At 42.3% G+C, this 68,874-nt stretch overlaps 9 protein-coding genes across 12 annotated transcripts; 4 read left to right on the top strand and 5 right to left on the bottom strand.

Moving 5' to 3' along the window:
* Positions 1-5,460: 5,460 nt before the first annotated feature.
* LOC127319613 (probable methyltransferase PMT23) lies at positions 5,461-10,619 on the bottom strand. The gene is made up of 8 exons (XM_051349592.2): positions 9,734-10,619; positions 9,182-9,331; positions 8,293-8,563; positions 8,050-8,160; positions 7,437-7,608; positions 6,747-6,989; positions 6,080-6,274; positions 5,461-5,993 (listed from the first exon to the last, which is right to left on the bottom strand). Exons 1-8 carry the CDS (start codon positions 10,361-10,363, stop codon positions 5,798-5,800), a joined length of 1,968 nt encoding a protein of 655 aa, XP_051205552.1. The 5' UTR covers positions 10,364-10,619; the 3' UTR covers positions 5,461-5,797.
* Positions 10,620-34,824: 24,205 nt separating this feature from the next.
* Positions 34,825-40,047, bottom strand: LOC127319583 (ribonuclease MRP protein subunit POP4). 2 transcript variants are annotated; one of them, XM_051349570.2, is made up of 9 exons: positions 39,660-40,047; positions 38,117-38,331; positions 37,986-38,030; positions 37,830-37,912; positions 37,473-37,735; positions 37,247-37,315; positions 35,969-36,027; positions 35,783-35,884; positions 34,825-35,249 (listed from the first exon to the last, which is right to left on the bottom strand). In XM_051349570.2, the coding sequence occupies exons 2-9, from the start codon at positions 38,313-38,315 to the stop codon at positions 35,113-35,115; spliced, it is 957 nt and encodes a 318-aa protein (XP_051205530.1). In that variant the 5' UTR covers positions 38,316-38,331; positions 39,660-40,047; the 3' UTR covers positions 34,825-35,112. The 2 variants fall into 2 exon arrangements, with proteins under 2 accessions (XP_051205530.1, XP_051205522.1); XM_051349562.2 differs by having other exon boundaries at positions 38,117-38,337; positions 39,660-40,046.
* LOC127319598 (uncharacterized) lies at positions 38,680-41,586 on the top strand. The gene is made up of 5 exons (XM_051349580.2): positions 38,680-38,896; positions 39,607-39,860; positions 39,970-40,278; positions 40,363-41,021; positions 41,230-41,586. The coding sequence occupies exons 1-4, from the start codon at positions 38,680-38,682 to the stop codon at positions 41,017-41,019; spliced, it is 1,437 nt and encodes a 478-aa protein (XP_051205540.2). The 3' UTR covers positions 41,020-41,021; positions 41,230-41,586.
* Positions 41,587-42,066: 480 nt separating this feature from the next.
* On the bottom strand, positions 42,067-46,029 carry LOC139829818 (uncharacterized). Of its 2 annotated transcripts, none has more exons than XM_071822529.1 (6): positions 45,974-46,029; positions 45,477-45,555; positions 43,750-43,860; positions 43,372-43,673; positions 42,629-43,287; positions 42,067-42,425 (listed from the first exon to the last, which is right to left on the bottom strand). In XM_071822529.1, the coding sequence occupies exons 3-5, from the start codon at positions 43,853-43,855 to the stop codon at positions 42,631-42,633; spliced, it is 1,065 nt and encodes a 354-aa protein (XP_071678630.1). In that variant the 5' UTR covers positions 43,856-43,860; positions 45,477-45,555; positions 45,974-46,029; the 3' UTR covers positions 42,067-42,425; positions 42,629-42,630. The 2 variants fall into 2 exon arrangements, with proteins under 2 accessions (XP_071678630.1, XP_071678627.1); XM_071822526.1 differs by having other exon boundaries at positions 42,067-42,420.
* LOC127319574 (uncharacterized) lies at positions 43,948-45,559 on the bottom strand. Its single transcript, XM_051349547.2, has 3 exons — positions 45,477-45,559; positions 44,799-45,309; positions 43,948-44,714 (listed from the first exon to the last, which is right to left on the bottom strand). The coding sequence occupies exons 2-3, from the start codon at positions 45,300-45,302 to the stop codon at positions 44,025-44,027; spliced, it is 1,194 nt and encodes a 397-aa protein (XP_051205507.1). The 5' UTR covers positions 45,303-45,309; positions 45,477-45,559; the 3' UTR covers positions 43,948-44,024.
* Positions 46,030-48,988: 2,959 nt separating the features above from the next.
* Positions 48,989-50,398, top strand: LOC127319556 (zinc transporter 9-like). The gene has a single exon (XM_051349529.2). The coding sequence runs from the start codon at positions 49,088-49,090 to the stop codon at positions 50,177-50,179; it is 1,092 nt and encodes a 363-aa protein (XP_051205489.1). The 5' UTR covers positions 48,989-49,087; the 3' UTR covers positions 50,180-50,398.
* Positions 50,399-50,539: 141 nt separating this feature from the next.
* On the top strand, positions 50,540-56,749 carry LOC127319541 (uncharacterized). Of its 2 annotated transcripts, XM_051349516.2 has the most exons (8): positions 50,540-52,583; positions 53,018-53,680; positions 53,799-54,217; positions 54,605-55,250; positions 55,350-55,457; positions 55,529-55,657; positions 55,838-56,030; positions 56,147-56,749. In XM_051349516.2, exons 4-8 carry the CDS (start codon positions 54,641-54,643, stop codon positions 56,436-56,438), a joined length of 1,332 nt encoding a protein of 443 aa, XP_051205476.1. In that variant the 5' UTR covers positions 50,540-52,583; positions 53,018-53,680; positions 53,799-54,217; positions 54,605-54,640; the 3' UTR covers positions 56,439-56,749. The 2 variants fall into 2 exon arrangements, with proteins under 2 accessions (XP_051205476.1, XP_051205482.1); XM_051349522.2 differs by lacking the exon at positions 55,529-55,657.
* Positions 50,926-54,373, top strand: LOC127336469 (uncharacterized). The gene is made up of 5 exons (XM_051363284.1): positions 50,926-51,000; positions 53,018-53,680; positions 53,799-53,942; positions 54,062-54,217; positions 54,323-54,373. Exons 1-5 carry the CDS (start codon positions 50,926-50,928, stop codon positions 54,371-54,373), a joined length of 1,089 nt encoding a protein of 362 aa, XP_051219244.1.
* Positions 56,750-58,143: 1,394 nt separating the features above from the next.
* Positions 58,144-60,124, bottom strand: LOC127336461 (protein FAR1-RELATED SEQUENCE 3-like). Its single transcript, XM_051363272.1, has 3 exons — positions 59,393-60,124; positions 59,187-59,275; positions 58,144-59,071 (listed from the first exon to the last, which is right to left on the bottom strand). Exons 1-3 carry the CDS (start codon positions 60,122-60,124, stop codon positions 58,144-58,146), a joined length of 1,749 nt encoding a protein of 582 aa, XP_051219232.1.
* Between the last annotated feature and the right edge of the window lie 8,750 nt (positions 60,125-68,874).

Below are 68,874 nucleotides of genomic sequence, written 5' to 3'. Positions count from 1 at the left end.
CCTTTTAATAGGGGCCGTGCGGTGAGTTTCTCGGGCCCCTGAACTTCCAGTTCGGGCCGGTCCATGTTTACGGGCTCTGATCTGCGCGCATTTCAGCCCGAACCCGTAAATCCGCCGGAAAAGTTCGGTTCCGGCGGGATTTACGGGCTCTGTTAGAGTTGCTCTAACTAATAGGGACCGTACTACGTGTTCCATCCCACCCCCATCTCGTTCAAAACCAAAAGACCAATGCCGGCCTCTACAAAAATAATTATTAATACTCTGCAGTTGTTAAACCGTAATTTTTAAATTTCCCAACCAATAAAATTGAATGATAATCTGTTTTTGTAGTTGGTTTGGTCGCAAGAAAATCTCGGGTTACGTGAGTCGCCTTCCTTAGGCTGCGAGTCACTTTCTTCTAAGCTCCGCTGGATGCAAGTCAAGCAAAAAACTTATTAGAAGAAAGCTTTCAGAGATCTTTCCCATCTGTGTTGCAAGTTTGCAACTGATTCGGTAAGTTATGTGCCCGTATATTCTATGTCAGCATGTGTTACAAATTTTCCGATAATTACCATCAACAACCCTAGATTAATAACTTGAATACTAGGTTCCTTTACATCATTTGTCATCTTTGCAAGATTTGCATCAGTGGCGTATCTAGGATACGACCGGTGGGGGTGCCAAGATTTTTAAGTTTTATAAAAATCTCTATTGTGCTAGCATTTAGCCAGGATTAATCCAAATATAGTAGCCAAAAGAACTTTTGTGATTGCAAGGGGTGCCATGGCATCACCACTGGATACGCGTGCCCCTGATTTGCATCATACTACTTAACGAATGATATCAGCTCTTTGTTGTTGGTAACACTTGAATATGCACTCTCTACCTCTTATAACATCGCAATGGCTATATAGACACGCAATATCATGTTGTGGATCTGGTCAAAACATAACAGCATATTATATAATTTTATATTCCCCGTTGAGATATTTCAGAGGTGAACATGAATCTCTAATCAGGTTACCAATTTGGGTGTGGTTAGTTCTCAATCGACTGAGAATTAAATTAGTTCTCTGTTATAGGACCTCATTAAATCTTAGTTACAACCATGTTTTAACTAAATCTCAGTTGCAACCCCACTTGCAAATGAAAAAAACGTAATTGCAATCCAACTTGCTACTCATATGCACAAATCACGATGCAATTGGATAGCGTAGGACTTAACTGAGCACTAACTTACAGCTGAGAACTAGCAAAACCATATCAATTTGTGTCATCTTGAATTTTCGGATCTAGCAATTAAGGTGGATGATGACAGCATGAGGATATACTGCTACATGCACGTCCATTAGAATTTACGTTAAACCTCACAGTTTTCAAACCTATTCATAGACTACAGTACAATATAGATATATACTTGAGTATGTCTACTTCTCATATACTCCTATGTTTGTATGAAACAGCTAATGTGAGGTTTACTCTTTACTAATGATCAATAGGGGTGAAAATGGTACGGATAATTTCCACTTCAATTCGAATCCGCATATCCGTTTTGAGGATATGATATGCACTTTAAGGAATTCGCCAGATATGGATGCGAATGTGGATATTAGTCATTCGAATATACGATGGATACGGTAGCGGACATGGTATTAATAATATTCGATAGATATGGATTATCTGATACTTTTTGCGGATCATCCGAGGTTCTCAAAAGAGGATAATCCAATACGCCCAACTCCAAATATCCAGACATCATTGTTAGTTCATCGACCCAACTATGTCTGCTACTAGCACGCAACTTTCTTTGTTCCATGAACAAATGTGCAAGTTTAGCTATAGTCTACCGTTACATGTTTTCTGCTCACATTTTTTACATAAAAGAAATGTATTTATAATTGTATGTGTATATTTGCTTAATTATCTGATTTTGACCCGAGTCCTCCCCGGATCCGCAATCTAATATAATTAGTATTCAGATCCGCATCCGATCACTATCCACTTCAATCTAAATCTGTCAGAAAAATATGATAAAGGATATGAAAATATCAATATTTGATCTGATCCAATACGGTTTACATAATTCCTTATGAGGTTCTGACTGCATGATGCGATGTGTAGGGCCACTTGCAGGCCTAGCTCGTGGTGTGTGGCGATTTTTGATTTGCTGTGTGTACTCAAGGGTAAATAGCTGCGTACACGTGCTTTGTACGACGCTACTTCAGTATGTTCACTGCAGGGTGACACTGTGTCGGTGGCAACAGATAGGGAATTGCACAGGAGCTGGTCAATGCTTCCACAGCATACTGTTGTCTCCTTATCAGAACACGCAGTTTGTGCACACAGTACGTCACATGGTACATGTACTTGTACTACCGTACGTGGTAGTGCTTGTGTTGTCTGGGAGAGAGCATGCATGCAGTATACGATCATGCATGCCTAGGATAGCCGACGCTGCTGCAGTCGCACACGAGACTCTTTTCTTTATAAAGTTGTACCAATCTGTTGGCCCACACCAATCATGATGATCCTTGTTCATTTGTTAGACGAAGTGCATGTGCATCATGAAATTTTGGGTAAAACAACAGTCATTTGTGGGTTGTAGCGAACAAACTGGGAAGGAGAGTCTAGAACAGCAACTATAAGTGTACAGAAAAATTTAAGGGAGTGGTGTTTTGGAACATGGGAGCATATGCTCCCTCTATTTTGAAATGCATCTTATATATTTTGAATTTCAAAAAAATGAAACAAAAATTTTGCACATCTTCACGTGCTACACGCTCATAAAGTCGTTTCATAAAAAATCGACTTGTCATGTGACGTGTGTAAAAAGGACAAAACTCAGTGCTAAAAAAATACTTTTCGCAAGATAAGTTTTCTCTTTTTTACATAGATCATAAAAAATATTGTTTATTCGTGAAACTTGACGAACGCACACATATTATGAAAATGTACGTGTAAATTTTTTTGTCAAATTTTTCTGACACTTCGAAATATTTTTTTTTTTGGTAGAGAGAGCATACGCATCCAGGAGCCGAATTGAATTTCCGAACAACCCCTAAATTTATACCCAGTACTTGCAGCCACACATTATTCCTCATTAGATGTATTCAGATTTATCCAGAAGTACACAAATATCTTTTTTACAATGCATGTTGTATCTGCACCATGATTTGTAAGTACATTATATTTCCAACCATGGACTGGTGACTACAACCAAGAAATATAAGTTGCAAATATGGTTTGAAAGATTTTTTTGGTCTTCTTACCAATTTCCAAAGTTTAATTTGTTCCCAAAACTTTAATTTAATACCGTCTAGCTTGGTACTTTCCTACATTAATGAATGTGGTTCTAAAGATGGTGCGCCAGCAGTTTCATGCACGTTGACGGTCTAGACTATAAATTTTGCAACATCGGGGGAAATTGATTTCTCTATTTTCATTAGTCAGTATTTAAAAGGAAAACTGGGGGAATGAATACAGCAATAAAATAGAAAAATTGAAGATTACTTACAACAATGGCAATAGGCAAATAAAAGTTAGTTTAAATAGAAGTTAAAATTTTATAATTTACAAATAATAAGGGGGAAACATGAATAAAGAAAAATAGCAAAAAAAAGAAATCATGAATACACCATAATATAATCTGCATAATATTATGTTTTATGAAAAAGTTTTTTGTAGCTTTACGGAGTTCAATTTTTTTCCTAAAATGTTTCTAATTGCACACTTCGAAAATTCTTGTAAATTCTAGTAACTTCATCGGAATATTTATGATTTCCTTGAATTTGGCAAGTTTTAATACTGGGGATGCCTTGTGAGAAAACTCTTTGCCACCAGATATATTTACTAAATACTGAATATTGAGATCTCACTATATATCGACATGTATGCCAGCCTCACGCAGTTCAATATCACTATATATCGTGGGTACTTAATCCCTTCTAAATAATGATGTGACATATTATGTGCGGGTGGGTGCTCGCGTGATCTACGTGAATCTGAATACATGCTTGTTCTATTTTTTGAACTTAATACATGCTTGTTCCTTGTACTATCTCGTGTTATTTTATAGAATGATATTTGGCCAAAACAAAGCAAACGTAAGGCAGAATGATTCTTTATCCAGTGCAGCGAGCACTCAATATTGATCACGAATGAATTAGTGGGGTCTGATCGAGATTAACTCTACTTATTGTTTCCCACACAAAATTATGCGCCATGATAACATGTACGGACGTGCACTTTACGAGAGAATTTGGATTAGAAGAATATATATCAACAACGTTAGCATGCACAGTGTAGCTATAGTGTACATGCACCCACAGAGCTCACGTCGAAAACAAGAAAAGAAAAGAAAAGAAAAGGGAATTAGATAACCGAAAGCAAAGTAAAGGTTCTCGCAAAAGAAAAGGGGAAAAAGGTTTTATATGTTTATCATTCAAAATGATTTCATCAACTGCTAGCATATGCTCAATAAAATGATTTTATCAGCTGCTAGCATATGCTCTTTAAAGAAAACGGAAAATTTGATGGCATATGGATGCATGCAGGACAATTAAAATGTTTGTTAGAGGAAGCAGTACTATGTACTATCTAGGCTAGGCGTGTAGCTAGGCGTAAGCATGCATGGCTTGCTGATTACTGGTGTCCAAGCATGCATCATGCATGTTCATGGCTTGTTAATTAGCAGCTAGTTTAGACACTGATGCAATGCACACTAGGGATGGATCAAGAGGAGGTTCCCCACCTGAATCATGGCTACCTAGTTCCTAGCTTAATCTTGACACACGCTAGCGCAACACCGTTCTAATTAGTCTCCTCTAGTTTGAGTAATTTTGCGGCTAAACTTCTGCAGCTGCGACGGTACGAGTTAGAAATGTACTTTTTTGAAGATCGGAGCCATCGGTTCTTAACTCTCGAGCAATCAGCAGTTGTTGTTGTTTTGCGTGCGGAAACCAAATAATTTGTACCGACGCCTGACCGGTCTCGTACCGCTGTCGCACAAAAACACAGAGTACATTGCAGCCCGGCAACATGACGCCTGAAAAGACCAGGTGACAACCATCTCAACGGTGAAAGCTCCCTTGGTAGTTGCGTGTAGAACTTTCAAAACAAAATCTAAGATAACTCTCCTACTTCCTCCGTCCATACAAGAATGTTAGAGATTTCCCTAAATTTAGATATTATACATTAACTGTAGCTACATCTAAATTAAGATAAACTTGCGACATCTATGGACAGAGGTAGTAAAATGAACTGAAGGGGCGACATTGTATACACCTTCAGTGTTGAAGAATCAAATTCGTTCGCATCACGAAGATACAGAAACGTGAAAAGATAAAGAATGGTGACGGGCAGAAAACAGATGGTCGTTCTCCGGGGGATCTAATTGCTGGTAGCCTGCAGGCAGTAGACACGTGTACATACATATATATGCCAGCATTGCTCTTGCAGAAATACAGATACAGAGACAAGCCATGAGGGGTCTCACATTTCTACAAGCATCAAATCTTTATTGTCCAATGTACAGAATTAGCCGATGAAAAGTATACAAAACATGATCCCATATCCTGTCGGAACATCTGCTAACACTAAGCCTACGACTTTAACATCCCTATGGTTTTTTGCTTTGACAAAAAAGAATCAGCACATCAGACTGCAGAAGTGTGTTTCTATACCGGCAAAACTTCAGGGCTGTCTGGATCAAACCAGATTACATATCTGTTGTATACAAGAAGCGATCCAATAAAATGTAAAGAATCAACAGAACTTCTGTGCGTAGATGACACCTTCAGAAGTTTGGTCCATGTCATCCTCATCTGGAAGCCCCAGGCCGCCAGAAACTCTTTGTAGCAACAAGATATTGCCGCTTCACAACTACAGTTTCATAATGCAGAGAGCGAAGAACTGGGCGCATCCTTTTTATCATGTCCATGGTGTCTTGCAGCACAAACCATCTGCCAGGCCTCAGTATTCTGTCAACTTCGGCTGCTACGTCAAGGATGTCACACCTGAAGGTAGACACCCATATCAAGCTATACTCTAAGAGAAGGGAACACAGGTAATAAAATTCAGCAAAGCCTCAATATTTGTTTACCTCTTTGTAAGACTTCCAAGGAGATCACTCATGTGAAGAACATCATAGGTCCTTGGGTATGTGTTGAAAGACTCACACCAATCATGATATACCCCAATCAAACCTCTGCTAAAAATAACCGGCAACGTATCTGACTGCCCAATAGGTACAACATTCATAACCCATAAAGGTTGATCAACAAGTGCTGCTGCAAATCTGGTCAACAAAACTAGCCTGATTAATATCCCCATCATGGAATAGTCTTTAGTTAGTCTGATAACAGCTATCCTGGCTCCAAAAAAAACTACTTTACATATGAAGATCTACATCTATTACAAAAATAAGATCTTCAGTATCACTAAAAGGAAGTTTCTGAAGTATTTCTGGTTTCTGATTGCATAATCCCCATAAAAAAACAGGCATCTGATTTGGCAGTCCAAAATAATTAGTAACCCATAGAGAGAAAGATGTACTCCATTGCTCAAAGTGGACAACTGAGTTGAAGCCATTTTTGTATAAGGAACTACATATTTGAATAGTCAAAACCCATGTCAAACCAATGAACTAACATGCACCCAAAAAATAAAGCATCTACAGAGTATAAACAATAACGCTAGGAGGATTGATGCTGCTAGCATAAGGAAATAAGTTTCACAAAATTAATCAACAGGAAGTTGTCTTCTCTTACCCTCCATAACCAGCATTCATGTCCATTACATTCCGAACACTTGACCAATTAACTGGAAAGTCATTAGAGTGTACGTCTGAAATGACTTGTTTCCAATACATTGTATCAGCATCAAGCTTTTCAGTAGTAGCAGAATCATAAGGTATGCGTGTGTATCTGACAAGTCTTTCAGGCCAAAGAAGGGGTGAGTTCTTTGTTTCATCTGAAGCAGTTGGCAAAATGCAACTATCCAGAGAAGCATACCTGCAAAAGCAAATATAAAACTAATGGGTATAGGTAACACTAATTCGAAAACACAGCGTAAGTAACTTATAAACTGTGATGTCTACAGCATCTACAATAAGGACAGGTTGCAAATGGTATGGTTCACACAACCAATATCCATGGTTTTTGAATCGATGTATAGTCGCTGAATAGTCGATGTATAGTCACCGAGTCGTTTTTCAAAAATCAAGGTGACTCTCGACCTATACAGCGACTTATGGCGACTATACAGCTTTTTTGGTAGACTATACATGAATCGCAGCCTCAGGCGACTCACTTTTGAGTCGCGACTCAAAAACCATGCCAATATCTGCTGTGAGCCCATAAGTTATAGCCAGAAAGAGGCCACTAGCTGCTAGAAGACCTTTAGCAATCTCTGTTGATGAAGCAAAAAACAAGAAAAATAAAGGACAGGCTATAACGTACCAAGGGAAACGTGATCCATCTTTCTCGGAGCACAGATGGGGTTCATTGGTTTTCCTCTCAAGGTAGCAAGAATTTGAGGCTGGTTTTTGGTATATAACAACACCAATTCCATTAATATCTTGAGATTTTACTACTGTTCTCCAGCAAATTGATTTGGTCAGAGTAACCATTGCTGCCACATGTAGGAGATTCCCAGTTAGCATAAAATTGCCCACAAAAATGACACTACTTACTTTCAAAGTAAACAATGCAGTGTCAAGAAGCAAAACTTCACAAAAATTAACGATACAGTGTTGTAACACCTTTAGAAACTTGAGTAAAATACTGAAATATGTTGTCATTTGCTTAGTAGTGACACCATTACTTGTTCTACCTCCCACACATGGTTTGATGTATGAGGAAGCCAGATATCCAATTAGCCTAAATCAAAAGTGGCAATTACACTTATCTATAGTCTCCAACTTTGATTCACTGTGATGTAGCATGTTTTGTCAGCAACTGTCAGATATAAATATCTATTTTTCCCCCTAACACTTGTGCCAATCTCTACAGATATTATTAATAGGATGAAAACTGAGGCTGCAACATGTAATAAATATGTATGTTCACAAACCATTCCAGTCATCTTGATCTCTTTTTTCTTCACGATAGACAGGGGTTGCAGACCAAATGAAAAATCCTCCAGGCCTTAGCACTCTGTTAAGCTCCAACAATGGTTTTCCACCTGCACATTCCCAATAATAATAGATATTCAAAATTAAATTAGCATGAGAAAAAAAATACTACAGTTATCTGCAAATAGAAGATATAGATACTATGGTAGCTTATAAATGGAATGAAGAAACAGATCACTTACCATTCTCATACCAACGGACCCTGCACCTTGCGCAGTGGACTACATCGAATGCATTATCAGGGAAAGGAAGCTTTTGGGTTCCGATCACTCCTAAAAATGCCGGAATTCCACGCTCTAATGCAAATTGTATCTGAGCTTCATGCTCATCTTTTGGGGCTAATGACATAGTAATGACATTCCTGTCAAGCAGGTATCCACCAAAGCTGGCAACACCACATCCAACATCCAGGACAGTTCTTGTGTGTGTTCCCCATTGAATGGTAGGCATTATCTATAAAAATGTACAGGAAAATTATAATATGACCAGAAAAAGAAAAGCAAGAATCTATGGTGACAAAACCTATTGCAGCATTTTAGAGAAACCTAAAAATGATTATACCCCAGTAGAATTAATTATTTAAGCAATGCAAGAACAGCATTAAGTGCCGAAACAAACAAGTTCAGGTACAATTGACTCTACCTGTAAGAGCACATATGATTACTTGTTCTAACTGAAAAATGGGTATGAATAAAAAACATTAAACTAACCAAAGGCTGATTATATCCGATGATTTAATGAAAAGCTCTTGCCTTCAAGGCAAGAAAAAGGCAGAAAGTTGTTAACATTAAGGTGGCTATTTAGAGAAGATTAATATTGTTTAAAGGTCTCAACTCAAAAATGCAATAGTTTTGGGGGTCCATATCCCTATCACAGTGTTTGTTTCCACCCCTTAATAAGGATCAGCATTACCAGAAGAAATACTGCACAATGGCAAACATACATGTAAGAAGCATCTCAATTCACAAGTACACAGAACTCACCTGGCCATGAAACTACTGAAGGAACATTCTTGCAAACTTAACCAGTTAAAAGTTGAACCATAGATCAAGGTGAGAGATTACTATGTACCTGCTCTACAAACTGAATGTATCTTGCAACACCATCTTTGAACTGAGTTCCACCTCCAGGGAAAACAAGGTAATCGCCAGACTTTGTAACCCATTTCTGGTCCTTCTTATACTCCACCAGTTTTGGGTGAGGAACGTTGTTGTACCAAATCTGGAATTTTTAGGAAGCAGATTTGCAAGCATTAGTAGGCACCTAGTAAAATCTATAGCCGTAGAAGGCATTTCACTTAATCAACGTATAAATAATATACTGCAGTATAAGATTTCACTAGCTGCCTTGAGAGTTGAACTGCTCCTCAATACTAGATTAGGCATGTTAAGCAGAGTATTTTGGAAAAAAACAGAGTGTGTTCCTAGTTTGCATTGTTTCACTGACTATGTCCTAGTACTAAAATGGGAGTTGGAAATTGCGGGATTTGAGCATCAGATCACACAAAAAGAACAGCAATTTCAATAGAAGTAGAAACAAAGAAAGCAGAGCACATGAAACAGCAGCCAACAAACTAACTAAGGGCGTGTCTTACCGACAAGGGCAAGCTTGCAAGGTCCTCACCATGTCACGGCTTTGCGGCCACGGCACGGGCAGCCGGTAGCCGGCCGGCGTCCGCACGAGGCACCTGGGCGGGGGCGCGGGGCAGTGGCGCTCCCGGTGCTCCATGTGCTTCCTGGAGCGCAGCGCCTTGATGGCCCTGATGTTGTCGAGGCAGGGGATGTAGTCGGCCGGCGACGACACGCCCCTCCGCACCTTGCACGTCTCCCACCTCACCTGCGCCACCGCCCCGTCGTCGTCGTCGTCGTCGACCGGGCGTTGCGAGCCGGTGGTGTCGTGTACTGGCCGTGACGGGTCGCTGGTTCCGCTGCCCCCTGGGACTGCGACGGCGGAGGGGGCGTCTGGCGTCGATGCGTCGGCCTTCTCGACGGAGGAGGCTGGGGCGTTTAGGTGTGAGTCGGCCGAGCTTGCGGGGGTGGGAATTGGGGTCGGGCTGTGCTGGTGGTGGTGAGGAGTAGGGAGGGATGGCGTGGAGGGCCTGGATGCGAGGCGGGAGGGGAGGAAGGCGAGGGACTGGGTGGAGGGGCCGAGGAAGAGGAAGAGGAGGACGAGGAGGGCGGAGAGGAGGAGGAAGAGGGAGAGCGAGAGGAGGATGGGGCGGCGCTTGCGGTCGGCGGCGGAGGGGACGGCCATCGATCTCTGATCGCTTGCTGCTACCTACCTCCGCTGCTGCGGCGTGGTTCGGTCCGGCACCGGCAGTGGACTGGAGACGGAGGGTGGTGGTGGCGGTGGTGGGGTTGGGTGGGTGAAGGGGAGGGAAGAAGAGGGCGAAGTGGAGCGTGGCGGCCACGGCGGGCGGCAGCGGTGGCCGCGCTGCGGGCGATGGCGGGCGGGGAGTGGCGGATGGTAGAGGTCGTTTTCAGTGGTGAAAAGGAAAATTTTTGGTTTGTTTGTTTTCCCTTCAGTTTTGTGCAGGTGCACTGTTGCGATCTGAAAACTCAAAAGCGTCCTCGCGAGCGCCTCGACACTGAAAACTTAGAGCATCTCCACTCGTCCCCCGACGAGGTCTCCGAGCGACGTTTTTCCCATCCGGACGGCGAAATTCGGTCCAGTCGCGCCCCCGGTTTCTCGTTTTCGTCCGGATTTGGCCCTTCATCCATCCGGCGAGCCCACGCCATCTCCGGCCCCCGGGGCGCGCTCGGGGACTCCGGACGAGTGAAAAGCGGGGAAGGGCCCGATCTGTCGGTGACTCGACGCACGAACCCCACCGCCACGTCGCTCAAAATCTCCCCCACCCCTCGTATCTCTCTCGCCGCCGGCACCACCCCGCCGGCTTGTTGCCCAGATTTCGCCGCCCCTCCTTCCCCACCTGCCTATATTCCGCCGTCTTTGGACGACGGCCTATCTGGCTGCTCTTCTGCCGGCCTGTTTTCCGACTTTGGCCTGCTCCTCGTCGCTCGCGGCTCGGGTTGCCTCGACCACGCCCGTCAGGTGTTCGTCCATTTGCCTCGCCGGCCATGGACTCGGACGAAGAGGAGGAGCAGATGTTCGTCGAACTTATGCAAGAAGAGATGGCAGCAGCCGCCCAAGACGACGAGCACATGATGATCCTCGGTTGCTTGGCAAGCATGTACGCCGGACTGGCAACTGGTCGACGTGGTGGGTCGGCACCAGGTCGCCGGAAGTGCAAGCCGAGACAGCGAATGGAGGGCTACTGCATGTTGTACGTCGACTACTTCGCCGACAATCCGTTGCACGGTGAGAGTGTTTTCCGGCGTCGTTTCAGGATGAGCAGAAAGCTATTTCTGCAAATTGTGTATGCCATCCGCCACTTTGATCCCTACTTCAGATGCAAGGCGGATTGCACTGGTTTGGTTGGATTTTCGTCACTGCAGAAGTGCACAGTGGCTATGAGGATGCTGGCGTATGGAGCTCCCGGTGATAGTGCAGATGACTATCTTCAGATGGCGGAGTCCACCGCCCTTGATTGTTTCTACCGGTTCTGCAGGGCCGCCATAGCAGTGTTCGGGGACTATTTCTTGAGATCACCCACTGTCGAAGACACTCAGAGGATCCTTGCAACAAATGAAGCTAGGAGTTTTCCAGGGATGCTTGGAAGCATTGACTGCATGCATTGGCAATGGAAGAACTGTCTGTTTGCGTGGCAGGGAATGTACAAGGGTCACAAAAAAGGCTGCAGTGTGATACTTGAAGCAGTGGCTACCCATGATCTCTGGATTTGGCACTCTTTCTTTGGTATGCCTGGATCCAACAATGACATCAACGTCCTAAACTGCTCCCCGGTCTTTTCCAAGCTTGTTGAGGGTCATGCTCCCCCGGTGGACTATGTGATCAATGGTCGGCACTACAAGAAAGGATACTACCTTGCAGACGGTATCTATCCAAAGTGGGCAACATTTGTGAAGACTATCTCCAACCCTAGCACCCCCAAACTTTGCGAGTTTGTCAAGAAACAAGAAGCTTGCCGAAAAGACGTCGAGCGTGCATTTGGTGTCCTCCAGCAGAGATTTGCTGTCGTCCGGTTCCCCGCTATGACTTGGTCCAAAGATCAGATGTGGGAGGTGATGAACTGTTGTGTGTGCCTACACAACATGATTATTGAAGATGAGCGAAAGCATCCGGTTCCTCTGGCTGAGCAAGAAGCACCATATGAGAGAGAGGGTCCTCTTGCACAGCCTAATCACCAGGTGCCTCCATCATGGGCCGCCTTCATTGCTATGCGCCAGGAGATTCGAGACTCTACAATGCATCAGCTGCTGCAAGATGATCTGGTGGAGCACATATGGAGGCTCCGAGGCAACGCCAACGCCGACGCCAACTAGTCTGTCTTAATTTGTTTGAAAAATTGTGAAATTGTGTGCTTCATTTGTTTCAGCACTTGTTAAACATTGTACTGATTATCGCCGAGTTTGTTTCAGCAATTTTCGTACTCTTGTTTGCCGAACTTGTTAAATTTTATGTTGAATTTGTTTGAAATATGTCAAATGGTCGAAGTTGGGGGTTTCCTGCCGGGGGGACGGCTGGAACTTCGGCGCTCCCCACGCCAAATCTTCCTCCAATCCGGACGAAAATTTCGCCGGATTTGGGCGTGGGGAGTGCCAACGAGTGGGGATGCTCTTAGGGCATCTCGGCGTGCGACCGTTTGCGGCCCCGCCGATCGGAAATGCCTGTGCACCCTGCTTCAGCCGGGTGATGTATTGTGTTTGGAGCGTCCGTAGCAACGGAAACGCGGCGTAAATATACGGTATGTTTGTGTCTCCGCGGTCACGCCTAGTGTCCGCTCGCTTCCTCCACAGGCCCACCTGGCAGCGATCCTGGCTCGACTGGCCTCGAATTAAAGCACAGCAAGCGCGCCGATGTCAACTGCCGGAGTGGCAACCGCGCCAATCAACCCGCCAACCGCCGGAATGGAGCGTCGAACCGCCGCGGAAGAGCAACCGCAAGCCTCTTCATTATACGCGCCGCCATTAATCCCCGCAGAATATAACCCATGTGTCTGTTGTAATTCATGTCGAACCGCCAACTTCATCTTCTTCTCCTCCAACACCGGCTAGCCAGGCGCCATGAGCGACTACACCTTGCCGTCGGACACGGAGAGCGAGGGCAAGCCGCCGGGATGGCGGCATTGGTGGGAAACGCCTGCGACACCCAGCGGCCCTGGCTCCACGCCGAGTGAGGAGGAGGAGGACGGAGGCGTCGGTGCCAGCGACGGCCAAGAGGAGGAGGAGGAGGAGGAGGAGGAGGAGGACAGAGGCGTCATTGGCAGCGACGGCGAGGAGGAGGAGGAGGAGGAGGAGGAGGAGGAGGAGAAGGACTCCGACGCCAGGTTCGCCCGGCTGGAGGCGCAGGAGGGGGCGGACGAGAAGGCGGTGGCAAGGAAGGAGGCCAGGACTTGGGCAAGGGCGCAGACGCGGGCGGCGCGTCATCGTCCGTTCACCGACGACGACGACGAAGACGCCACTTCGTCCGACTCGAACTCCTCCACGGATGCGTCGTCCGGCAGTTCCTCTTCCGACGAGGAGGTGACAAGCAAGAGGCGCAGGAGTGAGGACGACGAGGCAGGGCCTTATAACAAGAAGGCCAAGAATTAGCTTATAGTTTCTTTGTTTTTAAATTTATTCTCTAGTTTGTATGTTAAATATGTTTGAACTTGTTTGATTCGAGTAATCAGTACTAGTTGTTTTCGGCGTTTGAACTTGCTCATTCATACAAATTGATACAAATTGAGGAGTTCTTCAACAAAAAGAAAAAGAAGGAGCAAGAAACAAAACAGTGGGATGTCCAAAATGCGTCGGACCGCTGGGGGTGGCCCCCGACGCAAATGGACAATTCGCGTCTCGCGGTCATTTTCGCGTCCGCCAAACGACGCAAATGGACGCCCGCAGACAATTTGGGCATCCGAAATGCGTCGCCCCGTTGGAGATGCCCTTAGGACGTGATTGGGTGCTCAAGATCCAATTTCTCGCTTTCGGCGGAATAAAAAAAAGGCTGACTGTTAGTCCGGTCGGTCTTAAAACTTTGGCCCGCACGAGGTTACTCAAAGCATCACACTCGATTCCATTGTTTTTAGCGAGCCAAGCTCGGCGCGGCGGAAAAGAGGAAAATCTGCATCTCGCCCGTGCAAGCTCAAATATGGCATGCATAGCCACAAAAGATGGTGGGAGAAATTTTATCACCTCCCACCGATTTGAACCCCTTGCACCACCACATGACTCACCGCCCGAAATCGCGTCTCCATTTTCCCCATTCGAGCTCTTTGTCCCGGTGATAACGCGTGAAGCACACGTCCGTTGGGAACCCCAAGAGGAAGGTGTGATGCGTACAGCAGCAATTTTCCCTCAGTAAGAAACCAAGGTTATCGAACCAGTAGGAGTCAAGGGCCACGTGAAGGTTGTTGGTGACGGAGTGTAGTGCGGCGCAACACCAGGGATTCCGGCGCCAACGTGGAACCTGCATAACACAATCAAAATACTTTGCCCCAACTTAACAGTGAGGTTGTCAATCTCACCGGCTTGCTGTAAATAAAGGATTAAATGTATGGTGTGGAAAATGATGTTTGTTTACAATGAGCAGCAGAGAACAATGATTGCAGTAGATTGTATTTCAGATGTAAAAGAATGGACCGGGGTCCATAGTTCACTAGTGGTGTCTCTCCAATAAGAAATAGCATGTTGGGTGAACAAATTACAGTTGGGCAATTTACAAATAGAGAGGGCATAACAATGCACATACATATCATGATGAGTAATATGAGATTTACTTAGGGCATTACGACAAAGTACATAGATCGCTATCCAGCATGCATCTATGCCTAAAAAGTCCACCTTCGGGTTAGCATCTGCACCCCTTCCAGTATTAAGTTGCAAACAACAGACAATTACATTAAGTATGGTGCGTAATGTAATCAACACAAATATCCTTAGACAAAGCATTGATGTTTTATCCCTAGTGGCAACAGCACATCCACGACCTTAGAATTTTCTGTCACTGTCCCAGATTCAATGGAGGCATGAACCCACTATCGAGCATAAATACTCCCTCTTGGAGTCACAAGTATCAACTTGGCCAGAGCCTCTACTAGCAACGGAGAGCATGCAAGATCATAAACAACACATATATGATAGATTGATAATCAACTTGACATAGTATTCCATATTCATTGGATCCCAACAAACACAACATGTAGCATTACAAATAGATGATCTTGATCATGATAAGCAGCTCACAAGATCTAACATGATAGCACAATGAGGAGAAGATAACCATCAAGCTACTGCTATGGACCCATAGTCCAAGGATGAACTACTCACACATCAGTCCGGAGGCGATCATGGTGATGTAGAGTCCTCCGGGAGATGATTCCCCTCTCCGGCAGCGTGCCGGAGGCGATCTTCTGAATCCCCCGAGATGGGATTGGCGGCGGCGGCGTCTCTGGAACTTTTTCCGTATCGTGGCTCTCGGTAATAGGGTTTTCGCGACGGAGAGCTTAAGTAGGCGGAAGGGCAGAGTCGGAGGCGGCGCAGGGGCCCCACACCATAGGCCGGCGTGGGCCCCTCCTTGGCCGCGCCGCCCTATGGTTAGGGCGCCTCGTGTCCCCACTTCGTATGCTCTTCGGTCTTCTGGAAGCTCCGTGGAAAAATAAGACCCTGGGCGTTGGTTTCGTCCAATTCCGAGAATATTTCCTTTGTAGGATTTCTGAAACCAAAAACAGCACAAAACAGGAACTGGCTCTTCAGCATCTCGTTAATAGGTTAGTGCCGGAAAATGCATATAAATGATGTAAAGTGTATATAAAACATGTGAGTATTGTCATAAAACTAGCATGGAACATAAGAAATTATAGATACGTTTGAGACGTATCAAGCATCCCCAAGCTTAGTTCCTACTCGCCCTCGAGTAGGTAAACGATAACAAGGATAATTTTTGAAGTGACATGCTATCATAATCTTGATCAATACTATTGTAAAGCATATGAGATGAATGAAGTGATTCGAAGCAATGGTAAAGAAAATGATTAAACAACTGAATCATATAGCAAAGACTTTTCATGAATAGTACTTTCAAGCATCAATAAGAGTTGCATAGGAGTTAACTCATAAAGCAATAGATTCTTAGTAGAAAGTTTTGAAGCAACACAAAGGAAGATATAAGTTTCAGCGGTTGCTTTCAACTTCAACATATATATCTCATGGATAATTGTCAACACAAAGTAATATGATGAATGCAAATAAGCAAGTATATAGGGATCAATGCACACAGTTGACACAAGTGTTTGCTTCTAAGATAGAAAGAAGTAGGTAAACTGACTCAACATAAAGTAGAAGAAAGGCCCTTCGCAGAGGGAAGCATGGATTACTATTTTTGTGCTAGAGCTTTTATTTTGAAAACATAGAAACAATTTTGTCAACGGTAGTAATAATTCATATGTGTTATGCATAAGACATCCTATAAGTTGCAAGCCTCATGCATAGAATACCAATAGTTCTCACACCTTGTCCTAATTAGCTTGGATTTACATGGATTATCATTGCATAGCATATGTTTCAACCAAGTGTCACAAAGGGGTACCTCTATGCCGCCTGTACAAAGGTCCAAGGAGATAGATCGCATTTGATTTCTCGTTTTTGATAGATCTCAACTTAGGACATCCATACCGGGACAACATGGAAAACAGATAACGGACTCCTCTTTAATGCATAAGCATTCAACAACAGATAATATTCTCATAAGAGATTGAGGATTAATGTCCAAACTGAAACTTCCACCATGATTCATGGCTTTACTTGGCGGCCCAATGTTCTTCTCTAACAATATGCATACTCAAACCATTTGATCATGATAAATCACCCTTACTTCAGACAAGACGAACATGCATAGCAACTCACATGATATTCAACAAAGGTGTGATAGATGATGGCGTCCCCAGAAACATGGTTACCGCTCAACAAGCAACTTATAAGAAATAAGATACATAAGCTACATATTCTTTACCACAATAGTTTTTAAGCTATTTTTACCATGAGCTATATATTGCAAAGACAAGGAATGAAATTTTAAAGGTAGCACTCAAGCAATTTACTTTGGAATGACAGAGAAATACCATATAGTAGGTAGTATGGTGGAAACAAATGGCATAGTTTTTGGCTCAAGGATTTGGATGCACGAGAAGAATTCCCTCTCAATACAAGGCTTTGGGCTAGCAAGGTTGTTTGAAGCAAACACAAGTATGAACCGGTACAGCAAAACTTACATAAGAACATATTGCAAGCATTATAAGACTCTACACTGTCTTCCTTGTTGTTCAAACACCTCACCAGAAAATATCTAGACTTTAGAGAGACCAATCATGCAAACCAAATTTCAACAAGCTCTATGGTAGTTCTTCACTAATAGGTACAAAGTACATGATGAAAGAGCTTAAACATGATCTATTTGAGCAAAACAATTGCCAAGTATCAAATTATTCAAGACAATATACCAATTACCACATGAAGCATTTTCTGTTTCCAACCAAATAACAATGAACGAAGCAGTTTCAACCTTCGCCATGAATATTAAAAGTAAATCTAAGAACACCAGTGTTCATATGCAACATCGGAGCATGTCTCTCTCCCACACAAAGAATGCTAGGATCCGATTTTATTCAAACAAAAACAAAAACATACAGACACTCCAAGTAAAGCACATAAGATGTGACAGAATAAAAATATAGTTTCACTAGAGGTGACCTGATAAGTTATCGATGAAGAAGGGGATGCATTGGGCATCCCCAAGCTTAGATGCTTGAGTCTTCTTGAAATATGCAGGGATGAACCATGGGGGCATCCCCAAGCTTAGAGTTTTCACTCTTCTTGATCATATTGGATCATCGTCCTCTCTTGATCCTTGAAAACTTCCTCCACACCAAACTCAAAACAACTCATTAGAGGGTTAGTGCATAATCAAAAATTCACATATTCAGAGGTGACATAATCATAATTAACACTTCTGGACATTGCACAAAGCTACTGAAAGTTAATGGAACAAACAAATCCATCCAACATAGCAAAAGAGGCAATGCGAAATAAAAGGCAGAATCTATCAAAACAGAACAGTCCGTAAAGACGAATTTTTTAGGGGCACTTAACTTGCTCAGATGAAAATGCTCAAATTGAATGAAAGTTGTGTACATATCTGAGGATCACTCACGTAAATTGGCAGATTTTTCTGAGTTACCTACAGAGGGGGCTACTCAAATTCGTGACAGCAAGAAACCTGTTTCTGCGCAGTAATCCAAATCTAGTATCAACCTTACTATCAAAGACTTTACTTGGCACAACTATGCAATAAAATAAAGATAAGGAGAGGTTGCTACAGTAGTAACAACTTCCAAGACTCAAATATAAAACAAAAGTGCAGAAGTAAAATAATGGGTTGTCTCCCATAAGCGCTTTTCTTTAACGCCTTTCAGCTAGGCGCAGAAAGTGTGAATCAAGTGTTATAAAGAGATGAAGCATCAACATCATAATTTGTTCTAATAATAGAATCATAAGGTAACTTCATTCTCTTTCTAGGGAAGTGTTCCATACCTTTCTTGAGAGGAAATGGATACTTAATATTCTCTTCCTTCATATCAATAATAGCACCAACAGTTCGAAGAAAAGGTCTTCCCAAAATAATGGGACAAGATGCATTGCATTCAATATCCAAGACAACAAAATCAACGGGGACAAGGTTATTGTTAACCGTAATGCGAACATTATCAATCCTCCCCAAAGGTTCCTTCATAGAATTATCAGCAAGATTAACATCCAAATAACAATTTTTCAATGGTGGCAAGTCAAGCATATCATAGATTTTCTTAGGAATAACAGAAATACTTGCACCAAGATCACATAAAGCATTACAATCAAAATCATTGACCTTCATCTTAATGATGGGCTCCCAACCATCTTCCAACTTCCTAGTAATAGAAGTTTCAAGTTTTAATTTCTCTTCTCTAGCTTTAATGAGAGCATTTGTAATATGTTTTGTAAAGGCCAAATTTATAGCACTAGCATTAAGACTTCTAGCAAGTTTTTGTAAGAACTTAATAATTTCAGAGATGTGACAATCATCAAAATCTAAACCATTATGATCTAAAGCAATGGGATCATTGTCCCCAATATTTTGAAAAATTTCAGCAGTTTTATCACAAGTAGTTTAATGATTTAGCGATTTCGAGCGATTTTGCACGCTTTGCATTAGGAGTAGAAATATTGCCAACACCAATTATTTTACCATTGATAGCATGTGAAGCATCAACATTACTAGTGGTGGTAATAGTCCAAACTTTAGCTACATTATTCTCTTTAGCAAATTTTTCTTCTCTTTCCCACCTAGCATGCAATTCAGCCATCAATCTAATATTTTCATTAATTCGAACTTGGATAGCGTTTGCTATAGTAACAATTTTGTTATCATTATCCTCAGTTTTAGCAGCCATTTTATTAATTAAAGAAGATTGTGATTCAGACATGTATGAGATTCGGTTTTCAGCATTTGAAAGCTTAGTTTGCAAACCAGAAATTTCCATATTCAAATTTTCAAGTTGATTCCCTATATTTTTCAACAAGGTGGATTATTCATTCATGGTTTTAGTAAACAATTGATTTTGCTCATATTGTGATTGCATAAAGCTCTTAGTAGCTCTTTCAATTTCTAGCATCTTTTCCTCATTAGGCAAAACAGATCTACCATAAGAATTACCACTATTAGAAGGATATGGCATATAATTGTTGTTACCAAAATTATTCCTATAAGCATTGTTGTTGAAATTATTATTTTTAATGTAGTTCACATCAACATGCTCTTCTTGAGCAACCAATGAAGCTAAAGGAAAATTATTAGGATCAACATTAGTTCTACCATTAACAAGCATAGACATAATAGCATCAATCTTATCACTCAAGGAGGAGGTTTCTTCGACAGAATTTACCTTCTTACCTTGTGGAGTCCTTTCCGTGTGCCATTCAGAGTAGTTAATCATCATATCATCACGAAGCTTTGTTGCGGCGCCTAAGGTGATGGACATAAAAGTACCTCCAGCAGCTGAATCCAATAGGTTCCGCGAAGAAAAATTCAATCTTGCATAAAAGGTTTGGATGATCATCCAAGTAGTCAGTCCATGGGTAGGGCAATTCTTGACCAAAGATTTCATTCTTTCCCATGCTTGGGCAACATGCTCATTATCCAATTGCTTAAAATTCATTATGCTACTTCTCAAAGATATAATTTTAGCGGGATGATAATATCTACCAATGAAAGCATCCTTACATTTAGTCCATGAATCAATACTATTTTTAGGCAAAGATAGCAACCAATCTTTAGCTCTTCCTCTTAAGGAGAAAGGAAACAATTTCAATTTTATAATGTCACCATCTACATCCTTGTACTTTTGCATTTCACAAAGTTCAACAAAATTATTAAGATGGGCAGCAGCACCATCAGAACTAGCACCAGAAAATTGCTCTCTCATAACAAGATTCAGTAAAGAAGGTTTAATTTCATAAAATTCTGCTGTAGTAGCAGGTGGAGCAATTGGTGTGCATAAGAAATCATTATTATTTGTGCTTGTGAAGTCACACAACTTAGTATTCTCAGGAGTACCCATTTTAGCAGTAGTAAATAAAGCAAACTAGATAAAGTAAATGCAAGTAACTAATTTTTTTGTGTTTTTGATATAGAGAACGCAAACAAAGCAGTAAATAAAGTAAAGTAAAGCAAGACAAAAAACAAAGTAAAGAGATTGGATGTGAGAGACTCCCCTTGCAGCGTGTCTTGATCTCCCCGGCAACGGCGCCAGAAAAAGAGCTTGATAACGCGTGAAGCACACGTCCGTTGGGAACCCCAAGAGGAAGGTGTGATGCGTACAGCAGCAAGTTTTCCCTCAGTAAGAAACCAAGGTTATCGAACCAGTAGGAGTGATAACCCACAAGTATAGGGGATCGCAACATTCTTCGAGGGAAGTAAAACCCAAATTTATTGATTCGACACAAGGGGAGGTAAAGAATACTTATAAGCCTTAACAACTGAGTTGTCAATTCAGCTGCACATGGAAAAGCACTAGTAACAGAGGTGATGTGAAAGCAGCAGTAATATGAGAGCAATAGTAACAGTAACACAACAGCAGTAGCAGTAACACAGAGGCAATGGCACCAGAAAATAGTTGATACTACTTCCAATGTCATGTAGAACGAGTATATGGTGATGAAAGATGGACCGGGGCTCCCAGCTATCTACACTAGTGGTAACTCTCCAATAACAAGTGGCAAGTGTTAGGTGAACAAATTACAGTTGGGCAATTGATAGGATTGAAATAGCATTAAGACAGAACATCAAGATTATTAATCATGTAGGCATGTTTTCCATATATAGTCATACGTGCTCGCAATGAGAAACTTGCATAACATCTTTTGTCCTACCAGCCGGTGGCAGCCGGGCCTCAAGGGAATCTACTGGCAATTAAGGTACTCCTTTTAATAGAGCACCGGAGCAAAGCATTAACACTTGGTGAAAACATGTGATCCTCATATCACAGCCTTCCCCTCCGGTTGTCCCAATTTCTGTCACTTTGGGGCCTCGGGTTCCGGACAACAATATGTGCAAACAACTTGTAGATGCAATCTAAGCAATAAGTATAGAGCTTAAATCTAAGATCATGCCACTCGTGCACTAGTGACAAGCATTAAACACAACAAGATTGCAGCAACAATAACTTCACAAACTTATAGATAGACTAATCATAATGTATCATCCATCGGATTCCAACAAACACAACACCGATTACATCAGATGGATCTCAATCATGTAAGGCAGCTCATGAGATCATTGTATTGAAGTACATGGGAGAGAGAGTACCAACTAGCTACAGCTAGAACCCGTAGTCCATGGGGGAACTACTCACGGAGCATGATGGAGGCGGTGGCGTCGATGGAGATGGCTTCCGGGGGCACTTCCCCTTCCCGGCGGCGTGCCGGAACAGAGACTTCTATCCCCCGAATTGGAGTTTCGCGATGGCGGTGGCGCCCCTGGAGTCTTTCTGGAGTTTCGTTAATTGGTCTCGGGGTTTTAGGTCACGAGGGATCTTATAGGCGAAGAGGCGGCGCAAGGGGGTGCCTGGGGGGCCCACACCATAGGCTGGCGCGCCCCCCTTCCAGGCCGCGCCGCCTTGTGGTCTGGGGGCCCCAGGCCTCGCCTCCGAATCTCCTTCGGTCTCCTGGTCCGTCTCGGTGAATTATGATGTTTGGTCTTCGTTTCGTCGAATTTCGAGAATATTGCCCGAACAGCCTTTTTGGAACCAAAAACAGCAGAAAACAGGAACTGGCACTTCGGCATCTTGTTAATAGGTTAGTTCCGGAAAATGCATAAAATCATTATAAAAGTGTGAGCAAAACATGTAGGTATTGTCATAAAACTAGCATGGAACATCAGAAATTATAGATACGTTGGAGACGTATCAAGCATCCCCAAGCTTAGTTCCTGCTCGCCCTCGAGTAGGTAAACGATAAAAAGAATAATTTTTGTAGTGACATGCTACTTACATAACCTTGATCATACTATTGTAAAGCATATGAGATGAATGAAGTGACTCAAGGCATCTATAGTTGCTAACCAAATAGATAACATATAGCAAAACTTTTCATGAGTAGTACTTTCAAGACAAGCATCAAAAATTCTTGCATAAGAGTTAACTCATAAAGCAATAAATTCTAAGTAAAGGCATTGAAGCAACACAAAGGAAGATTTAAGTTTCAGCAATTGCTTTCAACTTTCAACATGCATATCTCATGGATAATTGTCAACACAAAGTAATATGATGAATGCAAATAAGCAAGTATGTAAGAATCAATGCACAGTTGACACAAGTGTTTGCTTCTAAGATGGAAGGAAGTAGGTAAACTGACTCAACATAAAGTAAAAGAAAGGCCCTTCGCAGAGGGAAGCAGGGATTAAATCATGTGCTAGAGCTTTTTAAGTTTTGAAATCATATAGAGAGCATAAAAGTAAAGTTTTGAGAGGTGTTTGTTGTTGTCAACGAATGGTAGTGGGCACTCTAACCCCCTCATCAAACAGACTTTCAAAGAGCGGCTCCCATGAAGGACGTTATCTCTACCAGCAAGGTAGATCATCCCTCTTCCCTTTTGTTTACACATGTATTTTAGTTTTATTTATGGATGACACTCCTCCCAACCTTTTGCTTACACAAGCGATGGCTAACCGAATCCTCAGGTGCCTTCCAACATTCACATACCATGAAGGAGTGTCTATTTGCAAAATTAAGTTGCTTACTGATGAATCAGGGCAAAACATGTGAAGAGAATTATTAATGAAAGTTAATTAATTGGGGCTGGGAACCCCGTTGTCAGCTCTTTTTTGCAAAATTATTGGATAAGCGGATGAAGCCACTAGTCCATTGATGAAAATCTGCCCAACAAGATTGAAAGATAAAACACCACATACTTCCTCATGAGCTATAAAATATTGACACAAATAAGAGATGATAACTTTTGAATTGTTTAAAGGTAGCACATGAAGTATTTACTTGGAATGGCAGAAAAATACCACATAGTAGGTAGTTATGGTGGACACACATGGCATAGGTTTTGGCTCAAGCTTTTGGATGCACGAGAAGCATTCCCTCTCAATACAAGACTTTGGGCTAGCAAGGTTGTTTGAAGCAAACACAAGTATAAACCGGTACAGCAAAACTTACATAAGAACATACTGCAAGCATTATAAAACTCTACACTGTCTTCCTTGTTGCTCAAACACTTTTACCAGAAAATATCTAGACCTTAGAGAGACCAATCATGCAAACCAATTTCAACAAGCTCTACGGTAGTTCTCCACTAATAGGTTTAAACTACATGATGCATGAGTAAACATGATCTACTTGAGAGCTCAAAACAATTGCCAAGTATCAAATTATCCAAGACAATATGAGGCATTTTCTGTTTCCAACCAAATAGCAATAAATGCAACAGCTTCCAACTTTTGTCATGAACATTAAAAGTAAAACTAAGAACACCAGTGTTCAAATGAAAAAGCGGAGCGTGTCTCTCTCCCACACAAGGATTGCTAGGATCCGAATTTATTCAAACACAAACAAAATGAAAATAAACACACAAACGCTCCAAGTAAAGCACATAAGATGTGACCGAATAAAAATATAGTTTCAATAGAAGTGACCTGATAAGTTGTTGATCAAGAAGGGGATGCCTTGGGCATCCCCAAACTTAGACTCTTGAGTCTTCTTGAAATATGCAGGGATGAACCACAGGGGCATCCCCAAGCTTAGACTTTTCACTCTTCTTGATCATATATCATCCTCCTCTCTTGACCCTTGAAAACTTCCTTCACACCAAACTTCTCATAAACTTCATTAGAGGGGTTAGTACTAAAAAAAAACTTTAATCCACTTTAGTCCTGTAGTGACACATTGCAAGAACTCAATAAAACATTAGCTACAGCTCTCCACGTCTAGAAAGCCTCACTTAAAGTCCACAAGAGACAATGCAAAAAAGAGAGACAAAATCTGTCAAAACAGAACAGCCAGTAAAGATGAATTTTTAAGAGGTACTTCCGTTGCTCAAATCAGAAAACTCAAAACTAATGAAAGTTGCGTAGATATCTGTGGATCACTCACGTAAATTGGCAGATTTTTCTGAGTTACTTACAGAGATCCCTGCCCAAATTCGTGACAGATAGAAAATCTGTTTCTGCGCAGAAATCCAAATCTAGTATCAACCTTCTATTAGAGACTTCACTTGGCACAACAATGCAATATAATAAAGATAAGGAGATGTTGCTATAGTAGTAACAACTTCCAAGACACAACAAAACAGTAGCAAAATAAAACATGGGTTATCTCCCAAGAAGTGCTTTCTTTATAGCCATTAAGATGGGCTCAGCAATTTTAATGATGCTCACATAAGAAATAAGAGTTGAAGCAAAGAGAGCATCAAAAAGCAAGTTCAAAACACATTTAAGTCTAACCCACTTCCTATGCATAGGAATCTTGTACACAAATAAATTCATGAAGAACAAAGTGACAAGCATAAGAAGATAAAACAAGAGTAACTTCAAAAAAATTAGCATATAGAGAGGTGTTTTAGTACCATGAAAATTTCTACAACCATATTTTCCTCTCTCATAATAATTTTCAGTAGCTTCATGAATAAACTCAATAGTATAACTATCACATAAAACATGTTTCTCATGATCCATAAACAAATAGTTTTATCAAGCTCAAAAATAGTGGGATTAAAACTTTCAAACCCACTTTTATCAATAATATAACATGATGATTGATCAATCTCAAGAGATATGGGATTCCTACATAAAGTCAAGACCTTCCCAATCCCATTTTCATTAGTAGTACAATTAATATTATCAAGTAACATATGACCATCATCTAGAGCTTTATCATAAACATTTGCCAAGCAGAACCCTTTGGTACCATGCATTTCGACATCAGGCACAAACAAAGCATTATCATAAGATTTATCAAAATAGCATGGATTATCATAGATAACAGTAGCATAATTATTCTCACAAGTTTTACTCATAGGTACTATTTCAAGAGAATCCACATGAACATAACATTCATCCTCCTTTGGTAAGCATGGAGGACAATCAAATAGTGTAAGAGATAAAGAGTTACTCTCATTAGAAGGTTGGCATGGGTAGCTAATCCATTCTTCCTCATTTTGTTCATCACTCTCCTCTTCTTTTTCATCCAATGAGCTTTCAGGTTCATCAATCTCCTTCTCTTTTTCATCCAATGAGCTTTCAGGTTCATCAATCTCCTTCTCTTTTTCATCCAATGAGCTTTCAGGTTCATCAATTTCTTCTTTCACAGGTTCCTGCAAATTGTGAGTGCATTCTTGTGCATTAATGAGTCTCTCTTTATAATCAATGATATAAGGATTATTGCTGTAACTTTCTATGCAAAAATTAAGGATGGAACAGACATAATCTTTAAGGTCCTTACAAACAACACAAGTTTCATAATTCAGAACCATGAAGGATTCGATCTCAGAAGCTCCCATAAATAAAACAAATTGTTCTACCTCTTCGAACCCAAGATGAATATAGTTATTCCAATTATAGTTCATAATTAAAACTTCTTCACTAAAGCCACATTGGAATTTCAGATGTTTAGTATCCTGTTGAGAGCAACAGTTTATATCATGGCGTTTAAGCAAGATTTTAGCAATTGTATTCAATTTTTCTATCATAGCACTCATGACTTAACCCGTTCTTGATTCTCTATAATTATTATGTAATTCAATAAGCTCCAAATAGGTTGTGGGTTCTCCCATAACAACATTTTTTTAATTTTTAGGTTTTTCAATTTTTTATGGATTTTTGGGTATATAAGAAAAATAAAACAAGACAAAAAGAAACTAAGCAAGAGTAAACTAAGAAAAATAATACTAGACAGAAATAAATTAAGCACAAATAAACTAGACAAAAGTAAACTAAGCAAAACAAAATAAAGTAAAATAAAAATAGAGAGAGAGGTAGAGTGTACTCCCCAGGTGAACTTATGAGTAGAGCTATGCCTCCCCGGCAACGGCGCCAGAAAATAGTCTTGATAACCCATAAGTATAGGGGATCGCAACAGTCTTCAAGGGAAGTAAAACCCAAATTTATTGATTCGACACAAGGGGAGGTAAAGAATACTTATAAGCATTAACAACTGAGTTGTCAATTCAGCTGCACCTGGAAAAGCACTAGTAACAGGGGTGATGTGAAAGCAGCAGTAATATGAGAGCAATAGTAACAGTAACACAGCGGTAAACGATGAAGACAGAGACAATGGCACCAGAAAATAGTTGATACTACTTCCAATGTCATGTAGAACGAGTATATGGTGATGAAAGATGGACCGGGGCTCCCAGCTATCTACACTAGTGGTAACTCTCCAATAACAAGTGGCAAGTGTTGGGTGAACAAATTACAGTTGGGCAATTGATAGGATTGAAATAGCATTAAGACAGAACATCAAGATTATTAATCATGTAGGCATGTTTTCCATATATAGTCATACGTGCTCGCAATGAGAAACTTGCATAACATCTTTTGTCCTACCAGCCGGTGGCAGTCGGGCCTCAAGGGAATCTACTGGCAATTAAGGTACTCCTTTTAATAGAGCACCGGAGCAAAGCATTAACACTTGGTGAAAACATGTGATCCTCATATCACAGCCTTCCCCTCCGGTTGTCCCAATTTCTGTCACTTTGGGGCCTCGGGTTCCGGACAACAATATGTGCAAACAACTTGTAGATACAATCTAAGGAATAAGTATAGAGCTTAAATCTAAGATCGTTCCACTCGTGCACTAGTGACAAGCATTAAATACAACAAGATTGCAGCAACAATAACTTCACAAACTTATAGATAGACTAATCATAATGTATCATCCATCGGATCTCAACAAACACAACACCGATTACATTAGATGGATCTCAATCATGTAAGGCAGCTCATGAGATCATTGTATTGAAGTACATGGGAGAGAGAGTACCAACTAGCCACAGCTAGAACCCGTAGTCCATGGGGGAACTACTCACGGAGCATGATGGAGGCGGTGGCGTCGATGGAGATGGCTTCCGGGGGCACTTCCCCGTCCCGGCGGCGTGCCGGAACAGAGACTTCTGTCCCCCGAATTGGAGTTTCGCGATGGTGGCGGCGCCCCTGGAGTCTTTCTGGAGTTTCGTCAATTGGTCTCCCGGTTTTAGGTCACGAGGGATCTTATAGGCGAAGAGGCGGCGCAAGGGGGTGCCTGGGGGGCCCACACCATAGGCTGGCGCGCCCCCCTTCCAGGCCGCGCCGCCTTTTGGTCTGGGGGCCCCAGGCCTCCCCTCCGACTCTCCTTCGGTGTCCTGGTCCGTCTCGGTGAATTATGATGTTTGGTCTTCGTTTCGTCGAATTCCGAGAATATTGCCCGAACAGCCTTTCTGGAACCAAAAACAGCAGAAAACAGGAACTGTCACTTCGGCATCTTGTTAATAGGTTAGTTCCGGAAAATGCATAAAATCATTATAAAAGTGTGAGCAAAACATGTAGGTATTGTCATAAAACTAGCATGGAACATCAGAAATTATAGATACGTTGGAGACGTATCAAGGAGTCAAGGGCCACTTGAAGGTTGTTGGTGACGGAGTGTAGTGCGGCGTAACACCAGGGATTCCGGCGCCAACGTGGAACCTGCACAACACAATCAAAATACTTTGCCCCAACTTAACAGTGAGGTTGTCAATCTCACCGGCTTGCTGTAAACAAAGGATTAAATGTATGGTGTGGAAAATGATGTTTGTTTGCAATGAGCAGCAGAGAACAATGATTGCAGTAGATTGTATTTCAGATGTAAAAGAATGGACCGGGGTCCACAGTTCACTAGTGGTGTCTCTCCAATAAGAAATAGCATGTTGGGTGAACAAATTACAGTTGGGCAATTGACAAATAGAGAGGGCATAACAATGCACATACATATCATGATGAGTAATATGAGATTTACTTAGGGCATTACGACAAAGTACATAGACCGCTATCCAGCATGCATCTATGCCAAAAAAGTCCACCTTCGGGTTAGCATCCGCACCCCTTCCAGTATTAAGTTGCAAACAACAGACAATTGCATTAAGTATGGTGCGTAATGTAATCAACACAAATATCCTTAGACAAAGCATTGATGTTTTATCCCTAGTGGCAACAGCACATCCACAACCTTAGAACTTTCTCGTCATCGTCCCGCATTCAATGGAAGCATGAACCCACTATCGAGCATAAATACTCCCTCTTGGAGTCACAAGTATCAACTTGGCCAGAGCCTCTACTAGCAACGGAGAGCATGCAAGATCATAAACAACACATATATGATAGATTGATAATCAACTTGATATAGTATTCCATATTCATCGGATTCCAACAAACACAACATGTAGCATTACAAATAGATGATCTTGATCATGATAAGCAGCTCACAAGATCTAACATGATAGCACAATGAGGAGAAGACAACCATCTAGCTACTGCTATGGACCCATAGTCCAAGGATGAACTACTCACACATCAGTCTGGAGGCGATCATGGTGATGTAGAGTCCTCCGGGAGATGATTCCCCTCTCCGGCAGGGTGCCGGAGGCGATCTCCTGAATCCCCCGAGATGGGATTGGTGGCGGCGGCGTCTCTGGAACTTTTTCTGTATTGTGGCTCTCGGTAATAGGGTTTTCGCGACGGAGAGTTTAAGTAGGCGGAAGGGCAGAGTCGGAAGCGGCGCAGGGGCCCCACACCATAGGCCGGTGCGGGCCCCTCCTTTGCCGCGCCGCCCTATGGTTAGGGCGCCTCGTGGCCCCACTTCGTATGCTCTTCGGTATTCTGGAAGCTCCGTGGAAAAATAAGACCCTGGGCGTTGGTTTCGTCCAATTCCGAGAATATTTCCTTTGTAGGATTTCTGAAATCAAAAACAGCACAAAACAGGAACTGGCTCTTCGGCATCTCGTTAATAGGTTAGTGCCGGAAAATGCATATAAATGATGTAAAGTGTATATAAAACATGTGAGTATTGTCATAAAACTAGCATGAAACATAAGAAATTATAGATACGTTTGAGACGTATCACCCGGCGTGGAGGTTTGCCGACGGCCAGGTAAGAGATGGTGACTACTCCATTAGGAGCTAGATGGCGGCGGCAAGCAGGCTTCCACATCTTCTCCGAGCTCGGCAAGCGGTTCTTCTCTCTTGGCAGTGAGTCTCCTAACCCTAGCTTTGTATGATATGTGAGTATGTCGTAGATTTAAATAGTTGATTTGGTTGATCTGAGCCAGATTGTAGGTTGTAGATGGTAATCTTTATTCAATCTTTCTTAGTACATGTACATTTGCTCCGTTGGTATAATTTTTTCCGTGTACCCATTGTTGTGCTTGAAGGTAGCTATTCCATCTATTTGTTTCAGTACTTGCTTTGTAGATTTGGATGAAATCAACCTTGTGATGTCATATTAGTAAGTATTTGCGGTAGATTTAGTCGTAATGTTGGTAATGTACATGCTTGTGTGCTACATTTACATATAATCTTGCAACTATGTATTGTACTAACGGTTTACCTCGACTGATTTATGCCGGCTTTGTAACTCACCCCTACCTAGGTGTACACCCTCGATGAGTTCGACCAGGCCCTGTTTGATACACAGGACAATATGTTCTTAGTTCCTGAGAACCAGCTAGCACTGACTTACCTGCAAGACACTGATATAAAGCCGACAGCCCCCATGTGTTCGATGCTTGTTGATGAACATGATCTGGCAGCTTGAACCTTGAACGCCAGGAACAAGGCGAGCAAGGTTGGTAAATCCCACACCACTTGTGGGGGGCTTAAGTTGGGCAAGTCCACTATGAAGTGGCCAACTTTACCTCTCCTTGTCCGTCATGAACCAGATGTGCAACATCATCAAGAGTGGCATCAAGACATAGAAGGGGTTTAAGGAGGTGCATCTGAATGATTGGGCAAAGATCTTTGACCAACCACCTGTGTAAGTGGAGAGCCAGTGGATCCATATAAACAAGCCAAGAGTCCTCGGTGGTGCCGAATTGGATGTGGACACTCACACCATCATCCTGGAGGACAAGCACTACATAGGCTATGTCTCGGTACTCACCTCTCACTTGCATAATCATTCACTAGCCCCCGACTAACCAACTGTTTGTCCACATGTGTAAGTGATACGTCTCCAACGTATCGATAATTTCTTATGTTCCATGCTACTTTTATGATGATACCTACATGTTTTATACATACTTTATGTCATATTTATGCATTTTCCGGCACTAACCTATTAACGAGATGCCGAAGAGCCAGTTGTTGTTTTCTGCTGTTTTTGGTTTTAGAAATCCTAGTAAGGAAATATTCTCGGAATTGGACGAATTCAACGCCCAGGATCTTATTTTTCCACGAAGCTTCCAGAAGTCCGGAGAGGAAACGAAGTGGGGCGACGAGGCGACGCCACACCAGGGCGGCGCGGCCCAAGCCCTGGCCGCGCCGGCCTGTGGTGTGGGCCCCTCGTGGCGCCCCCTGACCTACCCCTCCCCCTACTTAAGCCTTCGTCGAGAATAACTCCAGTACCGAGAGCCACGATACCGAAAACCTTCCAAAGACGCCGCCGCCGCAAATCCCATCTCGGGGGATTCAGGAGATCGCCTCCGGCACCCTGCCGGAGAGGGGAATCATCTCCCGGAGGACTCTTCACCGCCATGGTCGCCTCCGGAGTGATGTGTGAGTAGTTCACCCCTGGACTATGGGTCCATAGCAGTAGCTAGATGGTCGACTTCTCCTAATTGTGCTATCATTGTTGGATCTTGTGAGCTGCCTAACATGATCAAGATCATCTATCTGTAATGCTACATGTTGCGTTTGTTGGGATCCGATGAATAATGAATACTATGCTATGTTGATTATCAATCTATCTATGTGTTGTTTATGATCTTGCATGCTCTCCGTTGCTAGTAGAGGCTCTGGCCAAGTTTTTGCTTGTAACTCCAAGAGGGAGTATTTATGCTCGATAGTGGGTTCATGCCTCCATTAAATGCAGGGGAGTGACAAAACCTCTAAGGTTGTGGATGTCTTTGTTGCCACTAGGGATAAAACATCAATGCTATGTCTAAGGATATATTTATTGATTACATTACGCACCATACTTAATGCAATTGTCTGTTGTTTGCAACTTAATACTGGAGGGGGTTCGGATGATAACCTGAAGGTGGACTTTTTAGGCATAGATGCATGCTGGATAGCGGTCTATGTACTTTGTCGTAATGCCCAATTAAATCTCACAATACTCATCATAAAATGTATGTGCATGGTCATGCCCTCTTTATTTGTCAATTGCCCAACTGTAATTTGTTCACCCAACATGCTTATTCTTATCGGAGAGACACCACTAGTGAACTGTGGACCCCGGTCCATTCTTTTACATCGAATACAATCTACTGCAATACTCGTTCTACTGTTTTCTGCAAGCATCATCTTCCACACTATACATCTAATCCTTTGTTACAGCAAGCCGGTGAGATTGACAACCTCACTGTCACGTTGGGGCAAAGTAATTTGGTTGTGTTGTGCAGGTTCCACGTTGGCGCCGGAATCCCTGGTGTTGCGCCGCACTACACTCCGCCGCCATCAACCTTCAACGTGCTTCTTGGCTCCTACTGGTTCGAAAACCTTGGTTTCTTACTGAGGGAAAACTTGCCGCTGTACGCATCACACCTTCCTCTTGGGGTTCCCAACGGACGCGTGTTGTACGCGTATCAGTAAGGCACACCCAAATGACGCCTAGTTCCTCAACAAACCAATTACCAAGCAGATTTTTGTCTTTAGCCTAGCCACCGACAAGTATGCCATGGGCTCCAGTGAGCCTCTGGGAACACCTGTAGTAGATAACCCTCAAACTCAGGACTCTGATACAATTGTGCTTGACGATGACGACCAGCCTGCCTCTCCTGGTGTTCGCGTTAGTGTTGCTCCTCGTCTAGGAACCGCAACTTATGTTGACGCTGCCAGGAAGAGGAAGATGTATGTCTTCGTTGAGGAGGATGTTGGCCACATGACCTTCATCATAGAAGTTGTCAAAGCGGTGGCGGTGGCCATCAACAATGCTGCCCCTCCTGATGTCCACCCTGCCATGTACTCCGCCATCATGGATGTTGGATGCCTCACCTACCTTCAGCGCAGAGGCGAAGATGGTGGCTCTAAGACACCTCTTTTACAACAAGGCTCGGGGAAACAAGTTTGTCCAGATGGCCGAGGACCACATGAAGATGTGGTTCAGGACCATCCTGGGCAAGCACTACTATGTCTAGTGATCCCTTGTGCTGGGGTGGTGGTGATACATGCATGATGAAGACGATGACGTTGTTGGTTGTACATTTTGAAATATCTAGAACTTGATGATAAATTATGCCAGGACATGTACATTATGTGAGGTGGTATATACTAACCCCTCACATGATGTTGAACTTCCGGTACTGTGGATGGTAGGATTACACCTTTTTTTGATGTGCTGGTAGGATGACACTATAGTAGCTAGTGTGATTGTTAGTAAGATCACACTAGCTGGTAGATTGAACTTATGTGATGCTTTTGCCTATATAATCATGCATGTTTATGTTGCTTAGCTTATGTCCAGTACTTGTCTTGCAATGGTATGTTCCAACTTATGCTCTATCTTGGTAGAAGTACAACTGGTATGTGGTCTACTATGGGAGAGTGCCAGGAGTGGACAGTTCGTGAAAGTAGGTTGGGCCTCTTGTGATGGGACAAGAGAACAACCTCCACAAAGGGTACAACACTATGGAGGAGGCAGAAGAAACTTACTCTCAATTCTTATCATAGCAGTTAGGCTACTATGTGCCTCCGCAGGTCGAGGTTCATGAAGCTCCACCAAAGATCGCATGTCACGGTGAAGGCAACCACCTTAAGAACTTGATCATCTTCATCCTTATAGGTCGAAAATCATGGAGGCAGGGGGAGGGGGCATTTCCGGCTATCCCTGGCTGCGGGACGAGTCCGGCGAGGCGAGATGGGGGTGGGCGAGCAACAGCTGATCGATTCCCGATGGCGGTGTGCTAAAATCGACCGAGGTTCGACCGGCGGCGTCGGAGGAGGACGCGCGGGCAGCTAGGAAAAGTCCAAATTGTCGGTTATTTTTGCATCGCATGGATACATCACCCCCAAGTGATGTATTGCATTACTTGATGCAAAATATAAATCACGATGTAAAAAAAATTGGGCCATTTTTTACATCTAGGTCATGTGCTGAAGCTATTTTTTTGTGCCAAGGTGATGTATATGGTTGTTATTTTAAATCTACATCTGTTGGAGATGCTCTTATCTGTGGCGTGTTTGGGAAATCCTCTTTGGGGCTGTTATTTTGCCACCGACGAGACTGGCTGCCCTGTCGAGATGGCAATAGGGCCCATTCTCCGTAAGCCCGTGGGGAATTCATCTATTAGGGGACGGGTATGAGGAACTTCGATCACCGCTATCCAAAATGGAAATGGGGATTAAAAGGTCTTCCCATCCGCGTTATCCCCCGCTATAATTATATATATACATATAAGGTGGTATATTCTTATATGAAATATGTTGTAATATTTGTGTTTGGTGTAGTATATTTCAATAGTATTTAACATATCATATTAATTTATTGTCATTTTACAAACTATATATTACAAAATTTCTTATTCTTGTGTGCTAAAAATGTAAGATCAAGAAATTGTGAAAATTATTTGAATTTGGCTTCTTGATGGAGAACCTGATCCCCGTCCCGAACCCGGTGAGAATGGAAATGAACCCGGTGAGAATGGAAATGACCCATTGCCATAGTAGTCATGACCGAGCTGGGCGTCTATTTGTTTCGCAGCGGTCACTATTGACAGCTGCGTCCTCCGCAACGGTTTTAGCGCTGAATTCTGCGACTCCCACATGTCATGATTTCCCTAATCCTGCAATAAAATAAAAACTAAAACTCGGCTGATTAGCTAGCAGGTGACGCGATATGCTAACAGAGACGCGATGATTAGTACAGTAATTTCAGATCTTGGAGACGACAGTGGACAAACACAAACTCCACCTGCAGCCTCAAACGGACTGACCGCCTGACCCAGACAATCGAAACTTTCATCCAGTCATCACTCACAAGAGCATGGCCGTCCACCCGGCCACGCTCTCCTCAAAATATAACAAAGATCTAGAAAAAAAAATACTGTACAGGTTCCTCTGGGGCGAAATTTGTTGAAGAAAAAAACAGAGTCAAGCATGTTGGATACTATCTGATCAGTCTCTGCACATGGTCCTGGAGCTGGTTTTTCTTCAGCTTTTCCCGTTGGGTTTTAGAAGTTCTATCTGATCAGTGACTGCGCACGCTGCAGGCGTTGGGTCTCCTTCAGCCTCTCCTTTGGCGAGAGCTTGTCGCCGATCAGTGTAACCTTCAAGCGGTCGGCTTGGAGGACGAAAACTGACCCAGCTTTTGGTACAACTGCAGGTTTCAAAGTGAGTGACTTACACATGGATCTCATCAGGTCTACAGTAACCAACAGAATTCGTGTTTCCACACAAAACATATTGGTAAGAAACTAAGAGAGCCTATGGCCAGCCAGACCAGTCCAGCTGATTGAGAGTAAAATATGTTTTTTTTTAGCAAGGAACTGAACAACCCTGACTGGTTAAACTTCTGTCTTCAAAGACTGTGGACCTCAAGGGTAAAAACAAGCCATGTTCCATCAAAGGTCACCTTTCTGTTGTAAATTCTACATAACTTACTGACTTCATATTGTTTCTTTGAGAGCTCAATGAGAATCATATGGATTAACAGTTACACTACAAATATTTAGCACGATCAATGGGAAATGGAAGTACTGGGTTAGCAGTATAGAAGAAAAGACACAAGATTGTAACAGCCCTATTATTCCAGAAGAAGAAAAGGATATTTTAGCAGCCATGCTCTCAAGAAAATGAAAATAATTCATACAAGTATGTTAATATTGCACTACGAAGTAGAATAGTGCATACCTCGGAAGCGGTTATCCTCTGATATAATTCCAAAAGTCTCTGCAGTGTCCCTAATCATGATGCCACTCACACCTTGATATGAGGCTGCTTTGCATTCTGCCACTGAAAATGAAAAAAAAATACTGACGAAATTAATAGAAACAGTCTAACAGTCCAGTATGCAACTATGTCAAGTATATGAATTACCTATTACAAGGGCCCCATGAAGATCTGCTGAAAGGAGGTATTCAGATAAAAGTTTTTTCCTATGGAGAAAACAGGGAACATCAATACTTCCGTACATGGTATATAATATCAATAACCAAAAATAGTAAAAGGTTATCCCAAGTCTGGGAAAGGTTAAACTGATCACATTGCTTCTAGTTTAACTTATTTGGCCCTTGAGCTCATGATTACATTTTGTGATTTTGATTGCTCAAATCTTCAAATTTGTTGATCAGTCAACTCCACTTAGTCAAATTCTTTACAACAGTCAGACGAATACCAAATGCTTTAGTTCCTACCATATATGGTTTATATACAGATAGCATTTTGGACGGGCTTGGTTTTATTAACAGCATAAAGCCTGTGTGCTTGTGATCATAATTCGAAAAAAACTGTACACTCACAATCCATATAATCAAAGTAGTACAAATGTACAAGTCAACAAATGAGCTACAGGTCAAAAGTAGACACCATATAGAAAAGGTCTAAAACAATTAAGTCAGAAATTTAAGACTATGAGACCAAGTGCCTTTTCTTTTGCCAATTACACTTTAACTCCTAATTTAACACCAGTAGCCCATATTACAAGAGTTAACAAATGTTTTTGCGGGTTATGTTTCTTTTTCGCGAAAACGCAAAAACCTTGCGTCTCGATGCATTGATAGAAAAAGAGAGAGTTTACATATTTACAAGCTCTCGGGTTATGTTAGAATGTTGGCCTTTTTACAAGGTCCTTAATTCTAAGCCAATCCATAAGTGGACACCTCAGAAGATACCTGTAGGACATGAGGTTACTTTCCAAATATGACCAGCCTTTAGCAGTAATTTACTTGTTTTCTAATTAGATGTGAAAACTAGCGCACTGATCTGCAGAAATGTGACTATTCTTTGCTAGCGTTAACAACATCACATCATGCCATTTATAACCAGTAATCCTACTCCGTCATGTCTGTATTTACAAGTCAATCAATTCACGTGTGTAGACAAAGAGGCATAATCCTGAGTCATTGGATCAAGCTGCCTGTTTGCCCATGTAGTACAAAGTAAGGACCATGGCAAAAACATCTTTTGTAAAAATATAATCTGGTATAAGGTGCAAACATTTTCAAACCTGGCTAATTTGAGCTGCAAGCGTTTAATTAAAGGGTCAAAACACAATTAAATCACAACCCTTCTATCTTTCCCAATAAAAGTAATTAGCGTGGAGATGGAAAAGAGGCCTGGAAGTAACAGAAAGAAAAGATAGCGAGGGATCCATACGCTGTATTTCTAGTGAGCTCTCGAATATACTCTTTCCACATTTCATGCATTGGCTTATAGAGGTCAAACCTGCAAGAACAATAATCACATATAAAAACTGCATAAACACCAAGGATACCATATGTGACGATTGTAGAAAGGATATAAATGTTTCATTCATCTCATGAAAAAGCCATGATAGAGGAAGAGGCCATAAATCTACACACTACTGCTGAACAGTGCTTGCCTGTGTAATGTATCAAGTAAATCAAATGATCCACATTTCTTGTGTTGCTTCAGTGACATGTGTCTTTTTGATCGCTTCGAGTGAATCAACAAAGACCGTGATTGTGCATCCACTAAGATAGGACCCCTCTGGACATAGTTATCTAAAAGAATCCCTTTGTCTAGCTTTAACTTCTTCGATCCCTTGGTAATCTTCCCGGCTTCTCCACCCTTCTGAATTATATCATATACAACACTGTGAACTACGTCTGTGCTATCGAGACCCTACACCAAAGTTCACCCTAAATATATTAGAGATTGGTTTACCACATGTGAAGCTAAATTTGAGTTCAGCAACTCATATGAACTGAACATTTACCGAAAACCCATCTTGGTCATCTTGGGACAAATTTTCATGAAGCGCAAATGAAAGTTCAGAGTATATAGGGTGGACTTCTCCACCTGCAAGGTTAAAAACGTATGTGTTAGTTGTTGTTACACAGCCAGACCACACACACATAGGTCATGGGTATACCTAAGGAAGCAGAAGGTTTTTGCTGATAACTGGAGCTTGCTTGAGCTGAGAAGCAGCAGCAGTATGAGAAAAACCGGTGAGATGTATAAAGATCACACCAACAGAATGGAGAATAGTGGACAAAATAAAACCTTTAGGTGTAGAAGTTCGAGAAGGAGTCAATTCAGGAGTTTTTCCTTTCTTTTGTACATCAAACTTGGGCTTGGGGGTACCATCTTTGCTCTTCTGGCACTTAAGCTGTTCATCTTGCACTTTCTTAGCTTTAGCTGCTGCATACCGCTGTTGAATGGCTTCTAATGTCTGTTTCTTCTGATCCGAAATAGTTGACATTGAGCCTACGGAAGATCTAAAACTAAAGCGAGATAAAAGGTATGAGTGAGAAACAGCTAGTACATTATTGTCTAAACTACATATGCCCTAGAATGTACATCCAGAAGTTCAAGGTGACATAATGATTACATAAAACTGTGCTAGTTAACAGGATGATGAATCTCAGATTATCCGAAATTCTCCTTAAAAGGATGAGGACTCTCAAGTTATCTAAACTGAACAAACATAACGTTGGAACACGAAAACACGCGGGAAGAGCAACTCATAGGCATTACATCGAACACCTTTCAGACTCTGGAGAGAAAAGGAGAGCGGGCAAGGGGAAAGCGGCGGCGGACCTTAAAATCTGCGCAGTAAGAGGGCGATGGTTTCATTCAGGATGACGAGGGCCGCGGCGGAGCTTCAGGATGGTGGAGGCGGGCGAGCAAGAATGCGGTGGTGGGGTTTCAAGAAGGTGGAGGAAGGGAGGATGGAGTTGTGGCCAACAGCTCAAGCAGGCGAGGAGCGACTGTGCCTGTGGGACTGGAGCGGCGGCTCTGCTCGGCGCCAGTTTGCGGCGAGACCAGAGGAAGTGGAGGCACGTAGGACAATGCCATCTAGCATTCAGACTGAATTCGTCGAATGTGTACTCAGATAAAGGTGGAGAAAATTCTACTAGCTCCGAGCCAGTGGCGGACGCAGGAAAGGATTGGAGGGGGGCACACCTCTAAATTTTTTTGGGCGCCTCCGAAATTGTGAAAAACGTTTGTCAAATGAAAAAATATAAGACAAATTGATTGTCAACATTGAAATTCAATACATATATCAAATTTGCATACAAATAGTTCAAAACATGAAAAAAAGTCTTACATGATAGAATATAACATACATAGAAAATTACATCATTTCTTCAATCTACGTTCCCACATCGCCATGAAACTTTCAATTATGGCATCATCACTTACATTAATGAACACTTGTCGCTCGATAAATGTCACTAAGCAATGGTTCAAGAGGTCATCACTCATACTATTTCTCAACTTGTTTTTCACTAGACTCATTGCGGAAAATACTCTTTCAATATTCGCAGTCGCAGCCGGTAGGAGCAATATCAATTTGAGAAGCATGTAAACTAAATCATAAACAACATGCTTTTATGTTTCAACGGTGTTGAAGGAGATGCAATTTTCTTTGATGCTTGTTTCTCAAAAAGTAGCGTAATTTAGCTATTCCTATTCATTTCTACACAATTGAAAAATTCAAACATTAGCAATTTACACACTAGTCATATACACAATTAACACTTAAACAGAGAATAGATACAGACAGAATCAGAGAAATGAGAACAAGAGGCTAGGGGCTCACCGCGCGTCCGCTGGTCCGCTGGTCCGCTGGTCGTTGGCGTGGAAGAGCAGGGGCAGGCCTCTAGGGAAGAGCGGCGGCAGATCCGGCTCGGGGACCGGGGGAGGCAGGCTGGTGACGCGCAGACGCGGTGAGCCAGTGAGGCCCAGAGAGCGGGCGGGGCGGGCGCGCGCCGGGCGGTCAGGCGAACTTGAGGCGGCGGCGGTCAGGCCGTCGGGGGCTCGGGGCGGCGGGGAATCGCGTTCGCGAGGGCGTATCGACCGGGGCTAATTGGGCTGTTTTCGATGGGTACCAAATTTTATCTTACCATTGAAATGTAGAGAGAGCCTCCTGGAATCCAGACCTTGAGAAGACCTTAGTTGAGTTACTTCATGAACATAATGTTCCTCAGTATAGGGGTAATAATGGGTGGTCTTCTGAGGCTTGGAGTAAGATAGTCAGTGAGTTCCACGCCAAACACACATATGTCACCATGGACAAAAATCAGATTCAAGAGAAGGAGAAGGAATTGAAAAGAGACTACAAGATGCTGAAAGAAGCAAGAATGCAAAGTGGTGCTTCTTGGAATGAGAAAAGGTGCATGATAGAGGCTGAACCACATCTTTGGAACAACATCATCACTGTAAGAAGTTACTTCGTGTGTTTTGCTTCTGAATTATGCATCCATTCAGTGAACTGATTTTCTTTGTTTACTCTTATTTCATAGACATTTCCTAGAGCTAACAAGTTCCGCAAGAAGCCTTTTCCTCTCTTCGATGCTCTGGGAGAATTATATGATGGACAATATGCAGAAGGGACTTGGAATTTCACCTCTACTCAACCACCACAATATCCTGTTTTTAATAAAGTAAATGAGGGAGACCAACTCAGTAGTAGTGGAGTCGAATTTCCAGATTTAGAAGAAAGCTATGCGTATCAAGCACAACATGAAGCTGGAGATGCAAGACAGAAAACAACTGAAGAAGTACTACCACAAACTACAGAAGACACAAGTGTTGAAAAGAATGGACAGAGGCCGCCTAGAAAGGCTGGTGCAGCGTCCAATCAAGAAAAGGAGCCAAAGAAGGTTAAGAAAGGTGCGGCACTGGAAGGAGCACTAGAGAGGTATATTGATGTGAGAATTCAACAGGTTCAAGGTGAGGCTGCTGCCTTAGCGAGGGAAAAGGAGTTGGTGCAAGCAAATGATTACTCAATCAAGAGATGCATCTCTATTCTCATGAAAACAACATGGCCACGAGATGAGAAGGTAAAAGCATCCGAGGTTTTCCAGATTCCAGCAAACAGAGAGACATTTATCAGTTTCAATGAGGATGACCCAGAACTTGGTCTGCTTTGGTTAAGAGGAAAGGTGGATAAGCTTTGAAGGTATGCTTAGCCTTTTTTTTCATAAGTAACCTGCAAGATATACTTATCCTTAGTACGGAGTACTTGATATGTTATCTATATTCTGTCATGTGTTATGTGGTTTCCGCATTCTTGGTGAAAACAATTGTGTTCGACTAAATGTGACAGTAGTGTATTATTTTGACCACAACTTCATGTATAAAATCTTAGTTCTTCTTTTTCAGTACAGGAGGGAGACGACTTGATGTCGTCATGTTGTTTCGATGTCAAGCTCATATGATGAGAGATGCTAGATGAAGATTGAAGTTGCTTTGTTCAATATTCTGTACTGACTTTTATAATATTTGGGCATGAACTCAATCTTAAGTATGTTGAAAGGACCTTTCTTTGTTATTTATGATCAAATTATGTCTGCTAAGTTACTTATATCAAATAGTTGATCTAGATGCAGACTGAAGTGCTGCTAGGTGTCATCTATTTGTAGAGGAGTTTTGAGAAGCGATGATCAAATTATGCTTGGCAGAAGCTATTTGTATTATCTTTTGATTTTCATCATGATTAAATGTGAGAAACATTTTAATGTTTTTTTTGGTCCCAGTTCAAAATTTATTTTTTATGTTTTTTTGTGAATCTATTGTTATTTCCGTGCGGCTGGATTGAGAAAGAATTCTGAGACTATTGAGTTTAATCAGTGCAACTATGCAAGTATGCCCTGAGTAGCAGTTGGAGCCTACCAGGGATTAACCGAACAGCTACAAAGCATACACGGGATTATTGACAAGGGGTTGACGTGGGTTACTAGGGATTGGGTGTAGGGTCTGGACCGATCCAGACCCTACACCCAATCCCTAGTAACCCACGTCAACCCCTTGTCAATAATCCCGTGTATGCTTTGTAGCTGTTCGGTTAATCCCTGGTAGGCTCCAACTGCTACTCAGGGCATACTTGCATAGTTGCACTGATTAAACTCAATAGTCTCAGAATTCTTTCTCAATCCAGCCGCACGGAAATAACAATAGATTCACAAAAAAACATAAAAAATAAATTTTGAACTGGGACCAAAAAAAACATTAAAATGTTTCTCACATTTAATCATGATGAAAATCAAAAGATAATACAAATAGCTTCTGCCAAGCATAATTTGATCATCGCTTCTCAAAACTCCTCTACAAATAGATGACACCTAGCAGCACTTCAGTCTGCATCTAGATCAACTATTTGATATAAGTAACTTAGCAGACATAATTTGATCATAAATAACAGCAAAGGTCCTTTCAACATACTTAAGATTGAGTTCATGCCCAAATATTATAAAAGTCAGTACAGAATATTGAACAAAGCAACTTCAATCTTCATCTAGCATCTCTCATCATATGAGCTTGACATCGAAACAACATGACGACATCAAGTCGTCTCCCTCCTGTACTGAAAAAGAAGAACTAAGATTTTATACATGAAGTTGTGGTCAAAATAATACACTACTGTCACATTTAGTCGAACACAATTGTTTTCACCAAGAATGCGGAAACCACATAACACATGACAGAATATAGATAACATATCAAGTACTCCGTACTAAGGATAAGTATATCTTGCAGGTTACTTATGAAAAAAAAGGCTAAGCATACCTTCAAAGCTTATCCACCTTTCCTCTTAACCAAAGCAGACCAAGTTCTGGGTCATCCTCATTGAAACTGATAAATGTCTCTCTGTTTGCTGGAATCTGGAAAACCTCGGATGCTTTTACCTTCTCATCTCGTGGCCATGTTGTTTTCATGAGAATAGAGATGCATCTCTTGATTGAGTAATCATTTGCTTGCACCAACTCCTTTTCCCTCGCTAAGGCAGCAGCCTCACCTTGAACCTGTTGAATTCTCACATCAATATACCTCTCTAGTGCTCCTTCCAGTGCCGCACCTTTCTTAACCTTCTTTGGCTCCTTTTCTTGATTGGATGCTGCACCAGCCTTTCTAGGCGGCCTCTGTCCATTCTTTTCAACACTTGTGTCTTCTGTAGTTTGTGGTACTACTTCTTCAGTTGTTTTCTGTCTTGCATCTCCAGCTTCATGTTGTGCTTGATACGCATAGCTTTCTTCTAAATCTGGAAATTCGACTCCACTACTACTGAGTTGGTCTCCCTCATTTACTTTATTAAAAACAGGATATTGTGGTGGTTGAGTAGAGGTGAAATTCCAAGTCCCTTCTGCATATTGTCCATCATATAATTCTCCCAGAGCATCGAAGAGAGGAAAAGGCTTCTTGCGGAACTTGTTAGCTCTAGGAAATGTCTATGAAATAAGAGTAAACAAAGAAAATCAGTTCACTGAATGGATGCATAATTCAGAAGCAAAACACACGAAGTAACTTCTTACAGTGATGATGTTGTTCCAAAGATGTGGTTCAGCCTCTATCATGCACCTTTTCTCATTCCAAGAAGCACCACTTTGCATTCTTGCTTCTTTCAGCATCTTGTAGTCTCTTTTCAATTCCTTCTCCTTCTCTTGAATCTGATTTTTGTCCATGGTGACATATGTGTGTTTGGCGTGGAACTCACTGACTATCTTACTCCAAGCCTCAGAAGACCACCCATTATTACCCCTATACTGAGGAACATTATGTTCATGAAGTAACTCAACTAAGGTCTTCTCAAGGTCTGGATTCCAGGAGGCTCTCTCTACATTACAATGGTAAGATAAAATAGGTTAGCTATGCATATTTAACAATCATTACCATGTAAGAAGAGCATTTACCTTTAGAAGAACCACCACGATTTTTTTTTGCACGAGGTTTAGGAGAATTCTTCTTTTGAGCAACTTTTGATAAGGCGACCGCCTTGGGAGAACCTACTGCAAACATCGTATCTGCACACACACGCAATATTGAAATGCAAAGCATATCCATAACACAATATTAATATTAAAATTTTCATCACATGAATAATACAAATGTAACAAATGTAACACTTGTTCATCATACAATATTCATAACACGAGGAATATTAAAACGAGACACTTATTACATCCCACTAGTTTCTACGATGCTGGTAATCAGCCCACATTGCATGAGCTATTGAGTCTCTTAAGTTGTTGCCTTCGATATTTGCTTCATCATTTCCTTGATCACCATCTGGTAGATCAACAAAATGTATTGGGTCAATATTATTTGGCTGGTTATCTAACCACTTCTCATCTCCGTTCATTGATCGAATGATGTTATGCAAAACCGCAGCAGCCGAGGGAATCTTTACTTGGTTCTCCAATTTGTGAAAGGTCGCCACTTTGAGGATCGGAAATCGCTTTTTTAAGACACCCAACGCCCTTTCATCATGATTCCTTAAGACGGCGTGGCGATGGTTGAAAAGCTCTTTGTAGTTTTGAGGTCTCCGGTGTCCATGTCCGAACTCCTTCAAATGGTACCTCACCTTACGGTAGGGTGCAAGGAAGGATGCTGTGTTGGCATAACCGCCATCTACTAGATAAAACTTTCCTGGAGGTACTTCAAACTTCCCAACAGGTGTGTTCATTGCAGATCTAAGAACCCTAGCATCAGTTGCTGATCCTTCCCATCCAGCAGATACATAGGTTATGTTCAGATCAAAATTGCAAACTACCATCGCATTGTGGCTTAGTGTCCCTTTCCTATTTCTGAAAGGTGCGGCTTGTTCTGGTGATACAGATACGGGGATGTGGGTTCCATCAATCGCGCCTAGGCAATTCTGCGAAAAAATAAACTACAGATGATTTTCTTGAACTAAAAAAATGCAAATGTTGATTTTAATGGAAGAGTTAATAGAAATCACCTTGAAGTAAGGATAAAATCTGTTATCTTGATGAATTTTTGGATGTACTTGATTTGAAGGAGCCTTTAGAAATCGCAAGTTGAGGGCAGGGACAACAATATCGAAGAACCGCTTCATAACATTATGGAACGTATCGTTGCTATGCCCAAAGAAGACTTGCAGATCTCCATATGATGCATTGTGGCTAAGCATATATAGAAAGAACCCTAGCTTTTCCTCAACCTTGATCCTAGTATCACGCACCAACTTTTCCTTTCTAAGATAATTTGCCAAGGCTTTGAAAATGTAAGGCTCCATTCTGAATGCAATCCTACATTTCTTGACAGGGCCTTCAAGCAGCTCCTTGACTTTTTCTGCCCCGGTTAGCAATGGTATATGTTGTGGCTCAGCAACCCTCCCTCCAAGATAACCCAAATGATGCAGAGCAGGGATGATTAATATCATGAGATCATCGTCATCCTCCTCCCGCCTCTTCCTAATACGATCTCTAATGCTCATATCCATTGCAAAGCTAGAAATAGTTGTTTCGGTTATATTTATCACAGAATAATTATCATGTGCATAAAGACATAAAACAGTATGGGTGATACTCTCACAGAATAATTATCATGTGCATAAAGACATAAAACAGTATGGGTGATACTCTCACAGAACAGAAAAGCGTAGTAAAATAAATACCTTCGAAGACCGGATCAGGAACTATATCCCAGGATGGAGGGGGCTCGTCTTCTCCGACTCTCACAGGGGCAGGTGTGATCTGCAAAAAAATCAGAAAGTGACAGTTAGTTCACTGGAGACCAGAAATCATGTGCTCTTCCATTCAGATCACACACCGGAAAGAATGTTCTAGGAGCTATATTACGTACTAGTCTAAATTCACAACAATATACTGCAAATCAAAAAGAAGTGCAAATTCGTGTGCAGCAGATCATCTCCTATCAAAATCCCTACCCAGTGATTTGACGAGGCGCCCGATCGGAATGACACGCACTCACTCACAAATCACCAAAGCAGCACCGCAGCAGGTGTACTGTAAGTTTGCCTGGGCATTATTTAGTCACGGCCATCTCCTTGCACCGTTTTCCCCATCTATCTCCAAGATTTTCTCCAATCAAGAACCGTACTGAAACCTAACTACGAGATGGGAACGATGAGAAGTAGGAGAGGGGGCATACCGGGGAGAACGTCGCCGGCGGAAGAGAGAGCCGGCGGTGGAGGGGAAGGCGTCGCGTCGCCGTCGCCGTCGCCTTCGCCGGCGAGATCGCCGAGTCGTCGTCTTCGCGTCGCCCCGTCGTCTGTCTCTCACGCCGTCGCGTGTCGTGGATATTCTTCCACGGGTCGAGTGGGGAGAAAAAATATCCAGACAAGGGAGGAAGGGTTCGGCGGGTTGGGCCGGGCTAAAATTCCAGACCGGGAGCAAACGAAGGATCTTTTTTTTGGGGCTGGAAAAAAAAACTCGCCGGGCTGGAAAACCAGAGTTGGGCTCCAATCCAGGCCTTTCCCTGCCTACGACGGATTAACCGAACAAGGCCTTACCGGGTGCGCCTATTGTCCGCGCGGAGCGGACCATTTGTTCCGCATGCCTCGTTCGAAGCGATCGGCATTTATGGGCTCCGCCCGTTTAAGCTTTGGCAACGCATATTCCTTTCACTGTATACTGTATAGCGATTAGCTTGGTGCGCGTCATTTTTTGAGTATTCAGTTCAACTCTACTACATGTCCCTGCGTGACTTCCACTTTTCCGCTTTTCGATTTCTCTCTTCGCACGAGAAAAGTAGAATAGTTCAATTTCAAGTTTAAAATACGTTTAAATTTAAAAATGTTCAAATTAATACAAAAAACGTTCCAGATTGAAAAATGTTAAGATAAAAATTGTTCAAAATTCAAAAGATTGAAATCCGAAAAAAGTTCAAACTCGAAAAATGTTCAAATATGAAAAACGTTCCAAATTGAATAATGTTAAGTTTTTTTATTTTTAAATTCGAAATAAGTTCAAACTCGAAAAGTGTTCAAAAATAAAAAAAATTGTTTAAATTCCGAAAATGTTTAAATCGAACAAAATGCAAATTTGAACAAAGTATTTCTAATCGAACGAAATTCAAACTTGAAAAAAATTCGAATTTGAACAAAATTTGAATTCGAACAAGTTTGTAATATGCATGTTTTTTAAATCAGAACAAAAAACAAGTCTGAACAAAATTCGAAATCAGCAAAACCAATGTAGCAAAAATAAAAAAGAAACCACAAAAAAACCGAAAAACCCGTACGTACTAGGCACTAATGGGCCGGCCCACCCCGTCCATCGGTTGAGCGGGAGCGATTCGCTCCCGCAACGAGCGGCGAATAGGGATTGTGCCTTTTACCGGCTGGACGTGATCCATCTCCAACACGGAGACCTAAATCCATCTCAAACATTGTGTTTGGTTGGGTAAAAATAACACTCAACGATGGATCCAAACTAAAATGGATGGCAATCCAAAGGAAGTTCAAATTTGGAAGGTTTTTGGGGTGAGCCGAAGGAGTGCGGACGTGCTTCTACATCCCTTCCTATCCGCCCCTGGCCTATTTGGCAGTGATAGAAAATGGAACCTCCCCGTGCAGAAGGCGCCGCCGCCGCACCCAGTTTCGCCGCCACCTCCCCTGCACCCACTCGATGCACACTAACGCCGCCACGAAGATCCCGGCTATGAGCCCGGTGACCATCCCCGCGACACCACCGAAGCTGAGGCCTTGAGGGGGACACACACTGTTGGCGTAGCGGAGGTCGAGCTCCACGAGCGCGAGCGCGTTGCCGAGCTCGAGCGGGACGGCACCGGAGAGGGAGTCGAGGGCGGGGAAGGCGCCGAGCTCCGGCGGGAGATGGCCGACGAGGTCGAGCTCCGCGAGCGCGGGCGCGTTGCCGAACTCGAGCTCCGCGAGCACATGCGGTCGTTAAGGTCGAGCTCCGCAGGCGCGTTGCTGAGCTCCGACGGGAGGCAGCCTGCGAGGTTGAACTCCGCGAGCATGGGCGTGTTGCCGAGCTCGAGCGGGACGGCGTCAGAGAGGTATTTGGCGGCGAGGTAGACGGACTCGAGGGCGGGGAAGGGCGCCGAGCTCCGGCGGGAGGCAGCCGGCAAGCGCGGCGGCGGGGAGGCAGATGGAGACGAGGAGGAGGACCGATTTAGGCCGTGGTTGCGTGTTGGGGAATAAAAATCGCGGCGAACATCTGTGGACGTCCGCGTGACATCCACGTGTCCGCCGGATGATCCAACCGAATAAAATACACCATCCATTTAGGTCTTAGCGTTGTAGATACCCTTACCCATGAATGAACAAAATTAGACGTGTTGCCAAGTTTGCAATCCAATCGAAAGAAAGCACGAGGAGAATTTAGTATTCGGATGACCTGTGGACTTTCTATCATTTTGTTGCTATTATACGTTTATTATTACATCAGCTTACACAAATGACGACATTCTTGCTCATGGGACGGCGCAGGGTGCAAGAGATCAAGAGATGACTTCTAAGGAAACAAATGCAATTATGTTTTGGCCTTTGAAGTAGTACATCATGTATGATGGTGCTCATCTGGCCTCACTGTGTCGACACCCCACATCTCAGCAATAATTTCTTTCTCTGCCTAACCAATCTTTGGATTAGATCTCAGGAAGGCCCTATTCTACCACCGGAGCAGAGTACGGAGTACTATTCGGCGTTGACCTGATGCAGGCTGCTCATGAGCTTTGTTTTTTTTTTGTTCGCACGAGATCAGCGCATTTTATACCAAGATAAGAATATTTGGATGCTCAAGTTAAAGCATCATCAAGCCCTTTTATCGTGCAAGAATGCTAAAGTAAACTGCAGCTGTCTACAGGAACAGGATAGTGGTGGAACTTGGAAGAACACCAGAGTGCAGCACGGTGGATAGCTGCAGGCATCTTGGGGACAGAAAGTATGAGCGATCAAACTGAGAAAGTACTGTAATACATTGAAAATAAAGGGTAAAGTGATGAGTTTGAGTACATATATCAAACCAAGAAAGTGGTACCCTGATAACCACTAGTAAAAAAATTCACAATGTTTTACCCCTGTTGACTATAATTGGCAAATAGTAGTACTACTGATTAATCACCGTTTTTAATGAAAGTTTCGTCGCTATATATATGTTGACACTAATTATGTTGACACTGCTACCTCATTCTATACAACTTGATTAAATACACAGCTGGTACTAGCAGTAGCAGATCTGTATATATAGGTGAAAAATCCTATATGCGTGATCACCGTTCTCTTGCGTCCGACTGAAAAACATGGCTGCCGATCTCAGGCTCGCCGCTCTGTGCCTCCTCTTCTTCTTCTCATCCCTCCCTTTGCTCACCGTCGCCGACTGCGACTGCGAGGCCGGAGAGGAGGAGCAAGACAAGGCGGGCGCGCTAAAGCTCAAGATCATCGCCGTCTTCTGCATCCTGGTGGCCAGCGCCGCCGGCAGCGCCATCCCGTCGCTCGGCCGCAAGTTCCCGGCGCTCAGCCCGGACACAGACCTCTTCTTCGCCGTCAAGGCCTTCGCCGCGGGGGTCATCCTCGCCACCTCATTCGTGCACATCCTCCCGGAGGCCTTCGACAGGCTCGGCTCGCCGTGCCTCGTCGGAGGACCGTGGAAGAAATTCCCGTTCGCCGGCTTCGTCGCCATGCTCGCGGCAATCGCCACTCTCGTCGTCGACACCATTGCCACGGGGTACTTCCAGCGCGCCGCGAACGCCAAGAAGGCCTCGGCGGCCGTTGGAGTCGGCGACGACTTAGAGGCCACCACGCCGGATGATCATCACGCGCACGGGAACGGCGGTCACTCCCACGGCCACGGCGTATCGGCCATCATCGCTTCGTCCGCCGCAGGAACATCTGACGACGGGAGCGCGCAGCTCATCCGGCACCGCGTCATCTCGCAGGTGCTGGAGCTGGGGATCATCGTGCACTCGGTGATCATCGGCATGTCGCTAGGCGCATCCGAGAGCGCCAGTACGATCAGACCGCTCGTGATCGCGCTAACCTTCCATCAGTTCTTCGAGGGGATAGGGCTTGGAGGATGCATTGTTCAGGCGAAGCTCCGCCTCAGGTCTGTCTTGATGATGTCGCTCTTCTTCTCGCTCACCACGCCGGTTGGCGTGGTGATCGGCATCGGGATATCGTCTGGTTACAACGAAAATAGCCCCAGGGCCTTGGTCGTCGAAGGGCTCCTCAGTGCGGCGGCCGCGGGAATCCTGAACTACATGGCCCTCGTTGACCTTCTAGCCGAAGATTTCATGAACCCTAGGGTGCAGAACAACGGGAGGTTGCAGGTCATGGTGAACATCTCATTGCTGGCTGGGATCGCTCTCATGTCCATGCTTGCTATATGGGCATGAGATCGAAAATCGTCCTCCAAGGAGGACAAAAAACGTTTTTGATGCACATGCGGCCATGTTTATTTCTTGTTAGCATGCCGTGTTATAAATGCGACAAGCAAAAAGGAAATCGCAGCAGGCATGATGCTAGTAGACATAAATATTTTCAGAATTTTAGGAGGCCTAGACATCTTGTGATTTTTTTATTTTTTTGGAAAACGAGCTCTCCGATGCAACAAATCCTATCCCTATTTGCGTTGTTAGGGCATCTCTAACCGATCCCCAAAAATCGGTTAGAGGAGTAAAAATCGGTAAGATAACCACCTAGCCGAAGTACAAAATGGTTAGAGGAGAAAAAAAATTAGAAGTCGGAGGAGTAAAATTGGCCGCGGAGGAGTATTTTGAGGAGTCGGGTGCCACTTCCGAGAAAAAATCCCACCTCCGCCCCGCCGCACCCATTCCCGATGGCGTCACCGCCGATGACCGCCATACCCCGCCGCCCCCACCCAGGTCCTTGCGCCGCCCTCCAGGCCACCTCTCCGTCGCTCACCGCATCTCGTTGTCGCCGGAATCGACGAGGGGATCGAGTTTCTGCCCCCCCCCCCCCCCGATTTCTTCCAAATCGGCCTCCGTCAGCCTTGATTCATCACAGCTGGAAGCAGCTGGAGGCTGGGGAGGCGATAGAAGGTCAGGACCGCCCTCGACGCCTCCCTCTGCCCCATCCGATGTCGTTGTGTAGATGAAGAGGCTCAGGGAGTGAGTACATCATGGACGACTCATCGTCAGAGGATGAGGACGACGACGACGTCGAGATGGCTATGGCCATCATTTTGAATGATGATGTTCGGCGGCCAAGGCTAGGATCACAGTTTAGCCGGTTGTATTTGAACTATGCCAAATGTTTGGGTTTCAGTAGTTTGATTTCTAGACAATATATATTTTTTACTCCTCTAAATATAGTGGTTCGGTTAAGAACTGCCAAACTTTAGAGAAGTACTTGTACTCCTCTAAGTTTTTTTTTTTTTTTTTTTGCGAAACTCTACTCAAGTTTTAGGAGTTGGTTTACTCCTCTAAGGGCATGTACAATGGTTGATAAGACAGTCTTATCATATGCCTTTTGATATGACAACAAAACATGGTATACAATGAGTTATTTTCTAGTCTTATCTTTAGCCTCATGTATTCCTAAAAATATGGTGAGACATATTGTGCTAAGAGATGATCTCTTAGCCAAGAGAAGGCAAAGATCTTTTTTTGTTTCTCTCTCCTCCAACTCAGCAATTATCTTATGTGGCATTCCTAAGATAAGACTAAGATAAGACCATTGTACATGCCCTAAAAGTTTTGGGAATCGGTTAGAGATGCCCTTAGTGCGGAGGCTTGGTAATGAAATCTTGCATCTGCGAAAGATCGTAGACACGCACACGGCACACAATCACGAATATAGTGTATGTGAATCGTGCGTCTACTTCGTTTGTACTCTTGTAAGAGAAAAGAAGGCTGTGTTGTCTCGCTCATGCAGTCATGCATATCTAAAAGTTGGAGCGCTTTCCTTGTCCAGCTCCTGACAAGTGAAAGCGCAACTGTTATTAACCTTTTTCAAGTTAGGTAAGGTCTTGTGGAATCTTAACCTAAACTCTGCTAAATCATCGGGAGTCAGGTCCAAGTTGACTATTAACATATGACAAATTATATTCATAACCACGTACGGGGCTTCTCTAGACGAGGAAGAAGACATTGCATTGTATACTTCAGCGGTGTCGACATTCTAACAACATGCATGGCAACATTTCCAACAGTGCCAGCACGACCAAGTTTGGTTGCCGCATTCTGTATGGAAATGATCCTATTCCCCCGGGGGACGCGCGCGTCGTAACCTCCTGGTGGAGCGTCGTCCGATGGGACTTCCATCGTCGGCTGTTATTGCGCCACGTCACCCACTCGCGGACAGGGCGTTACTCCTATCCCGCATTTGCTGCATCCCACCCACCACCTGGTTGAGACGGCGGTTCCTGTCTGGGGGCTCGTGGGCTTCGTGGTGGAGAGGTTGGCGACGGCGGAGCGAATCCGCGCGCCGCCGACGGTTCCTGCCACCGGAGCGAATCCGCTTCCTCCGGTGAGTTGCCTACCTCTTCCTCGTCTAGGAATTCCTCCTCTGCTGCTCTTCCCCCAACCCTAGGGTTTTTTCCGCCGCCTAGAACTCCGCGGTGGCGTTGCAAATCCGGGCACCGCCGATGATTTGCTTTTGATGTGCGCCTCCAGTGTTGCTTCCCGTGCGATTAAAACACGTTTTCGTCCAAGTAATTGTTTCGTACCCGTTGAATCCTCACTTTTCCCCTTCATTTTCTAGGACTTCTTCAAGGGAATCGTCGCTGGCCTTCGATTCGAGTGGTTCCGAGGAATTTCTGCCTCTGCAATCATGGTTGTAAGTTCGAGCTCGCTCTCGTGTGGATTTTATACTAGGATATCTAGGCGTTTTTCATGTGGATTTTGTACCCTGTGAGCTACCCTGTGTATTTCTAGGGGGTATATACGTTTCTATTTTGCTACCCTGTGAGCTTGCTATTGCTGTATAGGTTCATAAAATTAGCTATATTCTAATTATATTGTAAATCCTTTATATTTTTGCTACATTCTCTGTGATAATTGCTATCCAGCTTGCATGCAAATGTTCATGGTTGTGCTACGCCGGTGATGATTTTGTTGTATGCTTGTGCTTCATTTGTCTTTTGCTTTATTTAGTTTGCTACATATGCCATTGTGTTTTTAAGTTTTGTTTATCATCTATGTACATGAATTGCTGTGTTATCATTTAAATGTTTTTCTTTTGATTTTTTTTGTGTTCTTCATTTTTAACAGGAAGATGGGATTGGTCATTGGGTTTCCAAGGATCGTTTTGCTGCAAAGCGTCTGCATGCTCTTGCTGCAGATCTCGATGGTCCGAAGAGACGTATTATTGAAGAGCATAGTGCATTTAGAGCATTGTTGAATGTATCTCCATTCAACATTCCTAATGCTCTAATAGACTTTGTTGCCTCTCATACTAGCCCTGGTTTGCGGGAGTTCAAGTTCCACAAGAAGAGGATAGTTTTCACAAAAGATATGGTGAGGAAAGTTTTTGGAATTCGATGTGGCGACAGACTTATTGTTCAGAAGAAAGGTGAGCATCCTGAGCTGCGGCAGATGTACATAGAAGAAGGACAATCAAGGCCTTTCATCCAGCATGCTGTTAAATTGCTCAAGGCTTGTGATGTTACGGAGGACCTCACCATTATCAGAACATGGGATCTTCTATGTTTGGCTACGGTTATTGACCCTGGTAGCGCAAATCTGCTTAGCCTTGACTATTTGGACTGTATGTTGGACCCTCGGAGGACTCACGAGTTTGCATGGGATGAACACTTGCTTGAGTTAGCAATGCAGGAGGTTACAAAAATCAATAGCAAGACAGCAGAGGTAGTGGTACCAGGAAATGCTAAGAAACATGAGTTTTGGATCACTGGACCGTTCGCCCTTCTAGTTGTACGTTGTTGAACTTACCCCATGCTCTGTTTTTGTTTTTTGGTTTTTTGCTATTTTTCATGTTTAAATGTTCGCTACCGTAACTGATTTGTTTATGCTTCCATCCTTTCTTTGACAGGTTGTCTACATGGATCACCTGGATTTTCCACGAAACCAACATGTCATTAACTACTCAATTCCTAGAGTATGTTTTGTGACCAGTGGTGATTTCAAGTTTGTTGTACAAAATGATGCTGATAGGAAGATCCTGAATAATAAGACTGTTTTTGGAAGGCGTCCGATGAGTTACTCATAAGCTTATACGTGAGGTTGTTGCACCGCTTGTTTCTTTTGTAGTTTTTTCTATAAGATCCTTATTTTCTTCTCTTTTTTGGTGTGTAGTTTCTTGAACTGTCAAACACTCCTTATGGAGTTGCTGCTTTTTCTAACCGTCATCATGTTGAGGAGCCTGTTGAGCAGCCTGTTGAAGATTCTGAAGTGAACCCGTCTGCGTCGCTCAATGAATGGCTTGTGTTTCCTACTAGTCAGGATCTTGAGGTATAGTACATGGTTTTCAACCTTTGTCCTCTATTATTTTTCATGTAATTATTGCATTTTTTATACTGTTTTGCTACTTTACATTTAACAATGTTGCTACTATAGTTGTTGTTATGTGCTACCATGGGATCATCTGAAAACCCCCAGCTTCATTAGCATTATGTAGCAAACCAATGCTTTTTGCTAACATGGTTTATATTTTTTGCTACTTTACGTTTAACAATGTTGCTACTACAGTTAATGGTATGTGCTACCATGTTTTCATCTCAAAATCCCCAGTTTTTATAATGAATGCAACAATTGCTCTTTTCTACTGCTTCATTAGTATTTTATTAGCTGTATCACCTCCATTTCTTCCTGATGTATGTGTTATGTATCTGTCAACAGGTTCCAGCTGCGTACAAGCATCTGTATGAGAAACACATGTCTATTTATGGTCGTGATGTTGACACCACGCTCAAGAATTTTGGTGTTGGTTTGAAACAAATGCATTCGCAGCGCATGGCAGCTTTGCTTATTGACATAGATGCAGCAATGAAAGAAGATGATGGTCCTAGTGTGCATTTCCCAACCGGAGGGGGAGTTGAAGATGAAAATATGGACGGTGCTGACGGACATGATGATGAAGGTACTGCCAATCATGCCGATGAAGAAATCCCAGCGGCTGATTCTGAAGAAACAGACAACGACAATTTTGTTGTCGAAGCAAGAGCTGCTGACATGGACCCACGCACACTCGTCGTGGATATGCCCCAATCAACTGTTCTGTTGGATTCTTCTACTGGTGGAGATGTTGCTGGTGAACAGGTTGCTGTTGACAGCCTTGTGACGTCACCTATGAACTCACCATTTGCTCGTATACCGGAGGGTATATCTGTAGAAGCTTGGAATAGAGCCCCTGACCCTCCATCTATAGATCTATTCTCCCAGGATCCAGATGAAGTTGTTGTGCCTGAACAGCAAATTACTATTCCTGCAGAAGAAATTACTCTGCCTGCTGATGTTGCTTCTGTAGTGAAGCTAGACGACACATGTATGTTCTTCTTTTTGTTGTTTCTGATCTTTATTTGTGTTGTAATTGTAGTTTCTTCAGTTTTGGCTAACTATCTGTTCTTTTATTATTTTTTACTAGCTTCTGAGCAGCCTAAAGCTATGGAGGCTACAACACCACCCATACCATCCAGGGATGCTGAAGATCACTTGGGCGAGAACGTGTCACCGCAGCATCCTACAAACACAGGTCATTTTTTCCTGAGAATTTTTTTTTCATTTTCATTGCTCATGTTTACTAAGTCGGAAAGTTTTATTTAGGTGAAAATGTTACAGTTATTAAGAGAGCTAGACTTGTTGCTGCCGATGACAAACTAAGTCTGATTGCTGGTATTCCTTTACATGTCGGTTCAACTGTTATTGTGGCTGAAAGAAGCCCTTCTCCTTCTGGTAGTTCTTGATCTTAGTACTCCATTTGCTGCATTTTCATTTTTTGGTTGCTACATTATGTATACTGTTTTGGCTACATTACATAATAATTGTTGCTACATTCCTTCTTGTATATGTTGCCTTAGTACTCACTTGCTTTTCATAGCATAAAATGGTTTTCTCTGTGTTTTTCTGCTTCAGATGTTGTCACCAAAGATGCTAGTACTGGTGCTAAAACTGTTGAAAAGAAAACTAGGTACAAGAGGGCTGCCAAGGGTGAACTCTCACCTCCGAAGCTGAAGAAGATTAAGGTCTCTCAAGATGTTGTGCGTAAGTACGGCAAATATGTTTCACATGGACATAAATTCAAGAGGAAGAAGAAGAATGAAGTGTCGTGAGTCCTCCGTGTCATTTTGTTTGCTTTTTTGCTACATGGGTTTGTGTGTTTCATCTTATCCTTTTTCCTTCCTTTTTAAAATAAAAGTATTTGTTGGTTTTCCATTGCTGCAGCAAAGAGTTTCTGAAGATTGGTCGATTCTTTTGCTCATACAAGTCCTTCATTGGAGCTCTTCGTCCACGCCAATATTTGAGCAACGTTGTGATGGCAGTTTGGACAGAGAAGTTCAATCATGCAGCAAAAGCAAGTGCTGAGAAGAATCCCCGAAATCACAAGAGATATGCTTTTTCTCCGTACTTTGCGGTAAGTAATTTATTGCATTTTTCTCTTCCAAGCTTGTCCCATGTTATCACTTGCTTCATCATCTTTTATTGTTTTCAAACATACATGAAAAGCTTGTTGTAGAAACCTCTACTTTTGACCCTGCCTCTGTCATGAAAGAGTTCAAACTTGCATGTAGCAAATTCAAAGTTCTGAAAGATGACATGGTGAGTTTTCGTGTGTGTTCTTGTTTTTGTGAGCAATTTCAAGGTTTCTCATGCATGTATAATTTCTTCGTTCTTAAATTATCTCTCTGTTTGTATGTAGCTTTACCTGCCCATTGTACAAGCCGATCACTGGATTGTATGCTGCATCAACTTGCTGTGCAAGCAATTTCACATTTTGATTCAATGCTGCCAGAGAATGGTGTGAGCACCTTAGCAAAAGCAGCAAACAACTTGGTAGCAATTCCAACTTTTTTTCTTAATGTTTTGCTTCAACTATTTTTGTCTGTCCTTACTATCCCATGCTATTTGTTTTTTCCAAAGTTCTCCAACTTCGTTCGGACTGCAAACGAGTCCAAAGTTTCATGGGTTGACTTTGGGAAATTCAAGGAAATCACACCTGACCATCCGCGGCAAGACACTTTGTAAGTTTGCTTCACTGTTTTTTGACAATTAAATGATACTTTTCATAATGTTTCTCTGCTTCCTTCCTCTTTTTAATTTTTTTTCACCATTTTTTGGTTGATGCAGGTATGACTGTGGATTCTACTGCATTCTTTACATGGAGCACTTCAATGGGAAAGTCATGCCAAATTTCGAGAATGATGTAGTTCCAGATTTTCGAAGGTTGATTGCAGCAAGCCTAATCGACAACAGGGATAACCAGAGTGATGATGTCGACCTGATAATGAACGAGGATTTGCAGCAGTGATAGTTTAGCTTTTTGTACACATGGTGTTGCTTCCCTTTGTAACTGTAACCATGTACTGGAACATGGAGTAGAACTAGGCTTCTGGTGATGGTTTTATATGTTGGACCTGTTAGTTGAATGATCAGTTCTTTTATGTTTTCTCAGTACAATCTACCAGACATAAGTTTAATGTTGGCTCTGGAATATGGATGATGTTTTTGGGTTTAAGTATGACAAGTATTCTCATGTTTCATGGTCTTTTCGGTATCATTTTGTTTTTACTTGCTACATAAGTTGATTTTGTTTGCTGTAAATACATAACCCACTTTGCTACCATGCTCATATATTTTTGCTGTCAATTTACCTGTGGTACATGCACTTCCGTCATTTTAAGTGTTGCTTCACACAACAAGTTTATCTCCCTGACAATGTAATAAACAAGTTTTGCTTGAAACCAAATGTTACCTCACCTTTATTTTTCCACAAGCATGCTGCAAGCAATTAGCCTGAGCTTTTCCATTTTCTACTATGACGCAAACACGATGATACAATAAAATGCTTCAATGCTTGAACCATCAAGAAGTTTTCATTCACCTGTCAATTCAAATGCTCCCTTTTGTGTCCCCAGTATGACAAATATAGTATGTTCCTGACTGGTGTTTTTTTGTTGCTGCAAACTCATGTTTATTATGTTGTTTTCACAAGCTATAAGTGTTGCATCTGCATCTGTTTGTTGCTGCAATTTTTGTTCAGTATCATTTTACACTTTCTAGGTTACAAAATAAATATAAGACAGCCAGGGGTACAAAATCAACGATGTAGCATCTGTAACATTTATCAACATTTTGTTACTTTCTATATTATAATTGTAAAAATCTGTAACATATCTCAACATTTTTTCAGAATGAAATGTATAATTCCTCGCTTAAGCAATCTATAACGTCAAATCTGCTCCCGCTTGCATTGCATCTTCTCTAGCCAAAGCAATTTTCATGTACTTGCATTCCTTTACAGATATATGATCTTCATCATCACAGAATGGGCACTTCTTCTTCATGTACTTCCTTTTTTTTTTTGGCTCTTTTGGTGTTTTAGGCTCACTTTGCTTCTTCCTTCTCTTCTCATTGGCCTCATCCCGCAGCTCGACCAATGTCTTCCTTCGCTTTTCTGTTATCTTTGGGCGACCTTTTGGCTTCGTACGTGGAGGATTCTTCACCTGTTGACTTGCAGTACCATCTACTGTTGTTGTTTGTTGATGTTGCTGTGGAGCTTCAGGTTTTTGCTGTCTCTGGTTCTCACCCTGTCTATGCTGATAACCTTCTCCTTCTTGCTGCACTTGACCTTTTGCTTTAATCATTGTAGCAACAACTTTGCTTGCTTCATCAACAATGCGGGAAACAGCAACATATGTATCATCATCGAAGCATGCGTCAGATGCCAGCTGATTCATCTTTCTGCACAGTGAGTTGTACTTGAGTGTGTTAGTTGTTGGGACACCAAATCTGATTGTATTTGTCCCAGGTTCCGGGGCATGTGCTGTTTCTGCTGCAGACCACCTTTCAAGCATGTATCTTCCTGGTATTTGCTGCACATTGAGCTGCACCATCACCATAATGATATGTGGGCATATTAAACCACACATTTCAAACATGTTGCAGCCACATGTGTACAATCCTTCTTCAGGGTTAACTGCAACCCGATAAGTTTTCACATCAAGGTCTTGATTTGGAACAAGATCAAAACATAAGCCTTCTGCCTCTACATGGATAGGGTAAAATCTTGTAGAACTCTGCACCATTTTTTGGAACCTGTCGAAGACTTCCCTTGTGTAAAATTTCAATGCCTGTTCTTCAATGTTGTAACTGCATTTTGTTTTTGTCACAAATGTAATTAGTAAATGCTCCAGTAATAATAAAACAATGCTACAAATTCATTAGGGACAATGTATAAGTGTTGTGTAGCATGGAAGAGTCTCACCTGCCCCAAAGCTTTGTTGTCGTCGTCTCCATTGTGAAGCCCGCATTGTCTTCACGATCCAACATCAAATTCTGGCACAACTCATACTGCTGCACGAAATTTCACACGGAGTCACTAGGGCAAACCAATGTCTTGAAGTATGAGTTAAGGCCTTCCGATCTTCCAGTTGTGCTTGTGAATGGGAAAAAACTTTTCCTGAAGTAAACTGGTGCCCATGTCTTTCTGCTCTTCCACATATTATTGAGGTGATTGTTCTCTGCCATGTCGAAGCTTCGCAGCATATGCTGCCAGCAGAATTCAAATTCCTCAATAGTATCAGTTCCATATATGCATGAGTAAAATGCATCTACAAATGGATGGCCTTCTCCCAAATTTGGACCAAGTTTTTTCCTTGCTAGGTGCAGCACATGGTAGAAGCAGCATCTGTGTACTGAATTTGGAAATACCTTGTCAATTGCAGTAGCTATAGCCTGGTCCTGGTCTGTCATTATACGATCTGGGTGCATCTGATTCATTGCAAGCATCCACCTTTCAAATACCCACTTAAATGTTTCTGTTGTTTCATCTGGTAGCAAAGCACAACCTAGAACAATCGTATGTGTGTGGTTATTTATTCCCACAATTGGAGCAAAAGGAAGATTATACTTGTTGGTGCAAAAGGTTGTGTCGAAGAAAACACAGTCCTTGTACTTGGGGTATAGTGCTCTGGTCCTTCCATCCACCCAGAATAGTCCTCTGATAGCATTGTTTGAATCCACTAGTGTGTCATAAAAGAAATTTGGACTTTCTGCTTTCCCGCGTTCAAAGTACTCAATCACCATGCTCATATCACGATGTGATACTTCCTCTCGCAGCATTGTCCTTATGTTAGACACATCTCTCTTCACGTAGCCTAGCGTCCTTGGGTCGCCACCATGCACACTTCCTAGACAACCCATTATCTGAGCGGTTGTAATGTTTTGATTATGTAGCGTCTGTAGGAATTGGAAATCTTCTTCTGAGACTTTCCTATGTGATCTGTAGTAGCGTCGCCTCCCTGCTAGCTTCACCATTGGGTGGGTGTGTTCTTCTTTAAAAACAGTGACAGACCAAAGGCCATTCCGCTTCCCAACAACCATATGTGCTTTACAGTCACTGATACGTCTCCGACGTATCGATAATTTCTTATGTTCCATGCCACATTATTGATGATATCTACATGTTTTATGCATACTTTATGTCATATTTATACATTTTCCGGCACTAACCTATTAACGAGATGCCGAAGAGCCAGTTGCTGTTTTATGCTGTTTTTGGTTTCAGAAATCCTAGTAAGGAAATATTCTCGGAATTGGACGAAATCAATGCCCAGGGGCCTATTTTTCCACGAAGCTTCCAGAAGTCTGAGGGAGAGACGAATTGGGGCCACGGGGCGCCGACACACTAAGGCGGCGCGGACTACAGGGGGCCCGCGCGGCCCTAGCGTGTGGGGCCCCCGTGACGCCCCCTGACCTATCTCCTCCGCCTACTTAAAGCCTTCGTCGCGAAACCCCCAGTACCGAGAGCCACGATACGGAAAACCTTCCAGAGACGCCGCCGCCGCCAATCCCATCTCGGGGAATTCAGGAGATCGCCTCCGGCACCCTGCCGGAGAGGGGAATCATCTCCCGGAGGACTCTTCACCGCCATGGTCGCCTCCGGAGTGATGTGTGAGTAGTTCACCCCTGGACTATGGGTCCATAGCAGTAGCTAGATGGTCGTCTTCTCCTAATTGTGCTTCATTGTCGGGTCTTGTGAGCTGCCTAACATGATCAAGATCATCTATCTGTAATGCTACATGTTGTGTTTGTTGGGATCCGATGGATAGAGAATACTATGCTATGTTGATTATCAATATATTACCTGTGTGTTGTTTATGATCTTGCATGCTCTCCGTTATTAGTAGAGGCTCTGGCCAAGTTTTTGCTAGTAACTCCAAGAGGGAGTATTTATGCTCGATAGTGGGTTCATGCCTCCATTAAATCTGGGACAGTGACAGAAAGTTCTAAGGTTGTGGATGTGTTGTTGCCACTAGGGATAAAACATCGATGCTATGTCTAAGGATGTAGTTGTTGATTACATTACGCACCATACTTAATGCAATTGTCTGTTGTTTGCAACTTAATACTGGAAGGGGTTCGGATGATAACCTGAAGGTGGACTTTTTAGGCATAGATGCATGCTGGATAGCGGTCTATGTACTTTGTCGTAATGTCCAATTAAATCTCACAATACTCATCATATCATGTATGTGCATGGTCATGCCCTCTTTATTTGTCAATTTCCCAACTGTAATTTGTTCACCCAACATGCTTATTCTTATCGGAGAGACGCCTCTAGTGAACTGTGGACCCCGGTCCATTCTTAACAATCGAATACAATCTACTGCAATACTTGTTCTACTGTTTTCTGCAAACAATCATCATCCACACTATACATCTAATCCTTTGTTACAGCAAGCCGGTGAGATTGACAACCTCACTGTCACGTTGGGGCAAAGTAATTTGGTTGTGTTGTGCAGGTTCCACGTTGGCGCCGGAATCCCTAGTGTTGCGCCGCACTACACTTCGCCGCCCTCAACCTTCAACGTGCTTCTTGGCTCCTACTGGTTCGATAAACCTTGGTTTCTTGCGAGGAAAACTTGCCTGTACGCATCACACCTTCCTCTTGGGGTTCCCAACGGTCGCGTCTTTGTCTGGCGTATCAAGGCTTGTTTTTAAGGCGCCGTTCTTAGGGAGATCAAGACACGCTGCAAGGGGAGTCTCCACCTCCAATCTCTTTACTTTATTTTTGTCTTGCTTTACTTTATTTACTATTTTGTTTGCTGCACTAAATCAAAATACAAAAAAAATTAGTTGCTAGTTTTACTTTACTTGCTATCTTGTTTGCTATATTAAAAACACAAAAAAATTAGTTATTTGCATTTATTTTATCTAGTTTGCTTTATTTACTATTACTAAAATGGGTACTCCTGAAAATACTAAGTTCTGTGACTTCACAACCACAAATAATAATGATTTCTTATGCACACCTATTGTTCCACCTGCTACTACAGCAGAATTCTTTGAAATTAAACACCTTTCTTGAATCTTGTTATGCGAGAGCAATTTTCTGTGTTAGTTACGATGATGCTGCTGCCCATCTCAATAATTTTGTTGAACTATGTGAAATGCAAAAGTATAAGGATGTAGATGGTGACATTATAAAATTAAAATTGTTTCCTTTCTCACTAAGAGGAAGAGCTAAAGATTGGTTGCTATCTCTGCCTAAGAATAGTATTGATTCATGGACTAAATGCAAGGATGCTTTTATTGGTAGATATTATCCCCCTGCTAAAATTATATCTTTGAGAAGTAGCATAATGAATTTTAAACAATTGGATAATGAGCATGTTGCCCAAGCTTGGGAAAGAATGAAATCTTTGGTTAAAAATTGCCCAACCCATGGACTGACTACTTGGATGATCATCCAAACCTTTTATGCAGGACTGAATTTTTCTTCGCGGAACCTATTGGATTCAGCTGCTGGAGGTACCTTTATGTCCATCACTCTTGGTGACGCAACAAAGCTTCTTGATAATATGATGATTAATTACTCTGAATGGCACACGGAAAGAGCTCCACAAGCTAAGAAGGTAAATTCTGTCGAAGAAACCTCTTCCTTGAGTGATAAGATTGATGCTATTATGTCTATGCTTGTGAATGGTAGGACTAATGTTGATCCTAATAATGTTCCGTTAGCTTCATTGGTTTCTCAAGAAGAACATGTTGATGTGAACTTCATTAAAAATAATAATTTCAACAACAACGCTTATCGGAACAATTCTAGTAACAACTATAGGCCATATCCTTATAATAATGGTAACGGCTATGGTAATTCTTATGGTAATTCTTACAACAATAATAGGAACACACCCCTGGACTTGAAGCTATGCTTAAAGAATTTATTAGTATACAAACTGCTTTTAACAAATCTGTTGAAGAAAAGCTTGGGAAAATTGATATACTTGCTTCTAAAGTCGATAGTCTTGCTGCTGATGTTGATCTCTTGAAATCGAAAGTTATGCCTAATGAAAATCATAATAATAAGATTGTTACTACAGCAAATGCCATCCAAGTTAGAATTAATGAGAATATAAGATTGATAGCCGAATTGCGTGCTAGGTGGGAAAGAGAAGAAAATGCTAAAGAAGATAATATAGCTAAAGTTTGGACTATTACCACCACTAGTAATGCTAATGCTCCACATGTTGCTGCACCTCCTACTATTAATGGAAAAATAATTGGTGTTAGCAATGTTTCCACTTCTAATGCAAAGCGTGAAAAACTGCCTGAAACTGCTGAAACTGCCTGTGATAAAACTGCTGAAATTTTTTCCAACATTGGGGACAATGATCCCATTGCTTTAGATTATAATGGTTTGAATTTTGATGATTGCCATATCTCTGAAGTTATAAAGTTCTTACAAAAACTTGCTAAGATTCCTAATGCTAGTGCTATAAATTTGGCTTTCACAAAACATATTACAAATGCTCTCATAAAAGCTAGAGAAGAGAAATTAAATCGCGAAACTTCTATTCCTAGGAAGCTAGAGGATGGTTGGGAGCCCATCATTAAGATGAAGGTCAATGACTTTGATTGTAATGCTTTATGTGATCTTGGTGCAAGTATTTCCGTTATGCCTAGAAAGATCTATAATATGCTTGACTTGCCACCATTGCAAAATTGTTATTTGGATGTTAATCTTGCTGACAACTCTACAAAGAAACCTTTGGGGAGAGTTGATAATGTTCGCATTACCGTTAACAATAACCTTTTCCCCGTTGATTTTGTTGTCTTGGATATTGAATGCAATGCATCCTGACCCATTATATTGGGAAGACCTTTTCTTCGAACTGTTGGTGCTATCATTGATATGAAGGAAGGTAATATTAAATATCAATTTCCTCTCAAGAAAGGTATGGAACACTTCCCTAGAAAGAGAATGAAGTTACCTTTTGATTCTATCATTAGAACAAATTATGATGTTGATGCTTCGTCTCTTGATAATACTTGATACACACTTTCTGCGCCTAGCTGAAAGGCGTTAAAGAAAAAGCGCTTGTGGGAGACAACCCATGATTTTACTACTGCACCTTTATTTTATATTTGAGTCTTGAAAGTTGTTACTACTGTAGCAATCTCTCCTTATCTTAGTTCTGTTGCATTGTTGTTCCAAGTAAAGTCTTTGATAGTAAGGTTCATACGAGATTTGGATTACTGCGCAGTGATGGCGTGTAACTCACACGTTCGTTGGGAACCCCAAGAGGAAGGTATGATGCGCACAGCAGCAAGTTTTCCCTCAGAAAGAAACCAAGGTTTATCGAACCAGGAGGAGCCAAGAAGCACGTTGAAGGTTGATGGCGGCGGGATGTAGTGCGGCGCAACACCAGGGATTCCGGCGCCAACGTGGAACCTGCACAACACAACCAAAGTACTTTGCCCCAACGAAACAGTGAGGTTGTCAATCTCACCGGCTTGCTGTAACAAAGGATTAACCGTATTGTGTGGAAGATGATTGTTTGCAGAAAACTTGGTAGAAACGATATTGCAGTGGGATTGTATTTCGGTAAAAGAGAATTGGACCGGGGTCCACAGTTCACTAGAGGTGTCTCTCCCATAAGATAAACAGCATGTTGGGTGAACAAATTACAGTTGGGCAATTGACAAATAAAGAGGGCATGACCATGCACATACATATCATGATGAGTATAGTGAGATTTAATTGGGCATTATGACAAAGTACATAGACCGCCATCCAACTGCATCTATGCCTAAAAAGTCCACCTTCAGGTTATCATCCGAACCCCCTCCAGTATTAAGTTGCTAACAACAGACAATTGCATTAAGTATTGCGCGTAATGTAACTAGTGACTACATCCTTGAACATAGCACCAATGTTTTATCCCTAGTGGCAACAGCACATCCATAACCTTAGAGGTTCTTGTCACCCCTCCAGATTCACGGAGACATGAACCCACTATCGAGCATAAATACTCCCTCTTGGAGTTACTAGCATCAACTTGGCCAGAGCATCTACTAATAACGGAGAGCATGCAAGATCATAAACAACACATAGACATAGCTTTGATAATCAACATAACAAGTATTCTCTATTCATCGGATCCCAACAAACGCAACATATAGAATTACAGATAGATGATCTTGATCATGTTAGGCAGCTCACAAGATCCGACAATGATAGCACAATGGGGAGAAGACAACCATCTAGCTACTGCTATGGACCCATAGTCCAGGGGTAGACTACTCACACATCACACCGGAGGCGACCATGGCGGCGTAGAGTCCTCCGGGAGATGATTCCCCTCTCCGGCAGGGTGCCGGAGAGGCAATCTCTGGATCCCCGAGATGGGATCGGCGTTGGCGGCGTCTCTGGAAGGTTTTCCGTATCGTGGCTCTCGGTACTGGGGGTTTCGTCACGGAGGCTTTAAGTAGGCGGAAGGGCAAGTCAGGAGGGGGCACAGGGGCCCCACACCACAGGCCGGCGCGGCCAGGGGGGGGGCCGCGCCGCCCTAGGGTTTGGGCACCCTGTGGCCCCACTTCGTTTCGTCTTCGGACTTCTGGAAGCTTTGTGGCAAAATAGGCCCCTGGGCGTTGATTTCGTCCAATCCCGAGAATATTTCCTTACTAGGATTTCTGAAACCAAAAACAGCAGAAAACAGCAACTGGCACTTCGGCATCTTGTTAATAGGTTAGTTCCAGAAAATGCACGAATATGACATAAAGTGTGCATAAAACATGTAGATAACATCAATAATGTGGCATGGAACATAAGAAATTATCGATACGTTGGAGACGTATCAGCATCCCCAAGCTTAGTTCTGCTCGTCCCGAGCAGGTAAAACGATAACATAGATAATTTCTGGAGTGACATGCCATCATAACCTTGATCATACTATTTGTAAAGCATATGTAGTGAATGCAGCGATCAAAACAATGTATATGACATGAGTAAACAAGTGAATCATATAGCAAAGACTTTTCATGAATAGCACTTCAAGACAAGCATCAATTAAGTCTTGCATAAGAGTTAACTCATAAAGCAATAATTCAAAGTAAAGGCATTGAAGCAACACAAAAGAAGATTAAGTTTCAGCGGTTGCTTTCAAGTTGTAACATGTATATCTCATGGATATTGTCAACATAGAGTAATATAATAAGTGCAATAAGCAAGTATGTAGGAATCAATGCACAGTTCACACAAGTATTTGCTTCTTGAGGTGGAGAGAAATAGGTGAACTGACTCAACATTGAAAGTAAAAGAATGGTCCTCCATAGAGGCAAAGCATCGATTGCTATATTTGTGCTAGAGCTTTGATTTTGAAAACATGAAACAATTTTGTCAACGGTAGTAATAAAGCATATGTATCATGTAAATTATATCTTACAAGTTGCAAGCCTCATGCATAGTGTACTAATAGTGCCCGCACCTTGTCCTAATTAGCTTGGACTACCGGATCATCACAATGCACATGTTTTGACCAAGTGTCACAAAGGGGTACCTCTATGCCGCCTGTACAAAGGTCTAAGGAGAAAGCTCGCATTGGATTTCTCGCTATTGATTATTCTCAACTTAGACATCCATACCGGGACAACATAGACAACAGATAATGGACTCCTCTTTTATGCATAAGCATGTAACAACAATTAATAATTTTCTCATTTGAGATTGAGGATATATGTCCAAAACTGAAACTTCCACCATGGATCATGGCTTTAGTTAGCGGCCCAATGTTCTTCTCTAACAATATGCATGCTTAACCATAAGGTGGTAGATCTCTCTAACTTCAGACAAGACGGACATGCATAGCAACTCACATGAAATTCAACAATGAATAGTTGATGGCGTCCCCAGTGAACATGGTTATCGCACAACAAGCAACTTAATAAGAGATAAAGTGCATAATTACATATTCAATACCACAATAGTTTTTAAGCTATTTGTCCCATGAGCTATATATTGCAAAGGTGAATGATGGAATTTTAAAGGTAGCACTCAAGCAATTTACTTTGGAATGGCGGAAAATACCATGTAGTAGGTAGGTATGGTGGACACAAATGGCATAGTGGTTGGCTCAAGTATTTTGGATGCATGAGAAGTAATCCCTCTCGATACAAGGTTTAGGCTAGCAAGGCTTATTTGAAACAAACACAAGGATGAACCGGTGCAGCAAAACTCACACAAAAGACATATTGAAAACATTATAAGACTCTACACCGTCTTCCTTGTTGTTCAAACTCAATACTAGAAATTATCTAGACCTTAGAGAAACCAAATATGCAAACCAAATTTTAGCATGCTCTATGTATTTCTTCATTAATAGGTGCAAAGCATATGATGCAAGAGCTTAATCATGAACACAACAATTGCCAAGTATCACATTACCCAAGACATTTATAGCAATTACTACATGTATCATTTTCCAATTCCAACCATATAACAATTTAACGAAGAAGAAACTTCGCCATGAATACTATGAGTAGAAACCAAGGACATACTTGTCCATATGCTACAGCGGAGCATGTCTCTCTCCCATAAAGTGAATGCTAGGATCCATTTTATTCAAACAAAACAAAAACAAAAACAAACCGACGCTCCAAGCAAAGCACATAAGATGTGATGGAATAAAAATATAGTTTCAGGGGAGGAACCTGATAATGTTGTCGATGAAGAAGGGGATGCCTTGGGCATCCCCAAGCTTAGACACTTGAGTCTTCTTAGAATATGCAGGGGTGAACCACCGGGGCATCCCAAAGCTTAGAGCTTTCACTCTCCTTGATCATGTTGCATCATACTCCTCTCTTGATCCTTGAAAACTTCCTCCACACCAAACTCGAAACAACTTATTAGAGGGTTAGTGCACAATAAACATTAACATATTCAGAGGTGACACAATCATTCTTAGCACTTCTGGACATTGCATAATGCTACTGGACATTAGTGGATCAAAGAAATTCATCCAACATAGCAAAAGAGGCAATGCGAAATAAAAGGCAGAATCTGTCAAAACAGAACAGTTCGTATTGACGAATTTTAAAATGGCACCAGACTTGCTCAAATGAAAATTCTCAAATTGAATGAAAGTTGCGTACATATCTGAGGATCATGCACGTAAATTGGCTTAATTTTCTGAGCTACCTACAGGGAGGTGGACCCATATTCGTGACAGCAAAGAAATCTGGAACTGCGCAGTAATCCAAATCTAGTACTTACTTTTCTATCAACGGCTTTACTTGGCACAACAAAACACTAAACTAAGATAAGGAGAGGTTGCTACAGTAGTAAACAACTTCCAAGACACAAAATAAAAACAAAGTACTGTAGGTAAAAACATGGGTTGTCTCCCATAAGCGCTTTTCTTTAACGCCTTTCAGCTAGGCGCAGAAAGTGTGTATCAAGTATTATCAAGAGACGGTGTATCGTTATTATGAGCTCCCCCATCCGCAGTGGTACTAAGGGCTTTGTCAATTTTAGGCCTATAATAATACTTCTTTGGTTTAGGCACTTTAGAGACATACATAAACTTTTGCTCCTTACCCACATAAGCTTTCTCCTTATATTTAAGAGAAGAAAATGTTGAACCCAAGGTTCCCATAGCCTTTTCAAGTTC

The sequence above is a fragment of the Lolium perenne genome, chromosome 1 (genome assembly GCF_019359855.2).
Source record: "Lolium perenne isolate Kyuss_39 chromosome 1, Kyuss_2.0, whole genome shotgun sequence".
Lineage (NCBI taxonomy): Eukaryota > Viridiplantae > Streptophyta > Magnoliopsida > Poales > Poaceae > Lolium > Lolium perenne.
The sequence above is the reverse complement of the archived record's forward strand: the minus strand, read 5'-3'. Positions and strand labels throughout refer to the sequence as shown.

Coding starts and splice junctions, on each gene's coding strand:
- LOC127319613 (XM_051349592.2), bottom strand. CDS start 10,363: ATGGCCGTCCCCTCCGCCGCCGACCGCAAGCGCCGCCCCATCCTCCTC. Junction 9,332..9,733: donor GGCCGCAAAGCCGTGACATG/GTGAGGACCTTG, acceptor TAAAAATTCCAG/ATTTGGTACAACAACGTTCC. Junction 6,990..7,436: donor GATGGATCACGTTTCCCTTG/GTACGTTATAGC, acceptor TTGCTTTTGCAG/GTATGCTTCTCTGGATAGTT.
- LOC127319583 (XM_051349570.2), bottom strand. CDS start 38,315: ATGTCAACTATTTCGGATCAGAAGAAACAGACATTAGAAGCCATTCAA. Junction 36,028..37,246: donor GAGCTCACTAGAAATACAGC/GTATGGATCCCT, acceptor TTTTCTCCATAG/GAAAAAACTTTTATCTGAAT. Junction 35,250..35,782: donor AGAGGATAACCGCTTCCGAG/GTATGCACTATT, acceptor TGAAACCTGCAG/TTGTACCAAAAGCTGGGTCA.
- LOC127319598 (XM_051349580.2), top strand. CDS start 38,680: ATGGTTTCATTCAGGATGACGAGGGCCGCGGCGGAGCTTCAGGATGGT. Junction 38,897..39,606: donor ACCAGAGGAAGTGGAGGCAC/GTAGGACAATGC, acceptor ACACTTAAACAG/AGAATAGATACAGACAGAAT. Junction 40,279..40,362: donor TTTGGAACAACATCATCACT/GTAAGAAGTTAC, acceptor CTTATTTCATAG/ACATTTCCTAGAGCTAACAA.
- LOC139829818 (XM_071822529.1), bottom strand. CDS start 43,855: ATGTTTGCAGTAGGTTCTCCCAAGGCGGTCGCCTTATCAAAAGTTGCT. Junction 43,674..43,749: donor TCGTGGTGGTTCTTCTAAAG/GTAAATGCTCTT, acceptor ATTGTAATGTAG/AGAGAGCCTCCTGGAATCCA. Junction 43,288..43,371: donor TTTGGAACAACATCATCACT/GTAAGAAGTTAC, acceptor CTTATTTCATAG/ACATTTCCTAGAGCTAACAA.
- LOC127319574 (XM_051349547.2), bottom strand. CDS start 45,302: ATGGATATGAGCATTAGAGATCGTATTAGGAAGAGGCGGGAGGAGGAT. Junction 44,715..44,798: donor GATTTTATCCTTACTTCAAG/GTGATTTCTATT, acceptor ATTTTTTCGCAG/AATTGCCTAGGCGCGATTGA.
- LOC127319556 (XM_051349529.2), top strand. CDS start 49,088: ATGGCTGCCGATCTCAGGCTCGCCGCTCTGTGCCTCCTCTTCTTCTTC.
- LOC127336469 (XM_051363284.1), top strand. CDS start 50,926: ATGGACGACTCATCGTCAGAGGATGAGGACGACGACGACGTCGAGATG. Junction 53,681..53,798: donor GACCGTTCGCCCTTCTAGTT/GTACGTTGTTGA, acceptor TTTCTTTGACAG/GTTGTCTACATGGATCACCT. Junction 53,943..54,061: donor AGATCCTGAATAATAAGACT/GTTTTTGGAAGG, acceptor TTTGGTGTGTAG/TTTCTTGAACTGTCAAACAC.
- LOC127319541 (XM_051349516.2), top strand. CDS start 54,641: ATGTCTATTTATGGTCGTGATGTTGACACCACGCTCAAGAATTTTGGT. Junction 55,251..55,349: donor AGTGAAGCTAGACGACACAT/GTATGTTCTTCT, acceptor ATTTTTTACTAG/CTTCTGAGCAGCCTAAAGCT. Junction 55,458..55,528: donor GCAGCATCCTACAAACACAG/GTCATTTTTTCC, acceptor AGTTTTATTTAG/GTGAAAATGTTACAGTTATT.
- LOC127336461 (XM_051363272.1), bottom strand. CDS start 60,124: ATGGGTTGTCTAGGAAGTGTGCATGGTGGCGACCCAAGGACGCTAGGC. Junction 59,276..59,392: donor GCAGAAAGACATGGGCACCA/GTTTACTTCAGG, acceptor AATTTCGTGCAG/CAGTATGAGTTGTGCCAGAA. Junction 59,072..59,186: donor ACAACAAAGCTTTGGGGCAG/GTGAGACTCTTC, acceptor AACAAAATGCAG/TTACAACATTGAAGAACAGG.